General features: G+C 43.6%; 1 protein-coding gene across 1 annotated transcript; it reads left to right on the top strand.

The window, feature by feature from the left end:
- The first annotated feature begins 28,635 nt into the window (after positions 1-28,635).
- COLEC10 (collectin subfamily member 10) lies at positions 28,636-54,428 on the top strand. The gene is made up of 6 exons (XM_065399484.1): positions 28,636-28,783; positions 43,661-43,732; positions 46,232-46,303; positions 51,303-51,356; positions 52,510-52,605; positions 54,040-54,428. Exons 1-6 carry the CDS (start codon positions 28,636-28,638, stop codon positions 54,426-54,428), a joined length of 831 nt encoding a protein of 276 aa, XP_065255556.1.
- Positions 54,429-72,089: the final 17,661 nt, after the last annotated feature.

Below are 72,089 nucleotides of genomic sequence, written 5' to 3'. Positions count from 1 at the left end.
CAAGCCCAAAGCAACTTCTGAAACCTGGATTTAGGCTCTTAAGTCACTTAGGCACTTTAAAATGTTTTATTCTTTGCTTATACCCCCTCTTGTAATCTTTGCAGAAAGTCAGCAAATAAACAACTGTCCCATATCTGCAAATGGGAATGAGCATGGACCATTTATTCAGATACATGTGTTAGGAGGATCCATTTAAGCATATGGTCCATGTGTTAGAAGGATGTATTTGCACAACCAAAAATCATTATGGGAATAAGGTAAGGGGATATACTTGTTGAGAGCATAGAGCTTCTAGTAACAGTAATGGGAGTTCAGGCAAAGATTCAGGGAAGAATATGCCCCTTAATAAATGAAGCTATATGAAATTTTCCTGATAATGCCAAAACTCACATGAAACTTGTTGGGTTTTGTGGTTAGTAACAAACTCAAAACTCAGATCATGTGTATCAGAAGATGTGTTCAGACTCACAAACCTTTTGAACCCATTCCAGTTTCAAGCAAATATGACACAGTGTGGGCGGGGGGGTGGGTGGGGGGGTGGGTGGGGGGGGGGAGGAGGGGCGAATAATTGCATCAAAATTCTGTAAAATGTACCAGAACTACATGTTTTCATTATGAAGCTAGAGGAAATGTGATGCTCTTGAAGCACTTTTACTTTTTTTGGATTCACTTGAACCTGAAACTCAAAGCACAAACATCAGGCGGTGCAAAACAAACATAGATCAGGACCAAAAATAAACGCGAAGTAATTTGCCTGAATCTCTGTGAGCTGAAACCACAAGTTTCACACAGGTCAAGGAGGGCCTGATTCTGCAAGGTGCTGAGTGCCCTCAGCTCTTAGAAGTCAATGGAACCAAGTCAAGAGGCACTTGACACTCACCAAGATCAGATCCGTAATGAATATCAGTAAGAGGGTGTTTCCCATGAAATGCTTTGATTACGAGTAGAAACCAAAACGCCTACTCGCAGATAGTGACATTAAAAAAATCCCCAAGGAACTAGCAATTTGTAACACCATAATGAATGCAATGCAGGCAGCTGAGCTAGCCAATAACATGAGGCATATTAATCTGAAATTATAGCAGCATCTGATAGCACAGCAATAGCTATGGGTCCATCAACTTTTCCATTATAAACAGCCATAAAACTCTGCTGAAGAGAAAGATTTGGTGTACAGTTTCTCAGCCTCAAAGTAGTTTTAAAAATTTCACTGAATTAATTTTTCATTTAAAAAAAATGTCTTTGTGGCATTAAGGAAAAAAATAAGTCCAAGTTTATCAGAACAAATGTTGCATGTCTTTTAAAAAAACCATAACAAACTTTGCTTTTTTAAAAGACAGTTGCAATGCTTATTATTCCATAATGGAAACCTAGAATCGTCTTATTTCAAAAATAACTTGCCAAGTATAGAATCATTGCTCATTCCTGATGAGAGCATTTACTGAGAGCTCCTCTTCCAAACATATGTGGCTGATAATTTGCTGGAAATGTTAAAACAATACTTTAAAATTAAAATATAGTGATTGGCTTAAGTTAAGACATGTAGAGGTCTTGTCTGTTTTCTCTGCTGGATGAAGAATGAAAGTTCATGGGGTACTTTATTTGTAATCCTTACTGTGTGTGATATGTAACAAAGATTATTTGTATTGATTGGCACAGCAGAAACCTCAGAAGCTTTATCGACTGTTACTATTATGATAAGGCTGACAATGGGCTGGACCTTTTCCAAACACAAAAGGTGGCACAGTCCTTATCTAAATGAGCTTGAAAACTAACAGATACAACATATAGGAATCACTTTATCAGCCATTAAAATGCAGTCAGACATCTCTGGGATCAAGCGGAGCCAGACACCTCTAGAAACACAGCAGCTATTGTAACTGTGCCAGCCACACAAATTGAGGGGAAGGAAGTAAAGGAGAAAGTGCCTTAGCCAATTAAAGCAACAAGAGGATGTATGCAATTATCCAGATGTAATATGGCCAGGAACCCCAGGGAGACATTGCTCTTCTTGTGAAATGTGACAGCTGATCTTTTATGATCAGATGGTAGTTAAGTCTCCGAACCTCAGTGTTAGGATTTACCTGGGAGGCACAACTCCAGAAGCACAGCAGGATATTATTTCACTACTGACTCAGTGAGTGAAGATGGTCACCTCCTCAGTCACCAATACCACTTCCTGCAACACTTAGTTTTTCCTTCCAGGGTTCCCGTGCATGTCTGATACTACGTAGATTATAGAGGGTCCTGTGGCACCTTTAAGACTAACAGATGTATTGGAGCATAAGCTTTTGTGGGTGAATGCCCACTTCATTCACCCACGAAAGCTTATGCTCCAATACATCTGTTAGTCTTAAAGGTGCCACAGGACCCTCTGTTGCTTTTTACAGATCCAGACTAACACGGCTACCCCTCTGATACATAGGGTATGTCTACACCCAGCCGCTAGTTCGGCGGCTGGGAATCGAAGTTCTGGGTTCGACTTATCGCGTCTTGTCTGGACGCGATAAGTCGAACCAGGAAGTGATCGCCGTCGACTGCGGTACTCCAGCTAGACAAAAGGAGTACCGCGGCGTCAACGGGGGAGCCTGCCTGCCGCGTGTGGACCGAGGTAAGTTCGAACTAAGGTACTTCGAACTTCAGCTACGTTATTCACGTAGCTGAAGTTGCATACCTTAGTTCGAATTGGGGGGTAAGTGTAGACCAAGCCATAGATTATGAAATTCTAGGGAATCGAAGTATATCTAACATCTTGGTCCAAATTCATCCCTGGTGGAGCGTATTTGACTTTAGTAGATTTACAGCAGGGATGAATTTGGACTGTTTTATTTACTCTGATCCAAATAGAGCAAGCAATTGTATAGAGCTAATTTGAAAATATTCTTCATTTTTGTTTGGTTATGTTAAAGTGATGTTGGTAGTGCCACAATCATTTAAGGGACGGTCAGTGCATTACGACCTTCTCTTTCAGAGGTTTATAGTTCTGCTGTGCTTACTGTGCTAAGGTCTCAGCTCAAGAGCACATTCTTCGTATCAAATTTGGGGAACAATTGGGTCAACATTTGTTATATGGAAGGTTAAGGACATAAAGAAAAAGGAGTTAAGCCTTACACATATGCTTAATTTTCAGCAGTTGTGTATTTCTGTTGACTTCAATAGGATTACTCATATGCTTAAAATTAAGCAGGACCAGGCCTCAGTGGTTAATGGAAGTAGTTTCTACCTTACAAAGTCTCATACAATAATTTACATGGACATGGAATATATGCATGGAAGCCAGGCTGACAATGGACTCAGTGGCTATCTTAAAGAAGCTATTAAGACCCTAATTTCTTAGGTATCACAATGTAATAGCACTTCACACTTCCATAGAACCATTTGGGTGTTGAGATGTTTCCTAGATATCGTTTAAATGAGCGTCCTTCTGCAAGGCACATGTTTTTGTCCATTGTTAAGATCAGGTGTAGTATTGGTTTGTGTCATGACTTGCAGAGGCATTGAGCATCCACACCTGTTGTTCAGTCTAATTATGGGAGCTGCGGGTGTGCAGGACCTCTGAAGTCAAGCTGCTAACAGCTGATACCAGGATTAGCTCCTGCTTTTGCAAGGAGATGCAGTTACAAGGCACAATGATTCAGGGTAAGGACAGAGATTTGGAGTAAACCCTGAAATTATTGTCTATTGACACTTAAAGCTAGTTACTAAAGTCGTTTTTTTCAGTGAGAATAGTATACTGTGAGCTATGTTCTTACTCATCAAAATTGTTTAAATCACCTCAGCAATTGTTGTAATATTGATCTTTACAGTAGATGTACAGTGTTACATATTGCTTGTATCTCAAGTGATTGTAGAGATTTTGGTACCTCAGTGTATAACTATTGGGGAGAGGACACAACTTTATAGGAGACTTCAGGATGAAACTGTCCAAGGGAAGGAGGGGAAAGCAGTTATCTATTGTGGTTATTGCTGAAGTACAAAACACCTCCCCTTTAAAATTGTGTTACTAGTTTGCAATATCTTAACTATAAAGGGAAACTTGTGTGAGAGAATGATGGGGAAATGGAGGGGAAGGCAATGAAGAAAAGATCTGCTGACATCTTGAATCTATTTGTCAGTGTTTACGTCGCCTTGACTGCAAATACCAAAACCCCACATCAAATATTCAAAGAAACTGCCTTACTCCAACAGTAAGTTGTATGCCAATGGAAAGCAAAGGGCAATATTTTTTCACAAGCAAGTGTGCCAACATTTTATCATTTCATCTACTGGGCTGTAAGCACTGGTAAACAATGGCTGTCATATTAAAAGGAGAGTTTATTTTCTATATCACATCCACAAAACCACATTTTGGCATTTGTCTGTACACTGAGTGGTCCATTTCCCCACAGCAATATCCAGAGTACAACCACCCAATGGCTATTCATCCCACAAATATTTTCAACACACTATAAACTACCTATTTAGATGGTTTTAATATTTACTTCCTGAGTGGAATGGAGAGAACTTGATATGGAAAGGTCTGATCATTCAAGCCCTCTCAGAATGGAACATCCAGCATTTCTGTGTTCAGAGGTGCTGGAACAATTTGTATAGTGGGGGTGCTGAGAGCCATGGAACCAAAATGTAAACCCTGTATATGATGGAAACCACTTCAAGCCAGGGGGTGCAGCAGCACCCCCAGCACCGCTAGTTCCAGCACCTATGTCTGTGTCGTGTTTTGAACTCACTGCATGGATGATTTTTACAGGTTTTAGTTACTATGCAGAACTGTTACATAAACGTGGCATGTGGAAACCTACTAAGAATAAAGAACAAGTAGCAAGAGAAGTGTCAGTTCCTCAAATACTGGTACAAAAAACTCTTATGGGGAAATTGCCCAACCAACAATCACTTTGACTTTCAGTAGGCTTTGGATCAAACCCTCAAGTGATAAAATCCTCCCCTGAAATGGTATCTAGTGCTCTCTCTCATGTTTGGCATGAGAAATTGGAAGTACCACAAGAATTATTAACAGAAATTCTTGGCAGATAATTTGAAGAAAAAACAAACTGATTCAAGAAAATCAAACTTTTTGTGGACATAAAAGGCTGAATGTGTTGAATAAAATATTCACTATTAATAATTAAGTCTGCTGCCATGGTAAGTCTTGTAGGGACACATTATGTAAAAATGTTGAGCACAATCAGATGTTGACCTACATTTTTTTGTTTAAAACAAATGTTAAATGGCTTGGACTCTTATTGAAAACAGTTATTCTCAACAAAAGATTGACCTGTCACTAATATCATCATCAGTATCATCAATGGGTACAGTAGATATTAAAGGAAGAGTCATAAGGACTATGGGTGAAATTTTTCCTTCAGTAATGCACACACCAGTCCCATTGATGTCAATGGAAGAGCCATGTGTGTAATCAGTGGAAGAATTTGGGGTCCCTAGATATCAGTGAGATGCTTGTTAGTCTTGCATACTCAGACCAATTTGATCTTAAGTGTGTTTTCAACCCCTCTTTTATTTCATCCAATCCCTGGTGCTCTGGATGGAGAGAAGAGAGCATGCAAGAGGGAGTTCTTGGGACTGGCCCAGTAATTCACAGCAAAACACCTGAAAATTCTTCAGAGGTAGCCATAGGTGCTGGAACTAGGGGTGCTGGCTTGAAGTGGTTTCCATCATATACAGGGTTTACAGTTCAGTTCAATGGCTCTCAGCACCCCCACTGTACAAATTTTTCCAGCACCCTGCAGGTAACTCTCCAAGAAAGGAAAGGCCATCCCAATACCCACTCCGTTATTATCAGCTAAATAAAGTGACTATTTCTGTTCAGGAAATATCAAGAAAAACTTACTCTGTATGAGACATTAAGACAGAACAAATTGCGAATGGAAGGTTGTGGATTCATATTTGCTGTTGATATTCTACAGTATGTGTAAGGAAGATATAATAAAATCAGTCCAGATATGATATCAAGAGATGTGACCAGATTAAACATTAAAGGTCCCTGTTTCCTGGGGTTTCCACGGTGCCCTAAACAGGGCAGGTAAGAAAGTGTGTCCATGAATCCTGCTTCCCCTGCATTCCATCAGGAGCAAGCTTCATTCTGCAAGAGGTATAGCAGTGAGCAGGCAGAGGCTCTGCGCTCACAGCCCCAGGAAGTATTATGGGACTGGGGCTCCTTTTATTATGAGCTATCAGCAATTTGCATAGTCTCTCCCTAAGACTGTAAACTCATCCAGGTAGGGACAGTATCTGTCCTCATCCTTTTCACAAGCTTTCTCTGTGTTGGAGCTAAGAAAGCCACCATGAAGCAGTGAAAATAAAGCCTCACTGTCTGGCCCCTTTATTATCTATTTCCCTTAGAAAGCAGAATCACAGTGGTTTCATGCCTTCCACACCCCCTCAAGAAGGCAGGATTTGTTTCAGAACCATACACCGCCCTGGAAATGTATCTTCTTGGGGTGAACCAAGAGAAGAAAGATCCGACAAGCTCACCAGGGATCGGTCAGACAAAGGCACTTGAGTGAACACAATAATCCCTAACTAGTTTTGCCCCCACTTTTTTATTATTATTATCATTAGTAGATTAAGTTTCCAAGGCACTTGTCACCATAGTATCTAAGTATGCATATTTTCTCAAGCAACATGAGGCTGACAAGAGGGATTCATTTTACAGCAATATCTTGTCAGGTCTCAAAGTCAGTTTTAAACAAACACTTATAGTTGTGAATGTGAGGAGTCCATATGCCTTTGGGCATTGTGTCAAAAAGCTTTTACTGAGAAAGTGTGAATATACTCAGATCTAGTGAATGCAAAAAATATTTTTATATTTACTCAGTTTTTGTACACTGATCAAGAGCTGGGCCTTTTCTCAACAATTTTACTGGGTCTTTTAACCTCTACTGATGCTGTAGTAATCACAGAATCATAGGACTGGAAGAGACCTCGAGAGGTCTTCTAGTCCAGTCCCCTGTACTCATGGCAGGACTAAGTATTATCTAAACCATCCCTGACAGGTGTTTGCCTAACCTGCTCTTTAAAATCTCCAATGATGGAGATTTCACAAGCCCTCTAGGCAATTTATTCCAGTGCTTAACCACCCTGACAGTTAGGAAGTTTTTCCGTAATGTCCAACCTAAACCTCCTTTGCTGCAATTTAAGCCCATTGCGTCTTTTCCTAGCCTCAGAGGTTTAGGAGAACAATTTTTCTCCTTCCTCCTTGTAAAAACCTTTTAGGTACTTGAAACCTGTTATCATGTCCCCTCTCAATCTTCTCTTTTCCAGACTAAACAAACCAATGTTTTCAAGCTTCCCTCATAGGTCATGTTTTCTAGACCTTTAATCATTTTTGTTGATCTTCTCTGGACTTTCTGCAATTTGGCAACATCTTTCCTGAAATGGGGCACCCAGAACTGGATACAATATTCTAGTTGAGGTCTAATCAGCATGGAGAAGAGCGGAAGAATTACTTCTCGTGTCTTGCTTACAACACTCCTGCTAATACAGCCCAGAATTATGTTTGCTTTTTTTGCAACAGTGTTACACTGTTGACTCATATTTAGCTTGTGATCCACTATGACCCCCAGATCCCTTTCTGTAGTACTCCTTCCTAGGCAGTCATTTCCCATGTTGTATGTGTGCAACTGATTGTTCCTTCCTAAGTGGAGTACTTTGCATTTGTCCTTATTGATCATTTTGAATTTTAATCCTATCCTCCAAAGCACTTGCTGCCCCTCTCAGCTTGGTATTGTCCACAAACTTTATAAGTGTACTCTCTATGCCATTATTTAAATCATTGATCAAGATATTGAACAGAACCACACTGAGATCTGATCTCTGTGAGACTCCACTCGTTATGCCCTTCCAGCTTGACTGTGAACCACTGATAACTACTCTCTGGAAATGGTTTTCCAACCAGCTATGCACCCACCTTCTACGTTGTATTTCTCTAGTTTATTGATGAGAAGGACATGCGAGACAGTATCAAAAGCCTTACAAAAGTCAAGATATACCACATCTACCCCTTTCTCCCTATCCACAAGGCTTGTTACCTTGTCAAAGAAAGCTATTAGGTTGGTATGACATGATTTGTTCTGGATAAATCCATGTTGACTGTTACTTATCACCTTATTATCTTATCTAATTATCTTTGGAATCTCACCCATCTTCCATGACTTTTCGAAGATAATCACTAATGGTTCAGATATCTCCTCAGTCAGCTCCTTGAGTATTCTAGGTTTCAGAGTAGCAGCCGTGTTAGTCTGTATCCGCAAAAATAACAGGAGTACTTGTGGCACCTTAGAGACTAACAAATTTATTAGAGCATAAGCTTTCGTGGGCTACAACCCACTTCTTCGGATGCATCCGAAGAAGTGGGTTGTAGCCCACGAAAGCTTATGCTCTAATAAATTTGTTAGTCTCTAAGGTGCCACAAGTACTCCTGTTATTTTTGAGTATTCTAGAATGTATTTCATCAGGCCCTGGTGACTTTAAAATTTCTAACTTGTCAAAGTAATTTTTAACTTGTTCTTTCCCTATTTTAGCCTCTAATCCTACCTAATTTTCACTGGCATTCATTTAGGTAATTGCTACTAAAATGTTTTGGTGAAAACTGAAACAAAAATGTCATTTAATACTTCTGCCATTTCCACATTTTCTGTTATTGTTTCCCCACCCCCCACTGAGTAATAGGCCTACCCTGTCCTTGGTCTTCCTCTTGCTTCTAATGTATTTGTAGAATGTTTTCTTGTTACCCTTTATGTCTCTAGTTAGTTTAATCTTGTTGTGTGCCTTGGCCTTTCTAATTTCGCCCCTGCATACTTGTGTTGTTCATTTATATTCATCCTTTGTAATTTGACCTAGTTTCCACTTATTTCAGGATTCTTTTTTGAATTTCAGATAATTGAAGATGTCCTGGCTAAGCCAGGTGGCATCTTGCCATACTTCCTATGCAAACTACACAGTGGCATAGTTTGCTCTTTTGCCCTTAATAAAGTCTCTTTGAAAAACTGCAAACTCTCTTGAACTGTTTTTCCCCTTAGACTTTCTTCCCAAGGGATCTTACCTACCAACACCCTGAGTTTGCTAAAGTCTGCCTCTCTGAAATCCATTTTCTTTATTGTGCTGTTTTCCCTCCTATCATTCCTTAGAATCATGAAGTCTATCATTTCATGATCACTTTCACCCAAGCTGCCTTCCACTTTCAGATTCTCAACCAGTTCCTCCCTATTTGTCAAAATTAAATCTAGACCAGCCTCTCCCCTAGTGGCTTTCTCCACCTTCTGAAATAAAAAAATTTCTCCAATACATTCCATGTGCGGGGCCCAAGAAGGTGGTGTAAGGAAGCCTGACCTCCCCAAACCCCTCCCCCACTGCTGCTCTTCCAGCAGCTATCAGCCTGATGCTTTGGTGGTAGCATGGGCCCAACCTTAGAACATTTGTGTTCAGTTGCTACTTTGGCAGGCTGCCAACATTTTCCTGAGCAGTACAAGTGAGATGGGAAATTGTGATTTTCAGTGTTGTATGTCAGCAAAACCTTAGCAGAATTCATAGGACCAAAAAAAAGGCACTTCTCTAACTCAAGGCCTACTAACAACAACAGAGGTGTTAAAGATTATCAAAAAAATCACAAGAATTTTTTATAATTGTAACCCTTTTGCCCATCTGAGTTGGCAGCAACAAGGGCCGGGTTCAGTATCTAGGGGTTCCATTTCAATAACACAAAAACCGGCTCGAGCCCCCACCCAGTGACCTGGGACAATTACATACCACCCCCCAATACTTCCCCTCTCGCAAGCACGGAGTCTGAGTGTAGCAAAAGGAGGGAAACAATAGACAACAGGTTTAAAACAAACAAAAGGAAGTATTTCTTCACACAACGCACAGTCAACCTATGGAACTCTTTGCCCAAGGATGTTGTGAAGGCCAAGACTATAACAGGGTTCAAAAAAGAACTAGAGAAGTTCATGGAGGATAGGTCCATCAATGGCTATTAGCCAGAATGGACAAGGATTCAAAACCATGCTCTGAAGTGTCCCTAGCTTCTGTTTGCCAGAAGCTGGGAATGGGCGACAGGGATTAGATCAATTGATGATGTTCTGTTCTGTTCATTCCCTCTGAGGCACCCGGCATTGCCCACTGTCAGAAGACAGGATACTGGGCTAGATGGACTTTGTTCAGTATGGCCGTTCTTATGTTCTTCCTGTTAATGTTACCATATTAGCATAAAGGTGGAATGGGGAGGTCACTTCTAGTCCAGTTAAAGTCAATAAGAGTTTTACTGTTGACTTCAATGTGAAAAAATTCGGGAGCCCTGATCATCTTGGATATCTGGCCTCCCTGTATGAATCAGGATATTAGATATACAGTGGAAAGGCTGAATGTCTGCCATGAATATTCCTAGAAAACAGATCCTTATCCTCAACAATTGCCACACATTCTCTCTCAATGAGCTCTGATGAGGAAACATCCTTTCAAAATAAATTATTTTTCTTACTTGGTTCATCTTTGGGGATTGCCAGACCTACGTCTTTCTTGACTCAACAGACCACCAAAAAGTTCAGAGAAGGGACCTTCCACATGACTCTTCTGCAAAAGATTTGGATTTTCCAAATGGCAGCTTACAGTTACACATTTCTTCCTTTTTCAGTCAGTCAGTACTGCAAAAATAATAGCAGAGAAAACAAGAGATTATGTTAATAGTTCCCAAATGACTAAAAAGAACACAAAGGGTACGTCTTCACTTACATCCGGGTCCGGATGTAAGCAATCGGCTTTCTGAGTTCGATTTATCGCGTCTGGTTAAGACGCGATAAATCGATCCCGGATCGATCCCGGAAGTGCCCCGGATCGATCCCGGAAGTGCTCGCCTTCGACGCTGGTACTCCAGCTCGGCGAGCGGAGTACGCAGCATCGACGGGGGAGCCTTCCTGCCGCGTCTGGACCGCGGTAACTTCGGACTAAGGTACTTCGAATTCAGCTACGTTATTAACGTAGCTGAATTTGCGTACCTTAGTCCGAAGTGGGGGGGTTAGTGTAGACCTGGCCATAGATGCAGATGACAACAGATTTTCTTATGAAGCCAAGAAGAGGTGCATTTTGATTTAGGAGAAAAACGTTTGTAACATTCCCATTTATAAAGATATATTGGAAAGTTTGTGTTCATCCAGCATAGAACATCTGATACAGGTTATAGGGAATTTGCCTTGTGGAATTGGCTCAGAAGTTTAAAATCCTTTTAAGGAAACACATCTACATAACTATTTTTTCTTGTAAGATTAAAAAAAAACAGACTGATGCTCTTCAACCATCCAAGAACATCTGTATAGTCAGCACTGACATTTTCCTTTCTGTGAAAGAATTATTAGAATCCTTGCTTTTACTGACCATTTTAAAGTATAACCAAATCCATAAATATCACTCTCACTGACCAATTTTTGCTGGTCTCCAACAGGTTTCACCACATAATCAAATGCACAGGGCTATATTCCTGCTAAGACAATGATGGAACCAACTATATCTGCTCCCTTATTTGGGATGTTGCTAACATATAATGTGAGTTTTAATATTAAACACAACAGCTCCTCCTTGTGATTTCTCCCTAAGAAACTGGCTTCACTCCTGTGTTTCACATGGGCCTCAAGAGCTTCTGAACTAGACTTAACTCAGATTGATGAGCCATGTCAGAAGGAAAGCCCTGAAGGACAAAATCCTGTTGCCTGGCAAAAAAGTGTAGAACAGTCTTCATGAGAAACAATTCCAGATGATTCTCAGGATTTTTATTACATTATTTGCTATTTGTATTCAGTTTATTTCCAAAAACAAAATGAAAAATCATATCTAGGGCTTAACATTCACAAAGTGTTGTACAAATATTAATTAAGCTAATGATATCTTGGTGAATTTCATACATAATTATTATTTCCGTTAAACATATGGGGAAATTGACCCTTATTAAACTCTGTAGGAATGTTCCATAGATATTAAACCAATTGGAATCTATAGAAATTGAAGTGAGTTCTATAGCTGTTAGTCTAAAACATATCGAATTTAGCCGAGAACTACTGTCTTTTAACAGTATTTTTGCACTATCCTATAGAAATCTGTAGCAGGGGTATAATTTTCTATTATGTTTTATGGGATTGCCCAAAACACCCTTGGAAAAGTTAACCTTTTCTATTAAATTCTATACAATTTTTTCCATTAGGGGAAATTCAAACACTGAGTTGCTCAAGGTCATAAAGCAATGTAAAGCAACCCCAGATCCAAGCACCCTGAAACTTTGAAAAAGTACAAATTCAGATGCAGATTCATAGATATTAAGGCTAGGTGGGACTATTGTTATCATCTAGTCTGACCTCCTGTATAACATAGGCCATAGAACTTCCCTGAATTAATTCCTGTTTGAACTAGAGCATATGTTTTAGAAAAGGATCCAACCTTGATTTAAAAATTTCCAGCGATGGAGAATCCACCACAACCTTGGTAAAATGGTCCAATTGTTAATTACCTTCACTGTTAAAAATGTACACCTTATTTCTAATCTGTACTTGTCTAGCTTCAACTTCCAGCCACTGGATTTTGTTATACCTCTATCTCCTAGATTAAAGAGCTCTATTAATCAAATTTCTGTTCCCCGTGTAGGTATCTATAAAGTATGATCACGTCACCTCTGAACCTTCTCTTTGATAAATTAAATAGACTGAGCTCCTTATGTTGCTCACCACTCCTTTACTCATTCTCTTGGCTCTTCTCTGAACCCTCTTTCAATTCATCAGCATCCTTCTTGAATGGACACAAACTGGACACAGTATTCAAGTAGCAGTTGCACCAGTGCCAAAAACAGAAGTTAAATAATCTCCCTACTCCTACGCAATATTCCCATGTTTATTCATCCAAACAGTTCATTACTCCTTTCAACCACAGCATTGCTCTGGGAGCTCATGTTCAGTCGGTTATCCACCATAACCCCCAAGTCCTTTTCAGAGTCACTGCTTCTCATTATAGAGAAGACCATCCTTTAAGCATGGCCAATATTCTTTTTTCCTAAATGTATTACCTTACATTTAGATGTACTAAAACACACTGTTTGCTTACACCTAGTTATCAAGCAACACAGATTGCTCTGTAACAGTGACCTGTCTTCATACCACTCCCCTAGTCTGTGTCATTGCAAACTTTATCAGTGATGATTTTATGTTCTCTTCCAGGTCATTAATAAAAATGTTAAATAGAATATGGGCAAGAACCAGTCCTTGCAGGACTTGCCTAGAAACACACCCATTTGATGATGATTCTCCATATACAATTACATTTTGAGACCTATCAGTTAGCCAGTTTTTAATCTATTTAAATGTGTGGCATGTTGACTTGCTATTACACTTGTTTCTTATCAAAATATTGTACAGTACCAAGTCAAATGCCTTCCAGGAGGGTAACTATATTACATCAGTGTTATTGCCTTTATCGGTCAAACTTGTAATCTCATCAAAAAATGATAGCGAGTCAAAAAATGATATCAAAGATCTCAAGATCTGGATCCAGCCCTTTTAACTGAGTCTCCTTGACTAAAAAGCAAAGGTGACTCAAATAAGAACAACCAAGGTCACTGAAGACAGCCAGACCCCATCTTGGCAGTCTCTTCACATTAAAGGTAATACCAAAGACACCAATACAGACAGTTGTGGAGTTGTCAAGTGCGCTATCTACTGCAGTGAACAAAATCTTTGGACCTCCGGACTATTATGCCAAGAGAAGTAGTAAGCAGAGATGGGTCACAATATGTTAGGGCAAGACCTTCCCCATCACAACACATTTAGATTTAGCTAGCAGTATAAAAATATCCTCTCTTTGAGGAAATGTGTCTGTGTAAGAATTGAATTTTTAAGTTTAAAGGGCAAAAAATATTTCATTCTTATTGATGAACAACCTGTGCCATCTTTCTGTGAGCATGTGGTGTGACCGGCTTCTAATACTCTATGGTTAAATTGCCCTCTGCCTCCCTAAAGCCCCTCTACTTACTTATTACATTGATTTATATAGCACCAGCATATTCTAGCTAGTTTGCAGACAAACATGAAGACAATATGCTGGCCCTGAGAAGCTCACAATCTAAATTCAGTTTAAGACCATGATCCTGCAAAATGATCCACACAGGTAGACCCCTGCACCTGCCTGGATTTGGGATTATACGATCATCATCTTCACCTCCTATCCTATATTGTTGTGTATTGTTGATGTGAACTGGTAAACAATGTGCTTTCCACCCCAGAGCTGGCTGGTGAGTAGTGCTTTGGGATCCTTGAGGATGAAAAGTGATGTATATGTTGTAATTGAGATATTATTCAGTATGGACTAATGGCACTTTGCAATTGGCCCTAAAATTATTGATAAAAAGCTGATTACCACTCAGAATGCCATTGATTCATTTATGTATCACACACACACACACACTTTATATATATATATATATATAAAGACAGGATCCAATGAAAGAGAGCTGAAGCTAGATAAATTCAAATTAGAAATAAGGCACATTTTATTTATTTATTTATGCATACAATGAGGGTAAATAATCATTGGAACAATTTATCTAGGGATGTGGCATGTTCTCCATCACCTGACGTCTTTAAATCAAGATGGGATGTTAAAATACCTTACAGATCAACCAGAAGTTATGGGTTTGATGCAGGAATGATTTGGTGAAATTCTATGGTCTACATTACACAGCAGGTCAGGCTAGATGATAATAATGATCCCTTCTTTCTTTAAAAAAAATCTATTAATATTTTCTGTAATCCCAGTAATGAATCTAGGCACCCCCCTGGCATTTCTTTTTACAATGCTTCTATTTGGCTGTGTGTGTCATTTGAAAGAACTAGTTGCAGACAATAATGGTTTATTGAAAGCAGGGAATTACTATTTGGAACAAAGTTTGTTTCTAAAAAGCGTGCCATATAGGTCTATATTCTTTGGAAACACAGAAGCTGTTCCCCGTGACACATACTATTTGCTGAAAATTTACGGTAGACTGACTCATGCAGGTTTATATTGTGCTCCATTTAAATACTATTTTTTGGTTAAGTGGTAGCTATTTCAGTGGTTACCTTTTGGTTTGATGGTTTGTTTTTTTACAGGGTAGAGAAAGTTTACCCAAATTATAAGCCACTGCCAGTACTGCCTGAGGGAAAATGTCATCTTGACATTGATTTCTTTAGGGAATGAATCATGCAGCCATATAACTTAGCAGCACTGTCTGTCTAGATTTGTGATGGTTTTTTGTTTCTGTTAATACAAAGTTTGTCACTTGAAAAAATGTGTGATGTCTGGTCTTATGTGTATTTATAGTTTACCCCATGTTTACTAACAATTCTACTATGTGTGTCATTCATGTCTGGCATATGTATCGTCAGTAGTTCCATTTCAATATAGAAACCCATAATTTCATTTTATATTTTGTCCATATGCATCATTTTTGTGGCTGCACTTTGTCTATGATGAGGTATTATAAGAATGCATGCTTAATGACGGAAACCATAATATGTTCCATATATAGTACTATATGGTTATTGTAAACTGGTGTTTGACACACATTTATGATTTAGATCATTAATGGCTGTCTGCATCACCAATATGACCCATTGCATCACTTTTTAAGAAACCAATGACACTTCTTTACAGATTCCCTTTAGCTCAGCTAATTCAAGGAAAATCAGAAAACCAAATCTTTAATCAGGACAAATTCACATTCTAAATTGTGAATAGGATTTAAAGGATTTCTTGAGGCCAGAATCTGCTACCTTGAACTACCACTTAGGTAGGTATTACTCTTAGGAGTAAGAGTTGTACAATCAGACCAGCATTAAACTCAGCATAACATATGTTTCTAGTCTATGTTTTAATCCTTTGCAGTTGACTAATAGATGGATTGCGTCTTCTCATTTATTTCTTTTAGATCAGTTGGTTTCTTTGTTTCCCCTCGTTGTTCTTAATTGCTTGTTTTTGTTCATCGTTATATAGAGAGTGCTTGGGGCTGTACAGACATATAGGAGATCAGCATGTGTTTGCAATCTCAGTTTAGGACTCTATTCAGCCAATCACATCTCTTGCCCGTCACCCCTTAAAGCTCAGGATTCAATGACTTTCTCTGGTGCTGGCATGGTGTAGAATGTCAAGACACACCATCCCCACACCTGTGTATGAAAGAGGTCCATTCTAATGACCTCAGAGGGAGTCAGCCCAGGGTGGTACTGAGGGCACATTGACACCCATATTCAGGGAAAGTCTCTCAGGGACAAATGACTCATTCCACATCCTCCGTAAAGTGAAACACGTGCTTTCTGTGAATCCCTTTTGGTTTCACTCATTCCTTAGTTTAGAAATTGTTGTCATAGAGAAGAGACTGATTGCCGCAGAGGAGCTGGCACTAGCAGCATTAAGCAGGATGTTAATCTAAGTCCATCTTCAGTGTCCATCTGTGCCCTAGTGAAATTGGCTTACCACTTGTGAGTAGGCACTAAGCCATCCTACCACATGGGTATTAGAATGGGTAGCCAAGCGATCATGTGCATACATTGACTGTGGGCAACAAGGGCAGGATTCCAAGCCCAGGAATGTGGACACAGCTGTATGTCTTGCTCATGTGGACATATTCAGTAGTTAATGAGCCATGTCAACAACACAGATAGATTCACTTGAGAGATCAGCCAAACTGCCTCCACCGCTGTGCAAAGTGAGTTTTTTGCATCTCAGGGACCAGAATGTGTGTTGCACAAGGACTGGGGAGGAGAGGGAGAACAACAATCAGAGATTTCATGGTATTGCTTTACTCATTTTGTCACTTTCTGCCCCTGTGAATCACCATAATTCTTTGTGTGGGAAATAAGCATTTTAAAGGGAACATACCAGGTATGTGATGCAGCATTGTGTGTGCTTTTTATGGCACATATCTGTTATGCGCTGTGGATGGGAACTGGTTAATATTAGAAATGATCTATCATCAAGAACCCAGACCAGGGGTAGGCAACCTATGGCACGTGTGCCGAAGGCGGCACTCAAGCTGATTTTCAGTGGCACTCACACTGCCCGGGTCCTGGCCACCAGTCCGGGGGGCTCTGCATTTTAATTTAATTTTAAATGAAGCTTCTTAAACATTTTAAAAATCTTATTTACTTGACATACAACAATAGTTTAGTTATATATTATAGACTTATAGAAAGAGACCTTCTAAAAACGTTAAAATGTATGACTGGCACGTGAAACCTTAAATTAGAGTGAATAAATGAAGACTCGGCACACCACTTCTGAAAGGTTGCCGACCCCTGACCCAGACCCTTGGAAGAATTCAGATCCTAATCTAGCTCTGAACTATGCAGCTCATGCCAAGTTCTAGTTACTACCCAGGGCTTCAGGTCTCTCACTAGAAACAAGGAATTAAAATATATCTAAGTTAGGATAAAAACACATCAGCATGCAGTGCTTTGGATTAGGCAATATTGGTAAGCAAGGTATAATTCCTAATGTAAAGTCCTAGGAGTGTGCCGTGTTCTGGACCTTGAACTGAAAAAGAATGTGGTTCATATTAATAAAACATTGTTCCAGCTGGATCTAGATAAGAAACATTTGAAGAAATTAAGATGTTGGATAAGATTTTACTTACGCTATCTCTCTCTGGAACTGATTTAATGTTATTTCTAAATACAAATTCCATTACCCATCAGCTTAGAATTTGAATAATTAAACAATGCCAAAGGGCAAAATCTGGAGATGGTTGAAATACTTCTGTGACTTATGAACATTTCTTTTATACCCAGGACTAAATCTGTAAGTGCAGGCAGGGGATTAATTGTAGAGCAAAGCACCTAAATGTATATCATTTAAAACATGAGGGGGAAATAGCTTGTAGTTTTGGTTATCCTATCCCAAGAACATATTCTGAAAACACCTGCTATTTGTTTTACACTGGTACATTCCAATGGCAAAATTACTAATCAGAAGTACTTTAATGAGCCCCGGAGATAAAATTTATTTCTGTCACAGATGGCTGGACAATGTCTAGAGAGGTGTGAACTTCTCCAGAAGCAGAGAAATCACTACATACTAGTACTGAATTGTACACAGGTGTGTTATGCAAGGTGACATTATAAGAAATCCATGTAGTGCAAACAACAACAATGATTGTATAAATCAGACACACACATGAAACTGGGACTAGAACCTGGTCTTTCAGATCCAAAATCACAGGCCTCTACCACTTAAGACAAAGGAGAATTGTATCTACTGCTAGTAGTAAGTCCCTTTGCCTCTGTGTGCCAGCCACTAGATGGCTGTATAAGACACTCATAAAACATGCACAGAGTTGTAAGGGGGTTTGTGTTACAGAGCCAATATATTACACAGTACCCCCACGCTGCACAGTGCTGTGACCCAAGACGTGAAGAAGCCTTCAGCTAGGACACAGACTGTGCTAGACCTGGACTATGCTGGAGTTGGAACTGTGTTATCTAGAAGTCTATTTAAACAAATATTTTACCAGCAGGATAACAACAGTGTCATAGGCCATATTTTGCCAAACTGTGCTTCCAGGAGCTGCTGCCACCCTGGAGCTGCTCCGGGTAAGAGATGCCGGGCCAGAGCCTGCACCCCAAACCCCTCCTGCACCCCAATCCCCTGCCCTGAGCCCCCTCCTGCACTCCAACGCCCTGCCCTGAGCCCCCTTGTACACCCCACACCCCTCCTGCATCCCAACCCCTTGCCCTGAGCCCCTTCCTGCACACTGCACCCCCTCCCACACCCTGCACCCCAACCCCCTGCCCCAGCCCTACATTCATGGCCCTGCATGCAGTTTCCCCACCCAGATGTGGCCCTCCAGCCAAAAAGTTTGCCCAACCCTGAAAAAAGAGAAATAAATAACTAAGTAAGTGTGTGTGTGTTATGTTCCCGGCATGCACACGCGCGCGCACACACACACACACACAAACACGTTAGATAAAATCATAAATTACTCTTGCTGAAAGGTCGCAATGTAACACTGCTTTATTTCTTAGGCCTGGTCTACACTAGGAGGTTATGTCGAATTTAGCAGCGTTACATCGAATTAACTCTGCACCCGTCCACACAACGAAGATATTTAGTTCGACATAGAGGTCTCTTAAATTCGACTTCTGTACTCCTCCCCAACGAGGGGAGTAGCGCTAAATTCGACATGGCCATGTCAAATTAGGCTAGGTGTGGATGGAAATCAACGGTAATAGCTCCGGGAGCTATCCCACAGTGCACCACTCTGTTGACGCTCTGGACAGCAGTCCGAGCTCGGATGCTCTGACCAGCCACACAGGAAAAGCCCCGGGAAAATTTGAATTCCTTTTCCTGTCTGGCCAGTTTGAATCTCATTTCCTGTTTGGACATCGTGGCGAGCTGAGCAGCACTGGCAACGATGCAGAGCCCTCCAGCAGAGATGGCCATGCAATCTCAGAATAGAAAGAGGGCCCCAGCATGGACTGATCGGGAAGTCTTGGATCTGATCGGTGTGTGGGGCGATGAGTCCGTGCTTTCCGAGCTGCGATCGAAAAGACGGAATGCAAAGATCTACGAGAAGATCTCAAAAGCCATGACAGAGAGAGGATACAGCCGGGATGCAACGCAGTGCCGCGTGAAAATCAAGGAGCTGAGACAAGGCTACCAGAAGACCAAAGAGGCAAACGGACGCTCCGGATCCCAGCCCCAGACATGCCGTTTCTACGAGGCACTGCATTCCATCCTAGGTGCGGCCGCCACCACTACCCCACCACTGACCGTGGACTCTGACGATGGGATATTGTCGACGGCCGCTTCCTCTGAGATGTTAGCGGACGGGGAAGATGAGGAAGGAGATGAGGAGGACGAAGCAGTCAACAGTGCTTACAACGCTGATTTCCCAGACAGCCAGGATCTCTTCATCACCCTCACAGAGATCCCCTACCAACCGTCCCCAGGCATTAACCCTGACCCAGAATCAGGGGAAGGATCAGTCGGTAAGTGTTTTAAACATGTAAACATTTATTTTGAACAGAACATTCATATTAACAGTGGGTTTTTCATGATTTGTTTGCCCTAGGCGCTTAACGTTTCAGTCCTTGGCAGTGCAACTACTGCAAAAAAATCTAACAATGTCCGGTTTATCATGATTGGTTTGCCCTAGGCGCTCCACTGTTTAGTCCTTGCCAATGCAGCGACAGTAAAATTCGGTCTATATGTCCGGGGATAGAGATGAAATCCTCATGGGACATCTCCATGAAGCTCTCCTGGAGGAAATTGGAAAGCCTTTGCATGAGGTTCCTTGGGAGAGCGGCCTTATTGTGTCCTCCGTAGTAGGAAACGTTTCCGCGCCAGGAGATCATCAAGTACTCCGGGATCATTGCCTTGCAGAGCAGGGAGGCATAGGGCCCTGGTCTTTGCAGGCTTCCCGAAGCATCCGTTCTTTCTCCGTCTCTGAAATCCTCATCAGAGTGATGTCGCTCATGGTGACCTGCTTTGAATTAGGTAGGGGAATGTTAGTATTGGGACTGCTTGCCTGTTCCTTTACAGAACTGTAACCGGCGGTTTACAGCCACGCGGTGGAGGCGGGAGAGGGGCAGCATACAGGGATCTTTCCCTGGGACAGCCACGAGGGGGTGGGACAGGGGCAGAGTTCATGCTTGCCGGATTGCTGGCAGCAGGAACTGGCCAACGCTAGGAGCATTGCTTTGACCGTGAAAGGAGGCCAGTGCTATTATTAAAGTTTTAAGCAGCCACAAGTCTACGGCTTACCATGTCAGCCTGTTACCCAAATTCCGCTGTCCTGTCCCGCTTGTCTGATCTGCACTGCAAGACCCCAGGCACTGAATGCGAAGGCCAAAAATTCGACCTTGTCCTGAGTGCGCATGTGATAGGTGCTGTGCATGGTCTTGTTCACAGAGAAAGACTATGTTCTTTGTTCAACCAAAAATTTATCTTTCTGAGGAATTCATTCCCTTTTTCCCATCCCACAGCTGTGACTGTCTCCCAAAATACCCTGGCATCACAGTCCCAGAGGCTAGCGCAGATTAGGCGTAGGAAGAAGAGGACATGGGACGACACGTTCTCGGAACTTATGGGCTGCTCCCGAGCCGAGGCAGCCCAGCAGACCCAGTGGAGGGAGAACTTGTCCCAAATGCACCGATCACACATGGAACGGGAGGAGAGGTGGTGGCAGGAAGACCAGCAGGCGACTCAAACGCTGCTTGGACTAATGAGGGAGCAAACGGACACGCTCCGGCGCCTTGTGGATGTTCTGCAGGACCGGAGGCAGGAGTACAGAGCCCCGCTGCAGTCTATCTCTAACCGCCCTCCCCCGCCACAAAGTCCCATACCCCCCTCACCCAAAGTCCCAAGAATGAGGGGCGGCAGAGTCCGTGAAAACTCTCACTCCACCCCTGCAGACTGCTCAAGTACCAGAAGGCTCTCATTCCCCAAAATTTGATAAGTCCTTTCCTTCCCGCCTCACCCAAGCCCCCGTCCCAGTTTCATCCCCCAGTTTCATGTGTAGTTGCTAATAAAAAATACGTTTCTGTTAATTACTGTTTCCATCATGTTCTTTTAGAGGAGAGTCTGTTTGAAGGGGGGGAAGGGGGTTGGTAATTGGACAGGACAGTCACCTTTACCAGGGTACAGACGCGGGGGCAGGTTCAGCAGCAGGGCACACACACATTGCATTCACTAGTTACCCTGGTCAGTCTGGGAGGTGGTTTTCATGTTCTGTGTGGGGGGGGGGCAGCTATGTGACTGTGGCGTGGGAGGGCGGTTAGAGATCTTATGCAGCGGTCCTTATCCTGGATCATAGAGCCATGCAGCAGGGGATCTGTAACCGTCCTCCCCCTGCCACAAAGTCACATAGCCCCCACACACAGAGTCCCGAACAGGAGGGGTGGCAGGCTCTGTTGAAACAACCAGTCCACCAGTGCGGAGCCTGTCATTTCTGGAGTTTAGAAGCGTCCTTTGCATCACTACACTATACCCGCTCCCCACCACAGTCTGCGTCCCAGGTTCAACACTTTCCCGCGAAAACAATAATAAAGAAAACGGTGTTCATTAACAAATTTCAAGTGATTTTATTTTTAAACGTGTGTTGGAAGGGGGGGAACGGGGTGAACGGGGTATGTAACTGGAGAGGATAGTGAACATTTACTGGGTAAAGAAACGGGGGCAGGTTCAGCTTCTCTGTAAACAAACTTAATAGTCACAGGTTACCCTGCTCACTCAGAAACCTAGCTTTCAAAGCCTCCCGGATGCACAGCGCGTCCCGCTGGGCTCTTCTAATCGCCCGGCTGTCTGGCTGGGCGTAATCAGCAGCCAGGCTATTTGCCTCAACCTCCCACCCCACCATAAAGGTCTCCCCCTTGCTCTCACACAGATTGTGGAGCACACAGCAAGCTGCAATAACAATGGGGATATTGGTTTCGCTGAGATCAGAGTGAGTCAGTAAGGTTCTCCATCTCCCCTTGAGATGTCCAAAAGCACACTCCACCACCATTCTGCACTTGCTCAGCCGGTAATTGAAGAGTTCTTTTTCAGTGTCCAGGGCGCCTGTATAGGGCTTCATGAGCCAGGGCATTAGCGGGTAGGCTGGGTCCCCGAGGATCACTATAGGCATCTCCACATCCCCAAGAGTTATTTTGTGGTCCGGGAAGTAAATACCTTCCTGCAGCCGTCTAAACAGACCTGAGTTCCTGAAAACACGAGCGTCATGAACCTTGCCCGGCCATCCGACGTTGATGTTTGTAAAACGTCCCCTATGGTCCACCAGTGCTTGCAGCACCATTGAAAAGTAGCCCTTTCGGTTAATGTACTGGCTGGCCTGGTGGTCCGGTCCCAGAATAGGGATGTGAGTTCCATCTATAGCCCCACCGCAGTTTGGGAATCCCATCGCGGCGAAGCCATCTATGATGACCTCCACGTTTCCCAGGGTCACTACCTTTGACAGCAGTACCTCAACGATTGCGTTGGCTACTTGCATCACAACAACCCCCACGGTAGATTTGCCCACGCCAAAGTGGTTCGCGACTGACGGTAGCTGTCCGGCGTTGCAAGCTTCCAGAGGGCTGTGGCCACTCGCTTCTGGACACTCAGGGCTGCTCGCATCCGGGTGTCCTTGCGCTTCAGGGCAGGGGACAGCAACTCACAAAGTTCAAGGAAAGTTCCCTTACGCATCCGAAAGTTTCGCAGCCACTGTGATTCATCCCAGACCTGCAGCACTATGCGGTCCCACCAGTCCGTGCTTGTTTCCCGGGCCCAGAATCGCCGTTCCACAACATCAACATGACCCATTGCCACCATAATGTCCTTGGCGCGGGGTCCCGTGCTTTGTGACAAGTCTGTGCCACTCTCAGACTTCAGGTCCTCACCACGCTGCCGTAGCCTCCTCGCCCGATTTCTCAGCATCTGCCTCTGGGAAAAGTGGATGATAAGCTGCGAGGTGTTGACAACGGCCATAACTGCAGCGATGGTCGCAGCGGGCTCCATGCTCGCAGTGCTGTGGCGTTTGGGCTGTCACTGACCAGAAAAGTGCGTGAACTGATTTCCCGCCGGCGCTTTCAGGGAGGGAGGGCGGTGGTGACGGTTGGATGACGACAGTTACCCAAAACCACCCTCGACACATTTTTTTCCCCAGAAGGCATTGGGGGCTCGACCCAGAATTCCAATGGGCAGCGGGGACTGCAGGAACTGTGGGATAGCTGCCCACAGTGCACCGCTTCCAATGTCGACGCTTGCCCCGTTAGTGTGGACTCACAACGTCGAATTACTGTCCTTAGTGTGGACACACACGTTCGACTTTGTAATATCGATTCCACATATTCGATTTAAGTAAAATCGAACTACTCTCGTAGTGTAGACATACCCTTAGCTTTTGTGGAGAAGAGGAAAATGCTCACTCTCTCAGGGGGATTCTCAATTCCAATCTTTTGTGCAATCCTTCCTCCCCCTGCCAATACAAGGTATCAAGCACTGAGAGATGATACTTAAAGATACCAGGTTAATTCCATTTAGGTTGGAAGCAGTGCATTTCCTGCTATAAATGGAGGGCTGTTTCCAGCTATAAAAGTTTTGAGAGTTCTACCCTGCAATTGTTTTGTTCCTTGTACATAGTGTTTAGAGATGGGTCTCAAACCAGACCCGTGGATCTGAACTCGTGGGGAAGCTCAGATTCAGGTCTGGTTGTGTTAACAACATGAAATACTAGAACACCAAACCACCTTTGGAATGTTCAAATCGCAGATCTGGATCCTAATCCTATGACTCAAGCCCACTATTCGATTTCTGAAGGGAGAAAGATATGTGAAGGGGGAAAAAAAAAAAGACATCTGAGATAGGGCTCCTCTCTCAAATGTAAACAGAGTTAAATTTGTGTCACGAAGCAGTGGGCTTAGTTTTCTAAAGGAGGCATGGTTCCCAGAAGGAATTACATAAATATTTATGAAAATGAAGCAGGAAATATTTTCCCAGGGTAGGACACTTATTCAGTGCTACATCAGGTCAGCAAGAGCTGGAGGCTATTTGGTAAGTCATTCACTGGAACTGAATCACTGCCTGCTTGTTTGCTGGGTTCTGTTCTGACACAGGAACAGGCTGCACTCTGACTAACACAAATTATGAAGCAATTGCAGCTTTTCCCTTTATATTTTATATATATTCATATCTAACGGAAATTGGAATTCCCTTTTTTTTTTAAATAACCCCAATGTTTGGCAGTATCTATATGTGTTTCCATGGAAAACCATAATGGTGGCATTAGTTAATTTCAGGCCTTTCATGGAGTCTCATGAGAGTATTATTGTAGCCAACAGTCATTTTCAGTAACAGGAAAAACTTGAAGTGCTCTGTGGCCAATTCCTCGAACTGACAATAGGGATGAAATTAACCTAGAGATGTCCCTGTTAATGTGGTGTGATTCCTGGGAAATGTGAATAAGCGCGAAAAGGGCCTGGTGCTGCATATTTTATATACCCCACTGAAGTGGGCTTTAAGTAAGAACATACCATATGTTATCTTCAGGCCACATGTTTGAAGAACTAATAAATGTAGGCTTTGATCTTGCAAATCCTTGCACGCTGCATAACTAGGGACACAAGGCTGTGGTGGCCCAGTGCAAGTGTGAGCAGAGGCTACATGTAGCTTGGATATGCTTGAACAATGCAACATAAGTGGACCCCCCAAACAACCTGCGAGGCCAGAATGGATGTTAGGCCATTGTCACCAAGACTGCTGGGTCATGTGTAGCCTCTTGAATATCATGTTGGAAGTTATGTAAGACTATTGCAGACTATCTTAAAATCTCTATTTAATTGACTGTAGAGGCAACAAGACTTTGGAGGAATTCTTGTCATTAGCTGTAAAGTGCAGTTCTTTTTGGAAGCTGTTTGCCGACACTCATAAAGCATTGGTCACTGCCTGGGTCTCTGACTGGAATAACGTAGTGTAGAGCTGCTGTTTACAGACTACAGCCACATAAAGCAAATGTTACAAAATATGACATGGTGTCAGAACACACAGGGTCAGATTTTGAATGGGAAATCAATGAGAATTAGGCACCTAAATCCCAGTCTGGGCCTAAAAGCTTTAAATTACCTTCCCCCTGCCCCGTCCCTCGTGTGCCATATCATACTATTCTATTTCTCTCTATTCTTTCCTTCTCTAATCAGTTCCAAGCTTTGACAGTATTGGAATTAACTCAGTATCCGGCAGGCGGGACAGTCTTGACCTCAGATACTGTGGTAGTAGGGGCCATATAAGTACCATCGGCAGACATTTTGCCTTTGAACACCTGCAGATCCCAGTAGTTGATCAGTACAGTACAGGTATAGGGAAGCTCCCTGAACTATTGAAGTCTTGGGCTAGAGCTGCTGCAGGTGGACCCTGAGCATTCCAATCTGAGTTTTACCTATGGTATAGGCAGGATGTGTAAACAGTTGAATCCAGTTATAGTATGTGGGACTGTGCTAATCAGTCAAGTTGACACAAGCATCTGGCCACCTATTGGTAAACTTTACAGCTACCTGAGCAGGTTGTTGTTTGTACTGTATGTAGCATATTGACTTTTGATGGTTAACATCGGAGGGATATTAAGGTAAAGGTAACACTCAGCTCCTGAGGAAAAGGCTTAGGTTCTAAAAAGGTAACATGTGACATAATGGTGACTTGTGTACAGCTGATGGCAAATCTACGAACACTTCATGATTTTCTTTTGACTATTCTCAGCGGTTTCTGGTAAAACGTTCTTGCTGCAGGAAACACAAACGCTGGTTTGTTCATTTTTTTCTTGCCTACAGACATCTCTCTTTGCCTGATTCAATGAGAATTAAAATGCACAATGGCTGATGTACCTCATTACATCTCAGTCACCACTGAATTCTCCGAGCAAATGTTTGCCTGCATCACTTCCCCTATCACTGTTTACTGCTGAGGAATATCAAACAATTGCTGGAAGATTTCTCAGTACTGCTGAGCAGATTCTGCCATTCACATTGGTTTGCCAACATGCCATCCTCAGAACCAACTACACTACCTTCCTGCTCCTACACCATGGGCGACTTGCGCTTAAATGGACTTTATGCTCACAAAATGGAAGTGAAGTGTCAGAAAAAGGGAAAGGATAAATAACATTAATTTACAACTTACAAAGTGATAGGCAAATTCACAATGCAAATCACAGTCAAGTTTATTCCTGTGGGAACTCCATCCACCCACAATCCCAATTCTTATTCTTCCTGCATGCCCCTCTAGCTATGGTATATTTGTTTTCCTGCCTTCCATCTTATTTAGATTGCATGGTCTTTGGGACAAGGATCTGTCTTCTTATATTTCTGAAAAGCACAATGCACACAACAATAATAAAGAGAGGGAGTATTTTGAAACAGCATGGCAACCCATGACAAGCCTGGCTATCAGAGGTGAAATCTTCACTCTGCTGAATCAGTGGGAATTTTCCAATGTGGCCAAGATTTCCACCCCCACCTCCCCCCCCCACACACACACACACGTGCTTGAGATCAAAGGCCTCCAGCCATCAAAAAAGAGTAGGTACCTTGTGTAACTGCACACTTCTGTATGGGTATACTTGCTGCTATGTTATCTGTCTATCAAAGCCTGTAGGGCTATAAAATTAATTTCTCTTTAAATAATGAGGAAAGCATCTGAAAAGCTATTTCTCCTCTTTAATATGTTTTCGCTTAGGATGGGCACAAACAAATATGTGTGTGTAACCAGCAATAAATTACTCAGCTCCAACAAATTAGCCCCCCCTTCAAGAGCAGCTCTCCCCTTATTGAGCTAAATTCATCCAGGATGTAATGGGACAAAAGTTAGTAGAGTCCCACCAGAGATTAACATGAGCATCCATCTGCCTTTGCTCCCTACCTGCCATGATTCATTGACATTGTTACTATGTTTTTTATCTAATTAAGAGCTAGAGCCTGCCTTTTTCAAGTAGGGTTGCTCTGGGAAAAAGTGCAGTGGGACCACACAATAAACAGAGGCCCCAGGAAGAATTCTTGTGACTGCCAGAATTCCTCCAGGGAATCACACACTAGTTCCTCTACTCAGGGGGTTTTACGCCCCTTTGTCTGTGTGTTTGAGCTTCAAACCCACAAACTCAGAGCAAAACTCGGAGAACCATGTCACATAAATCAAAACCAGCACTAACTGAAAACCTCTTTTGCAGTGCAGCTGAGAAAACAAAGACTGAATGGGCCTGGAGCTGAACTACTCCATTGCCTATAGAGGTCATCTCTCCTGTCTGGCAATGGGATGTGTGGGCTAAAGGCGGGGTGGAGAATTTTGCACTGCTATTGCTTAAACTTTAAGCCTCTTCTGTGGCCTCAGTCCTCAAGGTTGTCCTTCTGGAACTTGTCTGTCAACAAAGCCAGGGAGAAACCACAACAGTCTCCAGGCGCTAATAGCAGCCATGGCCTGTGGATTCTGGTTGGCAGATCAGCTTGGTTCAGAGACCCCCTGCTCATACCCATCTCTCACCCTTCCACCATGCTGCATGGAGCCACCAGAGAATCTGCAGCATGGCATGCAGGAGGTGTGAAGTCCCATTCTATGACTTCTCCTTGAAGCAGAGCTGCAACCATTCTATTGCTTTTGGGGGATTTGGCGGGCTCTTGCTGGCATACGTCCCTTACCTGTTATAATGAGCGTAAATTAATTTCCTTACATAACACAGAACAAGCATCTTATAATTAATTGACATTCATTTGGATAGAAAATCAAAGTCTTTCTCTTCTGAATAATGGAGTGTTGGATTTCCCCATTATAAGTGTTAAAAGAAAAGGCTAACAAAAACAGAGAGAGCCTCATATATCCAAGACATTTCCTCTGGCCAATGCAGCTAAATATTTCACAACTAAAAGATAAATTAGAATAAACAGCTGTCACTGTTAAATAAATATTCTGGACAATGTATCATCTGTGCAGGATACAAAAAACTAACACATCAGTGACCTCCTTTTCCCCACTTTATTTAGCTTTTTTCCAAGTGTAAGCTTCCAAGTCTTTGCTCTGCCTCATTTAGTGAAACATTTATTTTAGAATCAACTTGTATTTTTCAAGACTGAAACAACGAAAGGCATTTCCTGAGGAACTGCAAGGATGAGCAGCATGAAAGGACAACAGTGGAGGACATGTGGAACTTTAGTAGTGCTCTTTATTTTTCAAGTTCAGATTTTTGGTTTCGATGTTGACAATCAACCTGCAACAGATGTCTGCTCGACACACACCATTTTACCTGGACCAAAAGGTGAGCTAGTTAATACCAAAGCTGATCAGAGTTGAAATTCTGAGCAAGGAAGGGATTTGTGGTGTGGGATGTGCATCACCAGTGGGCTGGAGATGAAGGATCTGAAGCATTGCAGCTCTAGCCAAATGAAATTTGTAGGGGAAGATGGAGGGGAAGGGAAAAGAAGGGCTGCAGTGAGGAGACTTGGGAATTGTGGATTTTTAAAAAAATGTTACTGGAACCAACTCCTGCACTTTCATATAAAGTGTTTTCAAACTGGGGTATGCATACCCCTCGGGGTACACGAGCTCTCGTCTGGGGTACGTTGGAAAAATTCTGTAATGGAGGACAACACCTTTTATTTAGTAAGACTTGGCAATCTAATCAACATTTAATCTCCTTTCAATTAAAATTGCAGCCGCTGTGCAACTCAGAATCAGAAGTATTTTAAACTCTGAGGCATGCCCCCCTACGGGGCACTGAGGAATGTTTGGGGGGGCTCGGGCCAGCCCTGCAAGGCAGGGCTCAGAGAGGGAGCACCACCACCACGCCCTGACTCACCTCTGCAGGCCACCCAGCCTGTCTGGGTTGGAGGGGGGGGGGCAGGGCCGTCCTTAGGCATATGCAGGATACGCAGCTGTGTAGAGTACCCCAAAATTTGGGGCACCATTCCCCTCACTGGCTGTGGCTGGAATCCTCTCTTCTCCAAACCCTCCCCCGTGCTGGGCCGGCGGGCTTCTCCCCGCCCCCAACCCCGCCTGTTCCCTCACTTGCTCCTCAGCCGGCCGGCTGAGGGCTCCAGGCTCCATTTCTGCTGCCCCAGCCCCGGGGAATCCAGAGCAGTGTGGCCAGTCACTGGCAGCGCGGCGGCCTGGCCCACCACTGCCTGGAGCGGAGTCCCTCCCTGGACCCTGCTTGCCTGCGCCGCTCGGTCTCCAGCAGGGGCCGGGCCCGGGCCCAGGCCAGGCCAGGAGGAGCGAAACTTCCACGTGAGTCAGCGGGGTGGGGGGCCTAAACTGACAGTGCGCTCACTGTCTCTCACACTTCCCTAACACACACACTCTCACACCCACATACACTCTGCCTCTCACGAGTCACAGTCCCCCAATACAGAGTGTCACGCGCACACACAGTCTCACACTCCCCAACACACACTCTGTGACACAGTCCCCCAACACACAGTCACACACACACAGGCTCCCTCTGTCTCTCTCAGATGCACTGTCTTTCTCTCACACACACATAAACACACTCTGTCACATGCACACACACACACACACACTTGTATTATTGTTGTTATTACTGCTTGGTACTTCCTGTCAAAATGCTCATGGTGAGCCAGGAGTGGCTAGGGGCTGCAGGAGGGCCGTGGGCTCTGGCAAGATGCAGCTCCCCCATGTGACAGCGCGAAGCCTGCCTTGAGCTGCTGCATACAAAGCTCAGTGTGTGTCAGCAATGGGGGGGAGGTTCTGGGGGTCTGCGGGCGGGAGTGGTGACTGTGCCCCCTCGACACACTGGGGTCAGCAGCACTGGCTGGGGACCGCCTTCAGTGGAGCATAGGGGCACCAGTTTAATAATGCTGCATAGGGCCCCATAAATCCTAAGGATGGCTCGGTGGGCGGGGTGGGGGGGAGGGGGGAAGAGGTGGCGCACAACCAAAAATTGTATCACACACGGGGGGCTCAGCTCAAAAAGTTCAAACTCAAGTCAGCGCTCGCCCCCCTGAATGTTCCTCCATGCCCCCTAGGGGGCACGCCCCACAGTTTGAAAACCTCTAGAAGCTGTTGCTAAATGGAAGGCAGAAATCTGCGGGGGGCACGTGACCCTATGTGCCAATCCCACACATCACCTCTACCTATCTTAGAAGGGGATACATGGTAAGCTACATTATTTGAACACCACTAATATAAACTTAATATCTTGTCCAAATTGTTTCAGCTAAATTAGATCGCTCCTGTTCAACGTATGTGTTCCCAGGCAGTTGATATACAAAATAATAACACCGTGACTTCCCTTAAAAGCAAGCATTAACCAAGGGTACGTCTATACTTACCTCCGGGTCCGGCGGTAAGCAATCGATCTTCTGGGATCGATCCCGGAAGTGCTCGCCGTCGACGCCGGTACTCCTGCTCCGCGAGAGGAGTACGCGGAGTCGACGGGGGAGCCTGCCTGCTGCGTGTGGACCCGCGGTAAGTTCGAACTAAGATAGTTCGACTTCAGCTACGTGAATAACGTAGCTGAAGTTGCGTATCTTAGTTCGAAGTGGGGGGGTTAGTGTGGAGCAGCCCCAAGTGCCAGCTGATGGTTGCACTAGTTGTTTCTACACTTAAGGGGAGAATACCATCATGTTCTCATTGTTTATAAATGCCTACTTATAGATAATGATCACTGCAGCACATATCAGACTTGATCTAGGAGCTCCTGTTGAAGTCAATAGGGGCTTCACCATTGACTTCCGCGGGATCTCGATCAGCTCTTTAACATATCATTCTTTCACCTCCAAGACACTTTACAAATATCTGAGGCCAAATTCCATGCATCAGCTTACGCAACTGAACCCATGTAACCTAACTGAAGTCAGTGGAATTGCCTGGGGTGTAAATCAGCCAAGAACTTAGCCCATAACAAAGAGATATATCTTGCAGTGGCAGTTCTAAAACATTTATTCCAGGCAATGGCTATTGAAGCTCATACTGCTTCCTTATTAGTAATTTGTTATATTTCTCTGTAGGCTACAGAATAGGGGAACAAATGCAAGTGATTTATAGTTTAAACAGAAAAGAGACTTTATCAACATAAAACCATTGCTGCAGACTCATTTGTTTTTATGATGGATTATTCAAATGAATGTTGCTTAAAGTACCATTTTTAATCATCACATTCATTTCTTTAAGATTGAAATCTAATGTTTAACCTTTGCTGAGGCAGTATAAACTCAGGAAGACACAATGAAACCAGAGGAAGTGGTACAAGTTTGTTTAGTTTCTATCTGAATAATGGAAGTGTACATGCTTGGAAGAGAGAGTTTGGCTGACAATAAACTTTGCAATTAAAATATGCCTGAGTGGGCTATGTCTACACTAGAGACCTTACAGCAGCACAGCTGTACTGATGCAGCTGTGCCGCTGTGCGATTGCTCATGTAGCTGGTCTACGACATAATTACCACCTCCAACAAGAGGCGGTATCTGTGTTGGCAGGACAAGCTCTCCTGCCAACATAGTGCTGTGCACACTACCACTTATGCCAATATGTTGCTCAGGGACATGGTTTTTTTTAAGTTTTGCCAACATAAGTGGTAGTGTAGACATGGCTTAGTGACACCACATCACGAATAGAGCTAGGATATAAGTCCAGGTCTCATACTTGTTCCTTTGGTCTCATCCAGCAGGGACTAGGAGCACTCAGTGTAACCCAAGCCGGTAATGAGCGAATCCAGCAATTGTGATGTTCGGTCTCTGTTGCTTCTTGGCCTGAATAATGGGTTGGCATGATGACACCAGGGGAGGGGAAGAATAAAAGGAGTATATTGAGGGGATGCTTAATGCTCCTCAGAACTAGAATATTACTATTTTCAAAGGGCTGAATGGCTCAAGACTAGTAATTGGACATGAAGCTCATCACCTTTAAGTCACTGCTTCAAATCTCCTGTCAAACAGGTGATAAGTGACCATCTGACAGCATTCTACACTATGGGAGATGAATCTGTGGCCTCACTCCAGTTCCTAGTGGACAAGAGCCCATGTTAGAAAAGTCACAGCTGGCTTTTACTGGCATGACAGCCTCATCTGCAGTCCAAATGAGAATCTAAAGACTGAATGGAACAATATATGAACTACCCCCTTTCCTGTAGAGAAGTCTCTCAAGGTCAGTGATGAGGCACATTGGCCAAAGAGGGCATGAGAAAGTTTGCGGTACTGCTGCCCACACCGTACCTGTGCCCACACCGTACCTGACTAGAGGACTCCAGACACCAGGTGTTCTAGCTGTTAACAGCACTAAATCCACCAACAAAACTTTCCTACTGTATTTCTAACTGTAGTATCTCAAATGAAGGCTTCTATTGCTTTTAGCACCATCATTATTTTTCTTTTAAAAATGCTGTATCTGTGGTGCAGCCTGTTTTCCAGTCTTCAGAAAATAGGCAACTCTCCAGCTTCTTAGTCAGTTTGCCCACATTTAATCCCTCTACCATCTCCTTTCCTCTGCTAGTGGCAGGCATCATAGCATAGTTTATTCTGCTGAGAGATCACACAATATGCTGGGCAATCACTTTGTAGCTGTGCCACTCACAGGCTTTGTGCTTCTCCTGTGACATAGTCTACCTTCACCGTAAGAGGCCTGTAGGTGCACTGACTGTCTCAGACCCTATGGCTCCACATTAAATTGAAGTTGTACTGTGCACTTGCAATACTTTAAAGTCCACATTTCCTACAGGAAATAGCAGCAAGAACTTACATTTTTTCATGTGCTTTCTGTGGAAACCATCTTTGTTCAAAAAGGGCCAATTTTCACCCAAAAATTATTTGCTCAAAACGTTGGTAACTTTTTTTACACTCAGAACAAGAGATGTCAAATTAATTACTTAGGTAGCACAATGGGATATGAGTAATGTGATGAAAATAAGTGAGGGGAAAGTTAGGCTGAATATCAGAAAAAAGCCTTCACGACACAGAGCTATTAGGCTCACAGGGAAGTGACGCAAAATGGAGCCTTGAAAAGTTGACTGGACAAAGCGCTAGACAATGTACTGAGGGAATGATTCTGCCCTGGGCAGTAGGGATGGACTAGGGAGCCTAATAAGTATTTACCATCTTTAATTTCTATGATAAAGCCCTAGAAGTTAGTATCTATTAGAACTGTTTGTTATTAATAACGTAATAGACATTAAAGTCTGACCTCTAGTGGTCATGAATGATATCTACAATGCATGTTTTAGTGACTGACTAATTTAGCCCATCTTTCTGTTCACACACCCTTTTTTCTACTGTTGGTGCAGACAGGTCAGTTATAATTTTTAAAAGCACTATATGAGCAGATGACCAACCTTTGCATGCATGCTAACACACACACGAAGAAGCAGGCAAACTTCAACTGGTTTCCAGTTTCCTCTCCAATCTAAAACTCAGCTCAGGTTTGCAAAGAAGGCTACTAATTCTTTTGTTGAACTTGGGCCTAATGTTACTGCAGTCTGCTCCCACCTTTCTGAGAAGGTTTCATCCCTGATAAATTCTAATAGGGTTCTATAAAATTTCTTCAGAATAAGCCTATAGAATGTCATCAAGATTGATGGCCTCTCTATAGAATCTGTAAACTCACCAATAAAATTTAACAGCAGATTATAACCTTACTACAGAATTCTGTATTTTGGGCCAAAATTTCTATAAGAATTTGAAAACTTAGATTAACAAAGTGATTAGTGATTTTGGATGCCAACTTGGGAGACATTAAAGGGATCTGATTTTTAGAAGGGCTGAGCAAACACTCTCTGAAAATCAGGTTAAGGTGCCACAAATTGTACCCCACAAAAATTCCCATATCCAACATCGCTAGCCAGTTTTGAAAATTTAGGCTATTATTCAGGATTAAAAATTATAAAACAAGGACCAATTCCTGGATTCAATTGATCCCCTGAAGGGGGAAGACTACCCTAACCATACACACAGTAGGCAACTTAAGTGAAAAAGTCCTTTGGAGTTAAAACTGGACCTCGCGTATAGTCTCAGACAGAAGCAATGCAAACCCTGCTGACTCTCACTTGGTTTCACTAAAGATGTCAGCCCAAAGCAAAGCCCAATGGATGCAAACCCATACAAAAAGAAGCCAGGATAAAATTTGCACAAACCTCTGAATTAAACAACCCAAGTTTCAGCCAGTTAGAGCAAGAGCCTCTGAACTGGACGTTGTGATCAGTACTGTTATTAGTGGAATGTGGTTTCCAGATTGATGTGGTTGTTTATGCATCATCAGTAAAAATTACATAGAAAAAAAAGTTTTGCATGAGTACATTGTACAGAGAGGTTCCTTAAAGCACATATTATAGCCAGGGTGCACCAGGTCACTTTATTACCCTCCTGGCATCTCTATCTGATGAGATAAAGTAACTGACATTTCCCAGACAGTATCTGTATTAATCAAGTCTAAACTATTATGAAACACTGAGCCAAAAAAATTCCACAGAAACCTTCTGGGATGGCTTCTGCTGCTTCTTTCTTTCACAATAGCCTGTTCTCTCACACTCCACATCATCACCAAGGGATGTTTAGGGAACTTTAAGCCTCCACGGTTTTCACAATCCTGATCTCTCTTGGTTCTCTTGTGTCCGATGGTTCCTTCAATGTTCCCTCCCCTCTCCTAGGCAGGGCCGGCTCCAGCAGGGCCGGCTCCAGGCACCAGCTTAACAAGCAGGTGCTTGGGGCGGCCAAGGGAGAGGGGCGGCACCTGCGGCAATTCGGGGGTGGCAGGTCCCTCACTCCCTCTAGGAGCGAAGGACCTGCCGCTGAACTGCCGCCGCCGATCGCGGCTTTTTTTTCTTTTTTGTTTTTGCTTGGGGCGGCAGAAATGCTGGAGCCGGCCCTGGGCTCCAGGCACCAGCAAATCAAGCACGTGCTTGGGGCGGCACATTTTCAGGGGCGGCATTCCAGCCAGCCTTTTTTTTTTTTTTTTGCTTGGGGCGGCAAAAGCCTAGAGCTGGCCCTGGCAGCAGCAGCGCGTCCTGCACGGGGGGGTGCCCTGGGGCTGCTGTGGTTCGCATCGGAGAGCAGCGCCCGCACCTTATGGCCGGGCGGGCTCTGAGCGCGGGACACTCGGGCTGGGGGCCGCCCCACGGGGTGCACAGAGCCGCCTGCAGGTGCCGCAGGGCGGCCGCTCCCCAGCTCCGCAGCCGGGGCTGGGCGAAGCGGCCTGAGCCACCCAGGGACTGCGGCAGGGCGGCCAGGAGCACCAGCAGCAGGGGGGCCATAGTGGGGACCGGTGCCTGGGGCGCTGCCGTGTGGGGCCCGCATCCCGCTCTCCGGGGCTCCGCTCCCTCTGGGGCTGCCCTGCCCCGGCTCCTCAGCTCTCTGCTGGGCGGTCCCCTGGCTCTGCCCTCCTGGGTCCCATCCAGTCCTGGAGGCGGGAGCCCCGGCTGGAGGTACCCTGAGCTGAGGCGTGGCCCGGGAGCCCCGCTGCTTACCCCGACCCTGCCAGCGCCGGGCCGGATGGAGGTGAGGGGGGAGTGGGCAGAGTCAGCACTGGTGGGGGGGAGCCCAGTGCTGGGGCAGCAGGGAGTGTGGGTGGGGGGGAGAGCCCAGGGCTGGGGCGGCAGGGAGTGCGGGTGGGGAGGGGGGAGCCCAGGGCTGGGGCGGCAGCGGGTGCAGGTGGGGGAGGAGAGCCCAGGGCTGAGGGGGCAGGGAGGTGCGGGGGGAGCCTAGGGCTGGGGTGGGGAGCAGCCAAAATTTTTTTTGCTTGGGGCGGCCAAAAACCTAGAGCCGGCCCTGCTCCTAAGCAGTCTCACAAATTTCCATCCTTGTCCTCTTTCTTTTCTTCCTGCACCCCCTCTCAGGGTGATACCATCCTTTCATACAGCTTTAGCTACCATCTATGAACTGAGGCCCCATAAATCTTGCTCCCCATTTCTGGGATGTCTCACTCTAGTCCCATATCTCAGTCTGGATGTCACACCATCAACTTAAACCTAACCTGGCCAAAACTGAACTCCTGAACTTTCTTTGAAACCCTCCTCTCCATTCCCCTCATTCTCTGTCACTGTTAAACACATCATGATACCAGAGGTAATCTTAGTCTCCTTCCTTTCCCATGCCTCTCGCATCCAAATCCTATCACTTCTTCCTCAAAGACCTGATCTTTTCTTTCTGTCCAGACTGTTAGGACTCTCACCCAGGCCCTTACACTCTCCCATCTTGATGGTTATAAGCTTTTCTCTGTATCTTCTGACCCCTACAGTGCCCTCCTCTAATCCATATAAAATTAGGCCACTAAAATCATATTTTGTGCCAATCTGATTATATCAACTCCTCTTTGAACCCCCTATTAGTTCCCCTTTTCCAGCACATCAGGTGCAAGTTTCTTCTCCTTGCCTTTATGACCCTACTTCTACTACTTACCCAACTTTGTCTCTTATCACCTCAGTAGGACAGCGGGAGGTCTGGTTTCTGACAGAGACTGAGACTTTCCAGAAGCAGAACTGTATAAACACAATTACTTAGGATGAACCGGGCAGCAGTACTAGAGACCACCATAAACCGCACTGTTGGCTGCTCTTACTGTACAGAAACACATAACGATATAGACCTGCCTAGGTATCTTATTTCTAAAGCACCTTGTCACCTGGTATCTGGGCAAAAACTAACATGTTAATGTCAGTGTTTTAATGTAGCAAATCATTTTTAAATAATATGTCACATTTCTCTAGAGCTTTTCATTAGAGGATCTCTAAACTCTTTACAAAGTTAAAGATTATCAGCATTGTACACCCAGGGTAGCTGGGGCAGTAAGGGCCAAATTCAGAACTCGATGACTACCCCATTGCAAATGAGACCAGAATCTGGCCAGGAGAGTTGACCAAGATCAAATAGTGATTCAGGGTAAAATCAGAAATAGAACCTAGAACTTTTGACTTACAATGTATGTCTACACTGCCGGGTCTCTGGGACCTGGGCTTGTCGACGAAGTGTTTCCAAGCCCATGCTTGAGCGTCCACCCTGCATTGTAAACATAGGTTACTGGACCTTGGTCTCACAGCTGTGCTAATGCATCCATACTGCACTAAGCAGACCTTTGGACTCAGGTCTGTGGCTTGAGCTGTGTCCACACTGCAAAATGACAGGGCTTGGTCCTGAGTCACAGAGGGACGTGAGCTCTGACCCAGCCCCCTAGCAGGGTCCTAGGACCCAGATCCTGAGTCAGACTATTTGTTTGTGGACAGAAGAGGGGGTTGGGCTCAAACCTGAGTCAGAGCCTGGGGTTAGTGTGCAGTACCCCCAGTCTCACTCTATAAGCACTGGGGGCCTGATTTTTCAAAAGTGCACTGCCCAGCTGCTATTGACTTCTTTTGGAGGTGGAAGTGCTCAGTATTTCTGCAGACCTGGCCCTAGACCATGCCAGCTCCCTAAGGTCTCAATCAGGAGTACAACTGGTCAGGAATTTTTCATTGAAAAATACCAATTTGTTGAAACAGGTTTTTCCAGGTGGAACCAAAGAGCCAGAGATAGGAATAGCCCAGTTAGAGGCCTCACTTGGCATGTGGGAGACCTAGTGCCTGATTTGGAGCCAGATCTTCATCCTGGGTCTCCCACATTGCAGGTAAGTGCCCCATCCACAGGGCTATTGAGTCGATCTCTCCTGTTGGAGCTGTGCCATTTGTATAGATAATTAAATATTGGGGGAGATAGGGTGAAAGAGAGCAAAAGTGATACCTACACTATAGCCCAGGGGCTCAGACACTCATCTATGCTGTGGGAAACCCAAGTTCCAGTCTCTATAGCCCTATGGGCTGTAATCATGTATTCAAAATAAACAGCTCCAACCTGAGAAACATAGATGGTATAACCTGGGGGGCTAGAGACTTGAAGTGAGTTATTGGCTATTCTAGAAATGGAGGGGGTGTTTCTCTCTTTTTTGTGCAATGGTGTCCCAGGTATCACTGGGAATGGGATAGGAGAGAGAGGAGAACAATAAAATGATATTTATTTCTTTTTAACTGTTATTTCTGTATTGGCAGTGCCCCTTTAAATTGCACAAAGGTTCTACTGATTGGGAGTGCTCAAGCCACTTTCTTGGGACTGTTTTTTTTTTTTTTACCTCATTCCTTGTCAGTTACAAGTAGAAGTGATCTGGTGGCTGTTAAAGGTCTAAGTGCTTGTAGCTTTTGCTCTCCTGGCTCACACAAATGCAAGAAGGCTGAGCAACTTCCTGTTCAGTATGTGCATTTTAATAGCTTGGTATTTTAAATTAGTGACACATGGCAAGTGGATCAATTTGATGGAATACTAAAAGGGTGCAGAAGACAACCGTGCTTCAGCTTGATGCACTGACATGCCAACACATAGGGGTAGAAGTAAGTCACCTCTGGGCAACCATAGTTTAAAGGAGACAATCTGTTAATTGGGATAAAATTGAACCAACCACACAGCCACCATTGCCTCGATCCCTGAATACCGCCAAGAGCAGATCAGAATGTAGGCCAGGCCTTAGACTGTAAGCTTCTCAGGGCAAGGACTCAGTCTTCTTTTTCTGTAAAGCAACATGTACACTGATGGTGCTGTACAAAGAAAAACAGTAGAATGTTCTGTTCCCAATCCAGAGTTGTGATTCAAGCCCCTCTCTGATGTGAACATAAATACCATTTGCAATGTACAGGCTGGAATAAGGCAAGTGGATAAAAAGATGCAGGTGGCCTGTACATATTAAATCACAAGAGATGATGAGGGACTTGCTCATTTAAAGAAATGCATCCATCCTAGTCCTTCCAACACAGTAGCAAACCACAAGAGGGCAGCATCACTTAAGACTTCACATTTCAAAAGGAAACCTGCACAATACTTTCAAAAGAGGAGCGGGGGGAAGCAGGGGACTTAAATTCATAACTCTGCTAGATACTAAAAACCATGGACTGAACAGAGACACTGGATCTATGGCTTAGTACAACAATCTGTAACCCACTAAGTCCCTTGTTTTGACCTATGACTGCAGAGCTGCTCTACATTGAATGGTCCCTTACAATATGTGCTAACTACTTATTATGCTAAACAATCTGTTCGACCTTGCATTTTGCTGTGATGCTGGGAGTTCCTTTCCCAGACCTGAAGAACAGCTCTGTGTGGTTCAAAAACTTATCTCTCTCTCCAACAGAAGTTGGTCCAATAAAAGATATTACCTCACCCTGCTTGTCCTTACTTCCTAGTCCAAGCCTTCCTTGCTTCACAACAGCCCATCTATGAGTTAATTAACAGGGGGAATGTTATGGAAAGTAATCAGAATTAACATTCAACCGTTATAATCTCAAAGCTCTTTACAAAGGCAGGCAAGTATCATTTCCCCATATTCTAGAGTGGGAAACTGAGGCACAGTTTAGTGAACTGACTCTCAGTCAAGTGCCCCATACACCAGATCACGGTTAAACCATTGACAGCCCTGAACTCTGAACGCATGCTGCTCATTAGGTACTCTGATACAGAAGGAACCACTGCAGCTTTTAAGAACGAGGAGTACTTGTGGCACCTTAGAGACTAACACATTTATTTGAGCATAAGCTTTCATGGGCTAAAACCCACTTGATCGGATGCATGCAGTGGAAAATACAGTAGGAAGATATATATACACAGAGGACGTGAAAAAATGGGTGTTGCCATACTGACTATAACGAGAGTAATCGGTTAAGGTGGGCTATAATCAGCAGGAGAAAAAAAACTTTTGTAGTGATAATCAGGATGACCCATTTCCAACAGTTGACAAGAAGGTGTGAGTAACAGTAGGGGGAAAAAATTAGCATGGGGAAATAGGTTTTACATTGTATAATGACCCATCCATTCCCAGTCTTTATTCAAGCCTAATTTAATGGTGTCCAGTTTGCAAATTAATTCCAATTCTGCAGTTTCTCATTGGAGTCTGTTTTTGAAGTTTTTTTGTTGGAGTATTGCGACTTTGAGGTCTGTAATCGAGTGACCAGGGAAGTTGAAGTGTTCTCTGACTGGTTTTTGAATGTTATAATTCTTGACGTCTGATTTGTGTCCATTTATTCTTTTGAGTAGAGACTGTCCGGTTTGGCCAATGTACACTCTTTGGGAGGACTGGGGGAAAGTACCTGACAATGACAAGCATTCTATGGAGCAGCGACCATCTTTTATTATGCGTGCACAGTGGCTAGTGCAGTGGGGCCCTGATGCTTGACTGATGGCCCCTAGACACTGCCACAATACATATAATGCCAACGTTCCCACTAACTCCAGGACTGGACCCAAAGGCTGATCTGGATTTTTAAAGGGCCTAGCTTCCAGATATGTATCTGTATTGGCTTTATGAAGCACCTTTGCAGAATCACTGCAGAGATCTTCAAGATAAAGGTTCTTCAATGGTCCCTTATTAGCTAATTGAAGGCCATGGCATTTCTGTATTTGTTTTGTGACAACTGGTTTTAAATATCCAAAACAATGTTTATGTAAATGAGCATAATCCCCATCCAGCTCCCCACCCAGCATATGCATGGCAGGCTCTTGTGCACAGCCACCCTTAGGGGTGAGTTGGGGTTTGTCTTTATTCTGCTACCTAAGCAATTAATTAACTTAAACAAATCCATGGGCACGGACTGTACTTACTGACTGCACTCACTGACAGTTTAGCACGTTCCTCAGCCATATTTTCTCCCAGGCTGTTTATCCCCAGGAGTTCCTGTCCCTCCCTCTAGCAGATGTTCTCACTTTAATCTCAGCTTGACACTCAACCTTTTATGTTCCTCATTTTGAGCTAATGAGCCCTGCTCTGGCTGCCAGCATAAGTCACCAAAGTCCCAAAGCTTGACATCCATCTTGTCAAAGCTGGTCTTAACCGCATATCATAGGGTTACCATATTTCAGCAAGCAAAAAAGAGGATGGGAGGAGCCCCGCCCTAGCCCCACCCCCGTCCTGCCCTAGCCCCGCCCCTGCCCCTCCCACTTCCCGCCCCCCTGAGAACCCCCAACCCTCCCCCCGCTCCTTGTCCCCTGACTGCCCCCTCCTGGGACCCCTGCCCCTAACTGCCCCCCAGGACTCCACCCCCTACCTAAGCCTCCCTGCCTCTTGTCCCGACTGCCCCCTCCTGAGACCCTCCCCCCATCCTAACTGGCCCCCTAGGATCCTACCCCCTACCTGTACCCTGACTGCCCCAACCCTTATCCACACTCCCACCCCCAGACAGACCCCTGGGACTCCCACGCCCCATCCAACCACTCCCCTCCCCCTGACAGCCCCCCCCCAGAACTCCCGACCCATCTAAACCCCTCTGCTCCCTGTCCCCTGACTGCTCCAATCCCTCTCCCCACCCCTGCCCCCTGACAGCCCCACCCCCAGAACTCCTCCCCCCCCGCTCCTTGTCCCCTGACTGCCCCCTCCTGGGACCCCTGCTCCTAACTGCCCTCCAGAACCCCACCCCCTACCTAAGCCTCCCTGTTCCTTGTCCCCTAACTGCCCCCTCCTAAGACCCCCCCACCCTAACTGCCCCCCAGGACCCTACCCCCACCTGTACCCTGACTGCCCAAAACCTTATCCACACCCCCCCATAAAGCACCCCCCGAACTCCCGACCCCCCCGTCTCTTGACTGCCCCTTCCAAAACCTCCCTGCCCCTTCTCCGACCCCCTGGCCCCCTTGTTGTTGGCCTTCACCTAACGTCTCTGTGAATTTGCTCAGGAACGGCCTGAGCCGCTCGTCCCGGCACGCTGGGCAGCAGGGGAGGAGGAGCGGGGGAGGAGCTCCAGACTGCCGGAGGTGATCTGCGAATGCAGGGAGGGAGGGAGTGATCTCTGCTGCAGGGGAAGCGGAGGAGGGGCTCTCTCTGGCTGTCGGAGCCCCATGTAAGTGGCACCATCCGGCCGGCTGCCCTGTTAGCCGCACGCGCTCTGCATGGGGGGGGGGGGAGTCCGGACATTTACAAATTCCCCCCGGATGCTATTTTTAGCTCAAAAAGCCGGACATGGCCGGGGGAATCCGGACGAATGGTAACCCTAGCATATCACTAGTTTATTCACAGAACCAAATCGAAAAGCCTGCCTCATATAAAGGAAGTACAAACTTCATTTGTCTTTTGGCACCATCAGGTGTAGTTCAGAAACAAATGATGTGAGATCAGAGCAGGGCCCAACTTCCCAGCTTGTTTCCCACATTTTCATTTGGCTCACTTGCTGTTTGTATTATTGACCTCCCAATCAATAACAAGGCAGTCTCCATTTTTTTCTATTTACTGCCATATGTAGCTGTGTACATCAGAGGAGAAGTTTTTGGTTGTTTTAGTTTTGGGGTTTTTGTTTGTTTGTTGGTTTTTTGCTGCTCCCGACTGAGCCTCAGGAGATCTGGGTTCAAGGCCTACTTCTGCCCCAGACTTTCTGTGTGACCTTGAGCAACTCAATTATCCGGTGCCTCCAGTTTCCATCTGTAAAATGAGATTATTTCTGCCACCATTTGTCCGCCTTGTCCATTTAGAGTGTAAACGCTTTCCTGCAAGGCTGTCTCTTACTATTGTATGTACAGCACCCTGTGTGCAATGGGGCCTTTGTCTTACTTGGGGTATCGATGTGCTATGGAAGTAAAGTTCAAGGAACTTACTGCCGTGGACTTTCCCTGCAGGCAAAGTTCTGAGTCATGTGTGGGAGTATAGGTTAAATCCAAATTTTATATTCAGACACACATTCAGCACGTGCCAAGGGTTGATGGGTTGACTTGCTGGGATTTATGGTTTGCTCCATTCCAATTTCTACAGCTATCAATCTATCTACCTTAAGGTTTTATACTGCTGTCCATCACCACAGTATCTGAATGCCTTCCACATAAAATCACTAGAAACAGCAAAAGCCCTAGTGCACTCTGTGGTATTTCTCCCTTTTTGGAGTCACAGCTCTGCTTGGGATAGGCCTTTATTTTGTTTTTTGTGTGGTGAGGGTTTAGAGGCAGAAGGGAATGTCAATGTCATTGTTATGGTGGGAAGGTTTTGTCAAAGCAGAATGTATTGCCGCATTTCCTGAAGCTGGTCAGACACTGGCTGGACCTGCTTTCCTCTGAAGTTTGTCCCATATATATCCACTGTACCTTCAGAATGACAACTAAAGAAGCCAGTCGTGTCAGCCAGTCAATTTTACTTTTGGGGAAACACATGGTAATGTTTATTGGACTGTATGAGCTGGAGCATGATGTTTTATTTTATGCTTTTTAAGGGGATGACGGTGAAAAAGGAGATCAAGGGGAGGTCGGAAAACATGGAAAAGTAGGCCCCAAAGGACCAAAAGGTACGTGTGGTAGTTTTGATAGTATTGATATAGGGATATTAATACAAATAAAACAGAACAATATGTCAATTGCTAGTCATGATAATACCTTGGACTAATGCTGTACCAAGAGATCTCATAATATTTTCTAAACATGAATTGATTAAGGCTAACAACATGCCAGAATTACTATTAATATGGGTATTACTATTACTCTTATATACCATAAGAAAGTCACAACTTATGACTGACTGCCAACAGTCGTGTGACAGGCCAATAAGTTTCTATTGCTGACTTCCTTCTATTGCTGCAGTTCATCGTGACTGAGGCCTGTGGAAGATTGTTAGCTGATCAGATCACATATGCACCTCCTGGCCTCACGGCTAGTTCATCAAAAATAACCTGGACCCTAATTTCATCTCCTCTTCAGAATGTGAACGAGAGGAAAAACTGCAACATGTCTGGAATTATATGGCTATATTGGAGGGATTTCCATTTAGCTCTGATTAGGAAAATTCAAAGCCACATGTAACAATACATAGCCTGACTTCATATTTCAACATAAATCAAGGTTTTATTGTCCCTTGAGTCAAATACCTCCTTAGGTGAAACCTAGGCTAAGAGTTACCTCTAGGTCAATAAATCTTGACATTTATCTCAACAGAAGCCAATATCTGTGGAATTTTCAAATTTACAGATGAGCAAACTGATGCATAGAGGCCCAGATCTCAACAGTATTTAGGCTGTTCCCATCCATTGAAATCAATGGACGGTAGGAGCCTAAATATGTGTAAGGATCTGGGCCAGAGAGACTAGGTGAATTACCTACGGTCAAACAGCAAGTCGCTGTCTAAATTGGGACTAGAGCCAAGGACTCTCAGCACTCTGCTCTATTAGACACATCCCCTCCTTGGATAATGAACAGTACAACAGCATTCTGAGGCAGAGAAAAGTGCTGCTAATTACAGAGTTCAGAGTAAAGCTTATTTGGGTGTCCCATCTCATAGTTTAACCAGCTGTTTTTGCAATACTGATGCATACACATGTTCATTCTCCCATTTGGCAATGGGCTAAGTATTTCAGGATGCTAATCCATAGCATTGTTTTACATTTCATAGCTAGAATATTTTTTAAAATTCTGTTTACTAGCTGTTATAATTAATACATCCTCTAATTCTGTATATACATCGGCTACATAGGACCACGTGTGACATTGTTTCAAATCATAAAATAGTGACTGGAGCAGATCAGAGGGAAAGGGATCAGTTAACACATGTGTTTATTAAATGTTTTTGTGGCATTAAAGTCATATGTGCAGATGGAGAGCCCACAAAACTAGGATCTCATAATTTAGCCAGCCAATTTGCAACATAAAACAATGGCAAGTATAAAGGTGTGTATTACCATCAGACTCTGTGCACCAGAAAAATCCTGTAGTGACATGCAGCAAAAACACTGGGCCACATTTGGCAATCCTGACTTTTACCACAAGTAAGGACTTCAGAATTTGGTCCGGTAAAAGAAATCAAAGAAATACTTGACAGGGGTTCTCAAACTTCATTGCACTTTGACCCCCTTCTGACATGACCCCAGGAAGGGGGACTGAAACCTGAGGCCACCTGAGGCCCATCACCCCAGGCAGGGGGGCCGAAGCCGAAGCCCGAGGACTTCAGCCCCAGGCAGGGGGCCAGTAGCCTGAGCCCAGCCGTGGGCTTCAGCCCCAGGCACTAGGACTCAAGCTTCAGCTTTGGCCCCGGACCCCAGCAAGTCTAATGCCAGCCCTGGTGACCCCATTAAAACGGGGTCATGACCCACTTTGGGGTCCTGACCCACAGTTTGAGAACCACTGAGCTATTGGCTATGGATTTGCTGTGTAGCATAATTAATATATGAATAACTAAAATGGGTTTTAATCTGTATTTTCAGTATGATGATGGCTCCGGGCATGTCAGTTGAGAGTTTTAATAGAACAAGAAGTTCTGAAATGTCATGCTGTTTATTCCGTAGTGCAGGAGGTCAGAACCATCCATTAGTATCGTCCTAATACCTCCAGACACATAGGCCTTGCAATGCTGAGCAGACAAATCCCTAAATACATTTAAAATTCTGGGCCAGGAAGACTGAGCAGGAGGGGAAAAGATAGGCAATCCTCTGCATAAAATCAATGGGAATCTTGTTTAAATCTTTTTTTTCCAGCATGAAAGTTACATTTCTGATGTCTGCTAAGAACTTGTCAATTACAGAAATTGGCAAGAAGGATAGAGAGCCCAATTTTTGGCCAACACATTGGGGACCTCCAGAGCTAACCGCATGAGCTGCTATGGAGCTAAAGAGCCAAAGCTCTCTAAGTGGGGATGTCACAGACTCATATTCCCTGTGGATCGGCCCAGAAGAGGACCGGTAACACACATTGTTTCATTGCACTTGCACACCTTAAAGTAACAAATCATCTAAAGAATGAAACAGTGTCCTGCGAATGGGTAAAATCATTCACCATCTTTTCATTGCTTTCCTTTTCAGGAAACAAAGGAGCAGTGGGGGATAGTGGGGATCAGGGAATGATTGGAAAAATTGGCCCAATCGGTGGAAAAGGTAATTTATGTGTTTCATGTTACTTTTTTTTTGTGAAGGTACATATTCAATTATGACATGATTTGTATGTTTTTAAGAATTACAGCTATTAAGTACAAATAATTCAGATTCAAATAATGTCTGATTTATGTTCCCCAAATATATTTACACAGGCTAATTGGGGATCATGATACAGTTTGGTGTGTGTATGTTCTAGCTAAGCTAAGAAAGCTGATCTCTTTTAGATTACAAAATAAAAAGCATAGGGTGAAATCCTGGCTCCAATATGGCAAAACTCCCATCGACTGCAATGAGGCCAGGATTTTACCAGGGCCGCCCAGAGGGGGGTGGGCAAGTGGGGCAATTTGCCCCGGGCCCCGCAGGAGCCCCCACGAGAGTTTTCAGGGGCCCCCACAAGAGTTTTTGGCGGGTCTTCGGCAGCAGGTCCTTCAGTGCCGCCGAACACACCCGGATCGAGTGAAGGACCCGCTGCCGAAGACCCGGAGCTTCTTCCGCTCCGGGTCTTCGGCGGCGAGGGCTCCTTCCGCTCCGGGTCTTGGGCGGCAGTTCGGCAGCGGGTCCTTCACTCGTTCCAGGACCCGCCGCCGAAGTGCCCCAAAGACCCGGAGCGGAAAGACCCCCGCCGCCAAAGACTCCAAGCCCCCTGAATCCTCTGGGCGGCCCTGGATTTTACCCGCTTGCTTTCAAAGCTGAGGATCATAAGTCAATATTCTGCTGCTTATTATTCATGCCAAATGTCTGGACCTGGCTAACCACCTTGGTGTGCAATGGGCAAGCTCCTTGCAGGAGACCTAGATTTGGCAGTGATTTTAGGACTCATGTTCTGACACTAATTACTTATTCTGAGAGCTGTCCCTTATATATCAAGGTAGAATATAACTACACCTGTCTGACCTGTCAGAAGAGGCCCTCAGTTTTCAAACTATACACATACAATTATAAGTTACTGCATAAATACATCAAATAAACATGCATGTGCCCTCTTTATTCATATTGTTTGGTTTAATTTCCACTTAGGCAGGAGGGAAAGGAACGACACTTTTATTACCCCTGGTTACAGCGGAATGGAAATTTGATACAGCTACATGACTGTCTGATGTGCTCTGAGGTTTAATTTTTACTATGGCTTGTAACAACCAATCATAAAGTGCAACACCTGTGTACTCAGCTTTATTAGTGTGTGGTTCCTGGGCACTAGCATTGTTTGTGTTTGTTTTTAAGACAAAACTGTAACGATGCTGCCTCTGGCGGGACACAACTGAGAGTACCAATTCAGGACAAATTGCTTAGAGCAGGGCAGTTACAGCCCAAGGCTGGGGTTTCTCCACCTTTAAGGCACACCGAACCAGCCAGACAGAGAGGACTTTGGTTTTACCCCACTGGCTAACCATAAGTCATACAAGCAATTCCCTTAGACACTCCAGTTTCCCAGTATTACCACCAGTGCCACTCATTATGGGGACGAATGGTTATGAAAATCAATGCCCCAGTAAAAGAAAAAAGAGGTTCTCCCGATCCCAAAGGACCAAGCCCCAGGCCCAGGTCAATATACAAATCAGATCTTATCCACAAATCACGCTGTTGCCAATCCTTTAGAATCTAAAATCTAAAGGTTTATTCATAAAAAGAAAGAAATATAGATGAGAGCTAAAATTGGTTAAATGGAATCAATTACATACAGGAATGGCAAAGTTCTTGGTTCAGGCTTGTAGCGGTGATGGAATAAACTGCAGGTTCAAATCAAGTCCCTGGAGTACATCCACAACTGGGATGGGTCATTCAGTCTTTTGTTCAGAGCTTCAGTTTGTATCAAGGTTCCTCCAGAAGTAAGAAGCAGGAGTGAAGACAAAATGGAGATGAGGCAGCTGCCTTTTATAGTCTCTTCCAGATGGAAGGACACCTTTTTGTTCTTACTGTGGAAAATTACATCAGCAAGATGGAGCTTGGAGTCACATGGGCAAGTCACATGTCCATGCATGACTCAGTTTGCAGGCCGATGCCATTGTTTACATGTTAGTTTGAATGTTCCCAGGAAAGCTCAGATGTGGATTGGCATCTCCCAAAGTCCATTGTCAGTTAAATGTTTCTTGATTGGGCACTTACTGAGAATAGTCCCTTCTCAAGAAGCTGACCAGATGCTTCACTGAGGCTACTTAGAATCAAACCACATTGATATACAAGTACATAGCCAATATTCATAACTTCAACTGCAAAAATGATACACACATGCAGATAGCATAATCATAATCAGCAAATCACAACTTACACGACAACCTTTGCACAACATTTACTGCAAATATATAACAGCGTTTGCAACAATGATCTATACGGTCACAGGTTATGTCAATAACATCACAAAAACACCCAAACATTTGTTTAAATAATCTGAAAGAACTATATGGACTTTGCAAGCAAATAAGAAAAAAAGGCAAGTCTAACTTTTGGCTTTGCATTACTGAGTCTCAACCTACAGCCTTTTCTAACATCAGTTCCTATTGGCTTCAATGGGAGACATGGCTGAATAAAGATAGTTGCACAAAGGGAATGGAGAGCTGTTTTAGACGTCTGCTGGGGATTTCCCTGACACAGGGGGAATACCCAGCTGGAGTAAAACTAGTGTATGCTCCCAAGACTAGGAGCAGGCTGGAGATGGGTAGAAGATGGAGTGGTCCCTAGCTGACTGCTGTAGCCCATGTAATTGAGAACAGCTGGCCCTTAGGCTCCCAGACAAGATCAAGGGAGCAGAAAAGTAGCTTAGATCTCCCCCATCCCATTGACTTCAGTGGAATTACTCCAGATTTATACAGCATTTGCAGAATTTGACCCCAAGGGACAGATTTTCAAAGATATTTAGGCACCTAACGATGCAGGTTGGCATCTAGTCAGATTTTCAAAAGCACCTAAATATGTAAGGTGCCTAACTCCCATTGATTTCAATAACTTGCCAAGGAGCTTTTGAAAATCCCACTAGGTGCCTACTTGCATCCTTAAATATCTACATACCTTTTAAAATCTGACCCCAACTTTTTAACTCAATCCAGCTCTTTGTCTAGCATAGTGACTGTTACATTTACACCGCCTCTGATGGTCAAGAAAGAATTATACAATCTGTTTGGAAGAAAATGAGGAAACAAACAATTAAAAATGTGTTTCTGTTTCCAGAAGCAAAGGTTGTTCAAGCTAGATGGAAGAAATTGCTGCTGGTATTAGGGTTCAGTTTATTGCTTTAGGTGTTCCCAGGTGTTTCCTGTCACAAAATTGAGGTTATACCCAAACCAAGAAATGAATGTATTTTATCATGCTAACTTACTATATGTCTGTGATGAGGGCGGACAGTGAGAAAGAATTTTTGGCATCCCAAGTTAAAAATAGAAAAGGTCATTCTGAAAATGGGGGAACTGGCTCTGATGCCGAAGTATCCCATTCTTTATTACCAACATTTGTAAAGAATTTGCCCACAGCAAGTGATTCTTTAATACGGCTCCTTATGCCATTACAAACAACAGCCAAGATCTTCAAAACAGTGACTGGTGTTTTTGCATGCTTCAGTTTTTTAGTGACTAATCGGAGACACTTTAAAGGGGCCTGATTTTAATGAACATCCGCCCTCTGCAAATTAAGCCCCTTTAAGGTGCATCATTAAGACACCCGAGAATTGTGGTACCCAAAATCACTAGTCACTTTTTGAAAATGTTGGCCACTGTCTATTATTGATTTTCATGAGATAAGAAGTCAGTAGTGTTATTATGTATTTACATTGGTGTAATTTTGGGCTTCTTCACGGCACATTACTGTGAGAATCTACAGAACATTGGAAGTCGTTGAATGCGGCTTAGTGTACTATGCTTTCAAGTAGTAATAATCAGTCACACTCGGGACTTTCACTACAGTGCAGCCATGTCCACACAGGGCTGTTGATGTACAGCAAGCTGGTGCACTGCCAATTCACACCCTGGCTTGCCTAAGAGCACTAATTGGCCCATAGAATTTAGCTTTTACTAGATATATTAATATTCTTCAGTATATGAACAGAAGACCCAAACCCATTCATGGTTTAACGCTATAGAGTATTAGGTGCTTTAATGAAATTTTCCAGAATTTCCATCTGTCTGTACAAAAGGGAGTCAGTTATCTTTAATTAAAATGTCCATAAGCTCCTGATGTCTTCCAAAAAAAAAAAATACAACTATATTAAGGAAAAGAAATAATGTAAAAATACATGGTGTGAAACTACAAGATAGAATTAATATTAAGCAGGGTTTGATCTCTGAACTAAAGGTGCTATTTAATCTACCAGAGAGAGCTGAAATGAATTTTAAATAAAGTCAGACAGTTTTCTGATTCAAACAATTATGAGTGGCTTTGAAATAAAGCTGCTCACTCATCTTTTTGTATTAGTACATCTATTTAGATATGGATCATTTGAATGATTTTCAAAATATGAGAAACACAATCAAAATAAAAAACATAACACTTCTATGGATTTATTCTGAAATGAAATGAGGTCCCCTACCTACCTCAGCTAGAGAGCCATTTGCCAGCTGTGTGCATTGCTAAATGCATCCATGGAAATTCACTGGGTTCTGTCAAACCAGCCTTATCCTGTATCTTAATTTTACATGATGTAATCCAGTGCCGTATGGACTCAGTCCTGCAAGATGCTGAGAGAATTCCCACTGACTTGCTGAGGGCTTTCAGCATCTCATGATCCAGCTATATAAAGGGCATTGTGCAGCTCCCCCTTAAATTGAGTGGGTACCAGGCACCAGCCACCCACAAGAGGCCTGAGCTATCAATGGGTGAGCTATTAAAGTTTTCTCCTTCTTTTCATTCACCAGAATTAATCATGGATTGTTTGATTTGGCACATCTGCTAGAACAGCACATCAGTGTCCTTCTGCCAAATGCACACAGCTAATACATTACTAAATAAATTTCCAACATGTTTTTCAAACACGCTCTCCTGAGATATGGGAACGTATTTTTTTTTCTTCATTCAGGTGACAGAGGAATCAAAGGTTTATCTGGGGTGTCTGGAGGGAAGGGAAAAGCAGGTACAGTATGTTAGTTACCACTACATTTCCTGAGCTGTGTCTTTCTACTAAGGATGGTTGAACCTGCTGGGGTGCCGGGGTTTCCTGACATTTTGTAAGTTTGGGGTTTCACAGAATAATTGAGATCCATGAAATGGTTTCCACCCTTAATTTAAACCCTGTTTCTTTATCAAGACTTTTTTTTAAAACAAAATATAGATTTTTAACTAAATGGCAGCTTAGGCTGTGCAAACCATAAAGGTTCTTGTGAGAAATTAACTGCATCCCTCCCCTTCCTGGGAGTAGCAGAAGAATGAAATAAAATATACAGAACCCCAGAGGTCATATTTTATCAGGCCCAAACACAACCCAAACTTCAGTGGTTTCAAGTTGTCATGGTTGTTAATTATTTACTGCACCATAAGTGCACAAGAGAGTGTATTGACATAGTCCCCCCTCCAAAAAGTTTCCAGTTTAAGGGCTCAATGCTCTTTTCCATGTCCCTGGTAGAGAAGAGTCTATGCCTGAAAAGGTGGAGTGTTCTATGTCTGTAGCATGTTCATCCCTTTCTCTGACCTAATAGAAGTTCCTCAGCCCAACTCTCTGGAGCAAGAGTAGGGTGGGCTGGGAAGCCAGCTGGTCTCCTCTGGATATCCCCAACCCACAAGGGACGCCAGTGGCATTAATAGATCCCAAGGCTGTGTTAACTTACCCTGCTTTTACTTCTCTGCCATAGGGAGATAAAATGATAGCGACAGCTGTGATAGGTGAAGTCCCGGCTGGTGGAACAGAGGAGCAGAGAATATGGTGATTAAGTGGGTGAAACCTCCTACATCTAGGATGGGCCTCCCCTACCCCAGGAAAGAATTGTTCTTTTTCAAGATCAGAGATATCTAAGTGGGTGAGAAAAATCTAAACCGAAACATCAATGAAAAGTTACAGTCACATGAAAAGTTACAGTCACATGTTAAGGAGGCACAGTCCAGCTCCCGGTTAGGTCAATCAGAGTGTTATCATCAGTGGGTGCAGCACTGGGGATAAAGAGATGCTAGCTTGCCACAAGTCAGCAGTAAGTCTTCTAGAAGGTCTGAGAGCAGATTGGCAGGTCAGGCAGTACCATGCACTCACCCTTCATTCCCAGCTGGTGAATCAGGTGTTTTCTGTGTTGTATCAGGCACAGTCTGTGACTGTGGGAGATACCGCAAAGTTGTTGGACAACTGGATATTAATGTTGCTCGACTCAAGACATCCATGAAATTTGTCAAAAATGGTAAGCTTCATCATCATTTATTTTACCGTCCCCACCTTTTTATTAATGATTATTATTGTTATATTAAGGTAGTGCCTAGAGAGTGTGGAAATATATATAAAGAGACAGTCCCAGCCTCAAAGAGCTTCCTATCTAAGTGTAAGATTATAGACAACAGGGAGATACAAACAAAGAGGTAAAGGATGCACCAGGGACCAAGGAGATGATAGGTACTAGCATGATTGGCACTGGGCACAGCACACCAACTGCCCAATCATTGTTGAGTTTGTAGCAGGCATCGCAGCAGAGAAGAGCTAAGGAGGGATTTGAAGGAGGACAGTGAGATGACTGTAGATATTTACTAGGAGCTGCGCCCAAGCTTGAAGGGTGGCCAGGGAGAAAGCACAAAGTTGCTTGTTGGAAAATGTTAAAAAATATAATTAAAGGCCGTCAGCTCTGATTCTCCACTGCCTGCCACCTGGGCTAGTCACTTCCACATGGGCAGCAATCAGAATGGTAGCACTTTATGGCCACTTTGACTACCCTGACTATACAAGGAACAAGTGTGTGCCAGTCTGCTCCATGGTGTGCAAGGGAAAAGGAGGACACAAGCCCCTTCCAGCCCTGCACAGTAGCTGGGTGTAATTGGAATCCCAGGGTTCACTCTTTCCTCGTGCCCCTGAGGAGTCAGATACCCAAAAGGGGATAAGCATGGATAACGAGGAAGCACGCTTGTGGTCAGAGTTGCCCAAGCATGCAGTTGGGGAATGTGCTGTGCACCCTGAAGAGACAGAAGAATGGCTACTCGGCCCCAGCACACCTGGGAGCTCTGGGTAGGACTCCACACTATGCACAGTGCAGGCTAGTGCTTGTCTGGCATGACTGAACCCTCAGAGGCCCGGTTATCAGAGATGCTGAGCACCCACAGCACCTTTCGTAGTCAATGGATATTGTAGAGACTCAGCAGTTATGAAAATCAGTCCAAATTCAAAGGCCTAGCTTGAGCCATCCAAGAACACTGGCCTCCACTTACACTGAGAGGGCCCTAAGGCTGTTCGCGTTCTCGCTTTTGCTTTCTGGAGCGCTATGCTGGCATCTGTATTAAGACACAAGTGAAGTGAATGTGGCGATCTCATCTAGTTGCCCAGACTTGTTTGTCCATCTGGCAGGACATGATCTGAGAACCACGGCTGCAGAGAGGCCCAGAACTGAAATGCCAAGGGAGATGCCGAGCAGTCAGGACTGAGGAGCACTATGCCTTGCCCTCACTTGTATAAGAAGCATACCACTCTCATTAATATCATTCCCTGTTCAAGCCTTCATCATTATAATCAGAAACTCAGTTGTGGGAAACCCATTTCCCAGCTTTATGGGCTATTTCAACTGTTGTTCTGTTTAAGGAGAGACTTGTGTACGTTTTGAGAGACCGTTAATAGGATGTTTTTCTTTCTAAAGTAATAGCAGGAATCAGGGAAACAGACGAGAAATTCTATTACATTGTCCAAGAAGAAAAGAGCTACAAGGAGGCCGTGACCCACTGCAGGATCAGAGGGGGGATGCTGGCAATGCCGAAGGATGAGGCAGCCAATGCACTGATTGCTGACTACGTCTCCAAGAGCGGCCTCTTCCGCGTGTTCATTGGGGTGAACGATATGGAAAAGGAAGGGCAGTTCATGTATGCAGACAACACCCCACTGCAGAATTACAGCAACTGGAAGGAAGGGGAGCCGAAGAACACGTCTGTGCATGAGGACTGTGTGGAAATGCTCAGCACGGGAGAGTGGAATGATTCAGAGTGCCATCTGGCTATCTACTTTGTCTGTGAATTCAAGAAGAGAAAATAAAATGCCAGAGTGCTTGCCAGGCAGCTTCTGGACCTGCAATAATTCCTCCTGATTTATCCATTAGAGGTGATGCGCTGGGCAGGGCTAGGAGGGATAGGGCCTGATGCTGCACTCACATACACTGGTGTAAAGCAGGAGTAACTATGTTTAAGTCAGTGGAGTTACACTGGTGCACGTGGAGTCAGAATCAGGCCTGCAGAGAGCTCCTAGCTTCCCAACTCATGGGGAAAATCAGTGATTTTTATTTGGGGTTTAAAGTTCTTGGGCTAAATTTAGAACCAGCATGAATGAGTCTGACTCCATTGATGGAGTGACAGTATGTGAATAATGGGGAAAGTAACTGGTGGAACAGCTTATTGAAATGTTGCACAAACTCCACCGAGGGAGAGTGTGGCTTTTAGCCACACCAGCACTGCACTGGGGGTGGCGCACAACCACACTGCTCCACAGGCAGCACCAGATGGTAGACTGCACCAGGGAGGCACAATATTTTCTGTAGCTCCCCTGGTTGTGTTAGGGAGTGGAGGAGTAGTGTGCAATGTCCCTTTAAGAGCTGCGAAAAACCTCCTCTACTGCCCCCATGGTAGCTGGATGGATATGCTGGCTGGTATGGAGCATCGCTCCACCTGCTCCCCACCTCTCCCTGCCCAGCTGCTCTGAGATAGGGGTTACTGGGTCTGGGGCTCCAGGGGGTTCTGGACCACTGCACTGTTCAGCCTTTTTCTTTCTCCAGTGATTGGCTGGCTGTGGGTTTTGTTGGTTTGATTTTTGGATTGTTTTTTTTTTCCTCAGCCACTTGGGGGATGAGAGGTGAGCACCAAAAACGTTTTCTGCCCTGGTCAGCTTACTGGCTAGGGCTGCTCCTGCTTGCATGAGCAAGTGATCAGCAATGAAAGCAAAGGCTTTGCTATCAGATCCCAGCTCCTGTCAACCTAGTGCTGGTCTACACTGGAGATTAGGTCAGTTTAACTGCGTCTCTCAGGGGTGTGGATTTTTCACACCCTGAGAGACATAGCTATACCCAAGTAAATTCCTAGTGTAGACTAGGCCTCAGTGTCATTGAAAGTCAATGGGACTTAAGAGCCTAGGTCACTTTAGAAAATGGGACTTAGCCATCTAAGCCATTTAGGCCTTGCAACACGGAGCAGAGCAACATTTAAATAGCTTTAGAAATCTGGGCCTTTGACTTAAGACCAAGCCCTGAGCTATGGGTGGGGCATATGAAGTGGAGTAAAAAGAGAGAAAAAGAAATGGTTTGTTGCAGGGTCAAAGCATGATGCATAGGAGGCCTGACTTGGTTTACACCAATTCCATGTGAGTTCCTCATTCAAATACATGGTCAAATCAAAACAATGGTAAGAAATCTGAACAACTGCTCTTTGACTAGTGATGAGTTAAAGTAATCCAGGAGCATGCTCAGAGCTTGGGGAGAAAAGCATTAAGACAGCCTTCAGTTGCATGGCCAAGGACACAAAAAAGAGAAGTGAGCCAAGAACTAATTTGTGGGTATCTTCTATCCTCAAAGAGTGGAATGTCATTTGCCAGTATTGGCTGATTACACTGAAATCATTGTCAAATACACCTCTTTCCTCCTGTTCCAAGGCAGTAGCATTTGTGTAATCTTTTCCTTTCTAGAAAAAAAAGAGTTAAATGTAAAAATAGCCTACCTGTGCATTCGTACAACATTATGGTTAAGATTTGGTTACTAACTTTTTATTAAAGATAACAAAAATTTAGGGCAATACAATTATTGTATTAATGTATTAAAAGAAAGGTTGACAAGACAAAAAGTAGGTGAAAACAATGGAGTTGAGACTCTGAGTAGTTTAGTCACAGTACAGTGGGAACACCTAAAATGTTCATTCTGGTCCTAGAGATATTCGCGATTTCACAGATATTCCCTAATTTTGGGAAATAGATATTTAGGACAACCACTAGAACTGGAAATGTCTCTAGAACCAGAGTGAACTGTAAGTGCACCTACTGTAGATTTTTACATACACTGTCTATAATGTATATATAGTAAAACTTATACCCATGATCTTTTTATTAAAATCATTTTAGCCTGTTTGGCCCATCTTTCCTCAAACAGTTCAGCCATTAATCTCATACAGGCAATAAATTGTTCCATTTCCTTTAATTCTTTTATGTCATATGTTGACAGTTGGTATTTGATTTTGCAGCCATAGTGATGAAATACATTTCTTGGCTACAGTCAAAAGACTTCTAAACAGGTACCTGTATTTGTTTAATTTCAAATAAGATCTTAAAGGTACACAAGTCAGAAAACACAGCCTTTATAACAACCACATGACATGTACTAAGACAACTAACAACACTATGTTCAGTAATAAAAATAGCACCTATGCACTGAGGGAAGTGGACAAGTTACATTTGCTTTGGAAAGCACTGGTCTGGATTTCCTGGCTTTAATGTGCTTACATTTTGCATTTAATTCATATTTAGTGTGATCAAGAATGTTGTGAAAGAAGGAATGAGCAGGATCAAATGAGAGGCATAATGTTTGTTGCTTTCTGTTTGCACGGGAAGTAAGAACAACATCTTGTAAAGGTATTTTTGAACTCTTCCTGTTTAATAACTACGTACTGTGTGCCTGACTCTGCAGTCATCCCACCCCACCCTCTGAGTTTCTCCATGCTGATATTTCAACATACTGAGACAACATTTCACTCTAATTTTTATTAGAAGGGTGGGGCTGATAACATGTGTGGTCCTGTCTTACAGACAATAGTGGCAAGGCAGGAGAATAATAAAGCAAACTAAAGAGAAACCACAAGGAGGATTTGGTGGGGTGAGGGGAGCGTGCATATTCTTAGGCTCTGATTCAGCAGAGCGCTTGTACAGTGCCCAACTGTAAGTGTGTGTTAAAGTCCCATTGAAGTCATGTGTGTAAGTGTTTTGCTGACCAGATGGATTTAAGCATGTGCTTAAAACAGTCTAGTGCTATTTATTCTTTTGGTCTTATTATTTAAAGTGTAGAATGATCAAATACTATTTAAAGTAGACAACAATTAAATAAATGTGACCCTGCCAGCAGGTAGGGGATCTTGGGGGACAACTACTGCACTGGTGGGGTGCAAAATAAGCTTTATTAAGAAAATGGAAAAACAGGGAAAATTCAATAGTGAGGGGCATGGGGTTTGTTAAGGTAGACAATTGGGGAGGGGTTTCTTTTAGTAAATAGGATAGGGGGTTTCAATAGTGGGGTACAATACAGTGGGGTACAATACAGTTGGTAACCAATTAACACTGAAGTATAAATGTAACAGGTAGCTAACAGTTTCTATGTAAAGGGTGTGTTACAGCAGCATATAACCAACTAACAGTTATGGGTAAAATGTGTTAACCAACAACTCTAGGTAAAAATATGTCACAGTGGTGTAAATGTAAAATGTGAGGTGTGTTAGAAAGAAAAAGGGTAACCAATGGGGGTTTATGCTAGACTTTAGTAATACAATTGAGGTCTGGCAGCAGTAGGAGCGGGGTGAGCACGTGGTGGAGCAGAGACCAAAGGCAGAGGCACTGCGGAGGGAGATTTAAACTCAGGGAGACACAGAGAGCAGACAGGCTGCAAGTTTAAACAGCAGAGAGACTGCAACGAGTGACTGGGGAGCTCGGGGGGAGACACGGGCAAGCTCGGGGGGGGTAGCGGGAAGACAGACTTAACCACAATTATACAGAACACAGCAAAATCTTATCTATGATCTAACTTAACCAAGACTACACAAATTAGCAAGTAACAGAACACAATGCAACAATTTTTTAAACCTAACTTACAGAGCACAATACAAACAATTCTTTAAACCTAACTTAACCACAGCTATGCAAAATGAAATTACAACTTATCTGGACTAAGAACCTGATTCTAATAGGTGCACCTTACGCTTCCTGCCACTTCTTTGATCGGGAGGGGGAGCAGTTCCAGAGGGCAGAGTGGTGTGTGCCCAGGGTACAACCCGCGGGGGGGGGCAGTTAACTATTGGTGGCCGCAGCAGTGGGGTGGCTGCAAGCTGGCAGCCCAGGATACAGTCCAGGAAGGCACAGCCTAGGAGCGGCACAGGCTTATTTCTAGCAGCAAAGGCGCTGCGGAGCCAGAAACAGATTACAGATACAGACCAAGGAGTTAGCTTGGGTCTGTCTGCTGGGGAAACAAGGCCAGCAGCTAGGACAGGGGGAGTTTGCAAGAGGGAGTTCTTACCATTCCCCAGGACAGCAGCAAGCACAGAGACAGGAACGGCAGTAGCATCGGAGGATGGAAAGAGGACTCGATTCGCTTACAATAATCAGGAGATCTCCAGGCACAAATTCGTTGTTCGTGGGAGGGGAGTTTAAAAACGGGGGTATGCTCAAAAACAAACGAGAGCAGGGAGAGGGCCCCCCAAAGAACCCTAGCTGATCAGACCAGGTGGCAAAGCAAGGACCTTCTCCGAGGTCTGATCAGAAAATGTCCGGCTTTAAAGGCAAACTCAGGCAGTTTCCCACCAGTACTTTTGATTGGCTCCTCTTGATACAGGGGAGGAGAGAAGGCAGGGAAAGGCTGCAGGTAAGCATAGGCATGCCTGGGCATATTCTGAGCCACAGGTATGACTCATATGCTTAATTAGTTGGCCACTTCAGGTCTTGCATTTCTGGGCAGCGCCCCCCACACCGAGCCCGGGTCTGAACAAAGGAACCAAACAAAGAAGCAAGAAGCCCCCTCCCTAGGCAGAGCAATGGCTCCAGTTAGTCTGTACAAGCCATTCCTATGAATAGGGCTGTGACTTTAGTTAGCACAATGGCTGGGAGGGGCGGCCACACAGGACAAACAGAAAGGAGAGGGGGGAAAAGGAATGCAGCAGGGGGACAGCTGTAACAGACAAAATGTATCCTTTAAGGTTTCAGAAGTCATGAATCCTGTTGCGACTATTTCCTTTCACCACACAATTGAAACCTATTTTATCTTATCTACAATTCACCTCGCCTATTTCCCAGCTTCCTGAAAGCTTTAGAGCAGTGTTATTAATTTTATTTACTTACAAAGCACCAGAGGACTGCACACTAGAGCTTTACAACACATGCAAATGGTATCGGGGCACTGCACTTCACCAAACTGCTTACCATCCAGATCGGATAAATATAAACCAAACAACTAAAAGGATAAAGCATGAGGTGGAAATCAGACTGAGTCATGGTTGATCAACAATGGAGGATTACGCAAAAAGCTCTGAGTCTTAAGGAGGAATTTGATTGTGGAGTTGGAGGAAGCTCAGCACATAGTTATACATGGAACAACTTCCCTCTTCTATCGAGTCAACTTCAAGGTCTCGCTCCTTATCCTGAAATCACTCAATAACCTTTACCCAGCATAGAAAGCAGATGGCCAAAAGCTCTGCGCTTAAGACCATGGTTGACAACTCAGCTCCTCTGGTACAATGGAACTTTCTATACTAAGGGTAAAGCTCATCTGTGCAGGAGACCGCTTTCCTAGGGACCAGTCCAAGACTGTGAACTTAGCTCTCAGAGAAATGAAAGACCATCACAGACCCCACCATCTTTTACTACAAGTGCAAAGTGCAGTTTTTTGACTTGCCTTCTTCAATATCAACAGAGCAGTATGAACATTTAATAAACAAAAAATAAAAACAATACCCCACCTAAATGAAACACTTCACAGAACACAATTATCCTCCTGGGATAGAGAGAGAGAGAGAGAGAGAGAGAGAGAGAGAATGAAACACACGTGACTGCTGTTAGTCATATCACTTAATGCATCACTCAAAGGCAATCAAATATTAGGAACTGTGGGTGGTATAAGAATCTATGTATAACAGAATAGAATAGAATATGGAAATGTGAAAAAAGCCTGGAGTTAAGAGTGGGGGGAAAGGGAATTAAGGAAGGGAAACTAAGCAAAGCCCAATAATTTGTTTCATTTTTGCATAATTTGTGTTTGGCTAAAGCATATCTTCCAGAAAGGCATCCAGTTTTGATCTGAAGACATCAAAAGATGGAGAATCCACTACTTTCATTGGTAGTTTGGTCCAGTGGCTAAGCCCCCTCACTGTTACAAAACTTGTGCCTGATTTAAGTTTGTCTGGCTTCAGATTTCAGCCATTCCTACTTGTTCTGCTTTTCTCCACTAAATTAAAAGAGACCTCTAGTACCTAGTATTTCTCCCATTGAAGGTACTTGTACACTTTAATCAAGTTACCTTTCAATCTTCTTTTTGATAAGCTAAATAGATTGAGCTCCTTAGTGAGACAAGGTTGGTGAAGTAATCTCTTTTATTGGGCCAACTTCTGTTGGTGAAAGAGACAAGCTTTCAGATTTAAAATTTTTATTGAAGCTAATGTTAAAAAAATTATATAATACATAGGTTGGGGAAAGAGTGTCTGTACATCTGGGTATAGTGCTTAGATTATCCACAAATACAAAGTTTGTTTTTAAAAGTCATATGATACACAGAGTACATAATCAGCGATAACCCAAATTTAGGTGAATAGATTTAACAATACAGTTTAGATATTAGAATCTGAATACTCGGGTACATGACTCATGAAAAGTTGTTCAGAGATTTGGTCGTGGAAAGCAAAATATATCAATGAGTGGAGATCGTCAATTACTGAGGGACAATTAGGTTGGTTGTCCATTTATAAAATACAATCCATGAGGAAAGTATGTGTTACTGTGTAGCTGCAAGCCCATTCGAGAGTTTGGCAGCTGCGACACAATGCCATCCAAGGTCGCCTGACCAGAGCCATCCCGCCACCCTTGGGGAAGGTTGCCGTAAACTCCGCCATCCCCGGAACTGACAGCCAACTGCGACCGGACATCGTCATCACCAACGAGGACCGGAAGAAGATCATCATGGTGGACATCACAGTGCCATTCGAGAACAGGACCCCGGCCTTTCACGATGCCCGAGCTCGAAAGGTAGAGAAATATGCCCCTCTTGAGAGCTAAGGGTTAACAAGTCCAGACACATGCACTGATCATCAGAGCCTTAGGTGCATGAGACCCAAGGAACGAGCGAGTGCTGAGAACATGCGGAATCGGTCAATGCTACCTTCGGCTGATATGGCAACTCATGGTGTCAGACGCCATCAGGTGGTCAAGGGACATCTACATAGAACACATCACTGGACATCGGCAATACCAGGTGGGATGAGCTGGAGTGCTGATGAGGAGTGCAGTCAGGAAAGTAACAAATACACAGAGCTTACTTCAGGTCTGCAAAAAGGTATTCAGAGCATTAAAGCAACATACAAGGGGGAACAAATTGTTTAGGAGAAGTAGTTAACACATATTCTTAGGGACCATTCAAGGTGAAGTGGCCCTTTAACATCCCTGCAGTCTTAGGACAAAAAGAGAGTTAGTGGATTACAAATTGTAATAAGCCAAATGAATTTAAGTTCCCAGGCTCATCTTTTGAAGTTGTTGTGCAAGTTTCCTTTGAGGATGAGTACTGAGAGATCAGATATGGAGTGATCATTTCATGAAAAAAGTGTCCACCCACATATGATATTTTTTTTGTCTTTTATCATTTTCCTGTGAGAATTCATTCAAAAGTGTAATGATTGTATTGTTTCACCCACATAGTTATTAGTGTGGCATTTAGTGCACAGGATGCAGTACACCACATGTTGTGATGGCTATGTGTAGGACCCAGAGATCTTGAAAGGTGTATTGTGTGGGTATTTATCATTGTAGCAATGGGGCTATGTCTGCAAGTTTTGCATCTGTTGTTGTGGCAGGATCTGGTGTTGCTTTGAGTTGGTGGGTCCTGGTCTGTGGGGAGCTTGCTTCTGATGATGAGCATGCTAGGTTCTGGGGTTGTTTGAAGGCCAGAAGAGAAGGATTGGAAAAGATTTTTTTCAGGGTGTGGTCCACTGAGCTCTTTTAGATCAGTGTAAGGCATTTTCTCCAGACCTTGAATCATTTTTGTATCTCTTTTCTGTACTTCACCAATTTTCAACATCCTTGTTAAAATGTTGATACCAGAACTGGAAGCAGTATCCCAGTATCAGTCTCACCAATGCCATACACAGAGGTAAAATCACCTCCCTACTCCTACTCATTACTCCCCATTCATACATCCAAGGATCAGCAAATATGACCCGCTTTTATCAGAGCATGTTAAACGTGTTTGAGAATCACAAGAGAGTCAAAAGCGCATGCAAGTCTATTATCTCTCCACATGCATACAAAATGAGTTTATTGAGCTATGTGGGTCATTCGTACAAACAATTCTTGATGAGATTCGAAATGCCAAGTGTTTTTCAGTCATTGTTGATGCCACTCCAGATTGTTCTCACAAGAAACAGATTACTATGGTTATTTGATATGTTAAGATTGTAGATAGCTCAAAATTTTCAATTGAAGAAAGGTTTATTTTGTTTGATAATTTCATGACAAAAACTGGAAAAGAAATTGCTGCTCAAGTACTAGCAATTCTAGAAGGTTTTAAGTTAGATTTTCAAGTCTGCATTGGTCAAGCCTATGACAATGGATCTAATATGGCTGGGAAGTACAAAGGTGTACAAGCAGTCCTGCTTGAGCATAATTCAAACTGTATTTTCTCCAACTGTGGAAACCACACACTAAACCTTGTAGGTGTTGACTGTGCTGAATCATACAAGGAGGCAATTATTTACTTTGGAACTGTTCAGCAAATGTACAATCTCTTCAGAAGCAGTCCACAAAGGTGGGAAATTCTGAAGCAATATCTTCCTGTTTCACTGCATGGGATGTCCAAAACTAGATGGTCTGCACGGATTGATGGTGTTCAACCAGTTGTGCAGCATTTGAATTCAGTGAGAAAGGCTTTAAATGAGTTTGAATCTCTCAGTCTCACTGCACAGGCTTAAGTTGAACTTCAGTCTATTCAGAAGCACATGTCCAAATTTGAATGCATTCTGATGTCATCTTTGTGGATGAAGCTACTTACAATGATCCACCAAACTAATCTGGTAATTGAAGAACACAATGCTACACTTGATGTTGAGAGGAATAACATTGAAAGTCTTATCATAGACATCCAACAGATTCGTGAACAATAGGATGCGATCCTGACTGAGTCCAAATTAGTAGCACAGAATATTGGCATTTCATCTGAGTTCTCCATCAATCGCAACTTACCTACTGAATCCGATGCCAAGCAGCATTATAGCGGCAATGTCTTCCTTACCATCACTGATGCTATTCAATCAGGTCTTACACATCGATTTGAGTTACTGCGACTAATTTGTACTCTTTTGGGGTTTCTTTGGCAGTTCAACAAACTGAGTAATGACGATCTACTTTCTGCAGCTAAACAATTTCAACAACAGTACAACAAAGAAATCTTAAAGGTCATCTTCCTCAAACAAATATATTCCAGGAACTTTAAATTGGATTGCAAGCCAAAGGAATTGCTTCAAGAAATACTCGAACTTGGACTCTCCGGGGTGTTTCCTAATATCACAAATGCATTGCGTATTTTTGTCAGTTTGCCTGCATCAGTGGCTTCAGGTGAACACACCTTCAACGTGTTGAAGCAGGTAAAGAACTATCACCATTCAACTATGGGACAAGAGCATTTGAATGGGCTCACCATGCTTAATATCAACTGTGACATTGCACGAAAGCTAGATTTTTCTTCAATAATTAGTGCATTTGCACAGAAAAAGGCTAGAAAAGCATTTGTTAAAAAAAATATTCAAATTATGTCTCACTCTTTTTTGGTGCCTTATTTTGTTTTCATGTGTCATCATTTTTTTATTTTTATTATGGCTAGGGGCCTCAAAAGCTGGAAGTGGCCCAGGCCTCTCTGGACCTCTGAGAAGGCCTGAGAGTAACAGTAAAAATATTAGTTTACCAGGGAACAAGATAATTTTTTAAATGGTATCCTCTGTTTTTCTGAGCCAGATGCATTGCTATGCCCCTCATTAGATCATCTTAAGACTGACCTGGAATGTCTGGTTCTGTGGCCAGAGCAATAGCAGTATGCACTGCCATGAAGGGCTGGTCCACACTAACCCCCCACTTCGAACTAAGATACGCAACTTCAGCTACGTGAATAACGTAGCTGAAGTCGAAGTATCTTAGTTCGAACTTTACCGCGGGTCCACACGCGGCAGGCAGGCTCCCACGTCGACTCTGCGTACTCCTCTCGCGGAGCAGGAGTACCGGCGTCGACGGCGAGCACTTCCGGGATCGATCCGGGATCGATTTATCGCATCTAGACAAGACGCGATAAATCGATCCCAGAAGATCGATTGCTTACCGCCGGACACGGAGGTAAGTATAGACGTACCTGAACATAATTCAGTCTTGATCCTGCCCCATTTCACATTCCAGGACAGTAGAGATGAGAGCAATGGTGAGGCTTCTTTTAGCTTGGGGATAAAGAAATAAGGTGGGTGGAAGAGGGGCTTTCATTCATGCTTTAGTGAGTTCAGTTTATTCTTGTTCTTTTTGTTGACCGCCATAGCTCAATTCAGCTGAGATGTAATATCCAATGTTCAGTGCATTCCCATTTTTTACATAGTTTTCCAGACTGGGTTATTTGAGTCACAATGAGTTCTCTTGCCTAAGGTCAGGCAGTAAATTTAGCCCAGGATTAGAATTTAGGTTTCTTTTGCCATTCATGAATTGATTGGGCCAAATGGCTTTATGCTAGGTCAGGGGTCAGCAACCTTTCAGAAGTGGTGTGCCGAGTCTTCATTTATTCACTCTAATTTAAGGTTTCACATGCCAGTAATACATTTTAACGTTTTTAGAAGGTCTCTTTCTATAAGTCTATAATATATAATTAAACTATTGTTGTATGTAAAGTAAATAAGGTTTTTAAAATGTTTAAGATGCTTCATTTAGAATTAAATTAAAATGCAGACCCCCCCCCGGACTGGTGGCCAGGAGTCGGGCAATGTGAGTGCCACTGAAAATCAGCTTGCTGCCTTTGGTACGCATGCCATAGGTTGCCTACCCCTAGCAGCTAGGTTATATAAATAACCATATTCAATTATTTTCAGGTGGAGGATGTGACTATATGGAGAAGGGTATGAGAGCACTCAACTAGTTGCCTTTAGCAATTTACACAATATAAACATTAATTTCAGGGCAAGCAAACAAACTTATTAAATAACAGCAATATACGATGACTTTTTTGCTATCATGTACAATTTATGGGCCAAATTTTCAGCACATTAGTCTGCCCCCCCATCGATTTTGTACCCAAAATAATTTGTGGGTGAAACTAGAGCCATCTAAATGTGTTAGTAGGTGAGCACAGGGATTATTAGACAGCTAAATGACAACCATAATTATTTGCAGGAACACAATTGAGGCCATTGTATAAAAATGTTGCCTTATATATTTTCATATAAATTCAGGCTACCCTGTTCATGAGTATTTATTTAAGGTCCAGTCCTGAGCCCCTTCCTCAGGAAGAACTCCAGTGAAGTGTGGAATTTTGCTCTGGATCACACCTGTACGGAGGGGTGAAAATTTCATATTAGTCTATGGAAAACATCAATTGTTTCCTATCTTCAGAACCCTTTACAAAGAATTCTAAAGACAGCCATCCTGCTGCTTAGGCTACACATGCATGAAAGCATCATTATCAGCACCTGACATGGAAGCATGGGCAGGGAGAGGGAAGAGAACAGAAGAGATGAAAGGGGAGACTAAAGGAATAGTAAAAGTACAGTGTGAATAAGGCTTTCCAAAAAGGAACTTAACACTTATCGCATTCAAGACACTTAAAATACATTAAATATTTTACTAATTTTTTCCATGTAAGCAAGTGATGTGGTTGCTGTTGGTTTGTTATGGATTGTAGCTAGAAGGGGAAATGGTCCGTGAAATCCTGAATGCACGTGGAGAAGTGTTGTTAAGACAATCTCTCTGTTAAGATGAGATCCATTATTAAAAAAAGATTAGAGAAGCCACAGCCTTTTCCTCTCCAGCAATTCCTTACATATTATATGTGGTTTTTACTTCCCTGTACCAGGAGACAGACTAACAAGAATGCAGACAAACTGGTTTACATTTTGTGAAAGGAACCAAAAAAAAAAAATTCAAACCCTATTTGCTTTCTTTTGAATTAACATATACCTGATCGAATGCCTCCACTTATCAACTTCTCAATGACTGAGGAAATCAGCAGAGAGAGAGAGAAAAAATGTTGTGTAAGGAGCTGGGATTGGCTTTGAGCTTTATAACCTCATAGCAGTGATGCTTTAGATAGGCTTGAGGAAGCATTTTCATAGCAAATTCCTGTTTTCAGTTGTTTATAAATATTTCAGTAAACTGAATTCTGAGCTGAAGCTTCTGGGGCATTTTCTCCTAAGCTGAATCCTTTATACAGGGTGGACTAATCGCAGGTTTGCCACAGCATATGGTCATGATTTTGCCATTTTTGAGTTATCTAATAGTGAGATAACGGTGTTTTTCATACTTTATATAACTTTCAGAGTCTTTCTGCATTTGGAAAAGTCAAAAATAACATTTTGTTACCATCGGAAGCTTGCCATGTACGTAAGGCCTGTTTTTCAGAGCCTCTGAACACCTGACATCAGGCTGTAATCACAGAAGTATACACTGGAAGGGACCTCGAGAGATCAGAGAGCCCCCCTCTCAAGGCAGGAAGTTTGTCAAACCTGTTCTTAAAAACCTCCAGTGACAGAGATTCCATAATCTCCCTAGGCAATTTGCTCCAGTGCTTAAATACCCCTCAGGAAGTTTTTCCTAATATCCAACCTCCTTTGCTGCAATTTAAGCCCATTGCTTCTTGTCCTATCCTCAGAGGTTAACAAGGACAATTTTTCACCCTCCTCCTTGTAACTTTTTAAGTACTTGAAAACTGTTATCGTTAGGGTTGCCAACTTCCCAATTTCTTAAAACCGGACACTACATCCTGGCGTGGGTTGATGAGCTGGTGCCCCCGGTCCTCATGCCCTGGGCCAGGCTGGCGGTGGCATTTGCAAGCAGCGATCATGGGAGGTGACACGGGGGCTGTTGTTAGTCTGTCTATCTGGGCGAGCCGGGGTGGGATGGGGAAAATGCCCTTCCTTACCCACGCTGTGTATGCAAGCTGGAGGCCAGGCTCTGCAATGCCCTGAGATTTAAAGGCGCTGGTCCCCCACCGTCCCGGGCTGGGCTGAACTCATCTGAGTGGCACAGGGAGAAAGGCGAAGTGGGAGCTGGTGCTGCAAAGTCACCTCTGCCCTGGGGAGAAGTGTCCAACCCACATGGGATCCCTGTCTCTGGTTGTGGCTCCGGTCCGTGACTTGGAGCCCCTGGAGTGGCTTCCCACAAAGATGAGTGTTTCTGCAGCAGGGGGTGGGGCAGAGCTGGGGAGCAGAGTTGAGGGTGGAAAATAGGACGCAATCCAAACACAATCCTGCGGTGTGGATTGGCACCCACCTGGCTCACAGCCATGCTGCCCCCAGCTCTCTGCAAGTGCTCCGCTGAGGTCACACATGCTGTGGTGGGCCGTGCCTGCCCCTCCCCCGTTCTGGCACCCCTGTGGGCAGTAATTTTTGTGTCCAGTCAGTACTTCTGACCGGACACTGTACATGTCTCCTTTAGACTGAACTTTCTGGTTGAAAACCGGACACCTGGCAACCCTAGTTATCGTTTCCCTCCTCAGTCTTCTCTTCTCCAGACTAAACAAATGTGGTATATTCAGGCAATGGGATATACTGGCTCTTTAAGAGTAAAGGAGGCCAGAACACCCCATTCCAGGAAGCTGGAATGAACAAAGGCCCAGGAAATGGAACAGTCCTGGGGAATAAGTAGTTGGATTGGAGAAAAACCTTGGGCACTGCCCCTTTAAAGGCCTGGGACTAGGAGCCCTAGGGTCGGGTGGGACAGAGCTATCCTCTCTTCCAGCCAATCAAGAAGAGCTCTCTAGAGGGGCAATATATAGCCAGGCTTCTCCCTCAGAAGAACAGAGATGATGCTGGTAGGAGAAGGAAACTAGAGCCAGAAGGTTGAGTGCCAGATAGAAATAGCTAGGAGTGGTGACACTGTAAACAACAGATGCCGGCAGAAGAAGAGCTCTGTGTGGGTGGCAGAAGAGCCAGAGATAAGTGTGAACTGTTGGGTTGCAATGCAGAACTTTATGTCTGAGCCATTAAGGACGATGTGGGACTGTTTGCAGTCATTAAACCAGCCCCAAGTGAGGATGGTTCTACTTATGAGAGACTGTATAGCACTCAGAAGGAGCCCTGAAGATGGAGAACAGAGGGAGGGTGCTGCAGAGGGACTGAGCACTCCCTTGTGGCCAGAGGTAAGTGGCAACCCTGTATTACTCTTTAATCAGATGTCTGAAAAGGTTTGCATTAGAAATAAAAGTTCCTGTGCTATACATGACTTTCCACTCATGGCCCATTCCTGCAACAGTGTGAGTACACAGAGGGAGCTCATCAATTCAGATGACGTGGATACAACTTGCAGGATCAGATCCTAAATTTTCAGCTATCTTCCAAGTTGTAGTACTTGTGCATGAGAGTCTAGCTGGAGTCTCACACAATGAACCCAATTTTATGCTGTTTTACATTCTATGTGACTCTGCTGAGATCACTGGGGTTGCCTCAGGACGTAAGTCGCTGGCCCAATGGAATCAGTTCCATGTGTTAATTCCACGGTGTGATTGCATCCATGCAAGAATATTCAAACAATCCCTCTTTGTGGGCATCTTATGACTTTCACACTGAAATAAATCCAATTTATTTTCTTTTTAATCTTTTCATTTTATAAAAACAATGCATTCAGAGCAAAAATTATGTTAAATGCAACATGACAGTGTTACTGCTGCAGACACACAAAAATCAAGAAATTCAGAATTATGGTTCATACAGTGCAGCAATTTTGCAAAGCAGCTAGAATGTAGCAGGATGTATTTTGTGTTACTGAAATTATACCACAGATGTATGTGTGCAATGAGACTGAGTTACCAGTCCTGGGCTAGATTCAGGCCCTGGACTGGTAACTCATTGTCTCATTGCACACATACATTATGGTATAATTTCAGTAACACAAAATACTACAGATGCATGAAGGTGGACGATTTACAGTAACTCCTGGAAATACAATGTACCTTTGAATTTCCTGCCTCTTGCATGTGTAAATTCTTAGTTATAATGTTGCATTAACATCAACATCATGTTTTCTTTTTAATGAATTGAATACCACACAATAAGGAAAGATGATGTGTCTCCAGAGACACGAGAGCTGAAGTACAGCAGTGAATCTGGCTCCATTTGCTTTGTGGATTAGATTCACCACTGCGTTACTCCATTTTATACAGTTCAGCAACACTCACATGAGAGGAATTGCACTGGCGTAAAACTAGAATGATGCAGTGGTGAATAAAACCCGAAGAACCCATTAAGCTAGATATACTGGGAGACTCCAGCTGTTTTGTGGCACAAGGCAGCTATCATCCAAGTTTAACCATCCAGTTAAACTGGATTTATGACTGCTTTGTGACACCAGAGCGGCACAAAACAGCTGGAATGTACTGGTGAATCTTCTCATAGCATTTTGTTTTTAAATTAAGACTGTTGGCCTGATCCCACAAACTCCAATGACAATAAGTGGTAACTGAAATCAATAGGGTTGGCTCCAATGTTCTTAGTAAACTGAAAGTAACTACACACACACACACACAAACGCAACATGATGTTTCATTTAAGTATATTTGTAACTATAATTATTATTTACCATCCTACAAAAAGATAGATAATCAGATAATGCCTGATTATACATACATGTTATCCCTTTAAACTTAGCAGTTTTTACATATAGACTCATTCTTTTACACAAAACTACTTAATGGCTATTTTAAAACCTTGAAGACCATCTGTGGATTGGCATACCTGTAATTTTCCCCTCCTTGCTTTTTCCTTCCTGGACTCATTCATCACATTAAATTGAGCAATCTCATTATGCTGCTTGATTATTCTTTGTCTTCTATTGGATTTTTAGCTAGGTCGCTGCTGAATTAAACAAATAGTCTAAAAAAAGTAAACAAACTACAATAAATATATAATGACTTCATATTAATAGACTGTTCATCAGAATATTAGATACATGTTCCTGCCTACTGGTAAAATCCAGAAGTAAATACATTTTGATTAGACTAATCAGTATGTGACTGGTGGCAAAATAATCATAGAAATCAAAGACTGAAAGGGATGTTGGTAGGTCATCTAATCCAGTCCCCTGCACTGAGGCAGTATTATCTAGAGTCCATCCCTGACAAGTGTTTGTCTAACCTGTTCTTTAAAAACCCCAATGAAAGGGATTCCACAACCTCCTAAGAAATTTGTTCCAGTGCTTAACTATCTGGACAGTTAGGAAGTTTTTACTAATGTCTAACCTAAATCTGCTTTGCTGCAATTTGAGCCCATTACTTCTTGTCCTCTCCACAATGGTTAACAAGAACAATGTAGCATCCTCCTCGTAACAACCTTTTATGTATCTGAAGACTGTTATCATGTCTCCCCTAAATCATCTTTTCTCCAAACTAAACAAACCCAATTTTTTAAATCTTTCCTTATAGATCATGTTTTATAGATCTTTAATCATTTTTGTTGCTCTCCTCTGAACTTTCTCCAATTTGTCCACATCTTTCCTGAAGTGTGGAGCCCAGAACTGGACACAATACTCCTCCACTTGAGGCCTTATCAGTGCAGAGTAGAGTGGAAGAATTACCTCTCCTGTCTTTCTTACAACACTCCTGCTAATACATCCCAGAACGATGTTCACCTTTTTTGCAACTGTATTACATTGTTGACTGGCATTTAGTTTGTGACCCACTATAACCCCCCAGTATTCCTTCCTAGGATTCCCATTTTGTATTTGTGCAGTTAATTGTTCCTTCCTAAGTGTAGTGCTTTGCATTTGTCCTTATTGAATTTCATCCTATCCATTTCAGACCATTTCTCCAGTTTGTCAGTTCTAATCCTGTCCTCCTACAAGGACGGGAAAGCTATCTTAAAAAGCCAGCTGATGACCACCTTGATGTAAGAGGAATCCCTGGATGGTGTAGCACTAGCATAGCCAATTAGAGTCTCGTAGCCCCTGGCATAGGAAGCCTGTCAGAGGGAAGGGGACATGGCCAGATTGTAGCTGCTCTCCAGTGATCCCTGGCTGGTTTAGAGCAGCCCTGTGGCTGCTTTCAGTTGTTCTGGGAACTGAACTGGCCCCCAGCCAGCCCCAGAACCAGTGGAACACAAAAGGTGGTGTATGGATTTTACTCTACCCCTCTCTATAGGTCCTGTGCCAAGCACAGTTCAGCTGGATCAGGCCCATGAACTTCAACAGAAGTACTCTGTTTTATTCAGATAGTGCAAGGAGGTTAGAATGAAACCAAGTGCCCGGCCACATGTGTATTAAAATAAAGCCAGCATCATTGCCCCTTAGAAAAATCTCAATAACCTGGTATTTGCACACTGTAATCCATGATGTCTGCTAATCTAAACATGATATCGTGTACTGTCACCATCGGGTTGGCATTTAATTTACAACCCATGCAATAGTTAAGAAACAGGATCTTTAATATCATTTATGCCTTTTAGATCATTCACAGTTTAAATGCATGTTTCAGGCCAGATTTCAGTTTGTATTAACTGGCATAGTTCCATTGTAGTCAACGAAACAGTGCCAACG

This window comes from Emys orbicularis, chromosome 2, assembly GCF_028017835.1.
Source record: "Emys orbicularis isolate rEmyOrb1 chromosome 2, rEmyOrb1.hap1, whole genome shotgun sequence".
NCBI lineage: Eukaryota > Metazoa > Chordata > Testudines > Emydidae > Emys > Emys orbicularis.
The sequence above is the reverse complement of the archived record's forward strand: the minus strand, read 5'-3'. Positions and strand labels throughout refer to the sequence as shown.

Coding starts and splice junctions, on each gene's coding strand:
- COLEC10 (XM_065399484.1), top strand. CDS start 28,636: ATGAGCAGCATGAAAGGACAACAGTGGAGGACATGTGGAACTTTAGTA. Junction 43,733..46,231: donor AGGCCCCAAAGGACCAAAAG/GTACGTGTGGTA, acceptor TTTCCTTTTCAG/GAAACAAAGGAGCAGTGGGG. Junction 46,304..51,302: donor TGGCCCAATCGGTGGAAAAG/GTAATTTATGTG, acceptor TTCTTCATTCAG/GTGACAGAGGAATCAAAGGT.